The following is a 72,089-nucleotide window of genomic DNA, read 5'->3' as shown; positions in this document are numbered from 1 at the left end:
TACACAACTGATAAACAACCGACATACAAATCAATGGCTCCTCTGTCATCTGTTCCCGCACGGGGACTACCATCAGGACCGTTTTAGGTAAACTTTCTCTGTCAACCTTTGTAGGCCCTGTATCAATTTTAGGTGAACTTTCTCAGTCAACCTTAGAAGATAATGGTTGTTATTCCAGGACCTACCGTTTTTTCCCGTGAGCTTTCCCAGTACCAAGAACAGATACCGAGATTACGAATGATTTTGTATAGGTGCACCCTACTGGCGGTCCGCATCGCGGGAGCAACACACGACGCAGGTTAGGTATAAGTACCACGAACTGATACCGAGATTACGAACGTTTTGTATAGTTGAGTCCTACTGGTGGTCCTTTTCACGGGAGAAACACACGACGCAGGGTAGGTATAAGTACCACGAGATGGTACTGAGATTACGAGAGATTTCGTATAAGTCCTACTGGCAGTCCGTTTCACGGGAGCATCACTCTAAGTAGGTTAGTTTTAAGTACCATTAGATGATACTGAGTAACGAACCGATTTAGTCTGTATTCGCAACTATCTTTATTGTGGACCAGATAATCTTTTATAAGACCAGAAAATCACAAGTTTTGTAGCTTAACTATGGTTAGCTGGTAAATGTTAATAAAAGTACGTACACTAAGGTCAATGTTACAGAAAGTACGTGCTTTGGCTAATGGTTAATGTTAAAGAATGTACGTGCTAGGTACTCGTTGTGGGTCTGCTGACTCAGATCGCTTTGTATCGGTTTTCTACTCAAGTCGCCGGGTTTGCTTGTTCCGGTCAGTCGGCCATTCTTAGCGCTGATATAGCTGATTTCTGTTTCTGGCGCAGTCTATTAGAGCTGGGTTATTAGGTATTGGCACTAGGTGCCAAGAACTAATTTTATTAGTATTAAAGTTCAAGTCAATTAAAATCCGTGGATATTGCTTAGTTGGTAAATTAATGGAAATGTAATCAAACGTAAACATGATAAATAAACAATTGAAAAATGTTGTATTACAATATTTTTTCGATTGCATTAAATTGAAATTCTGTTCCAGTCTTGTTATTAAATAACTGGAAACCGCATCTAACCGGATCTAACAAAATTTTTTGCATTATCGCAATGGATCGTCTGGCACTTTCCTCGACGTCCAAGGAACCGGCGTAGAGTGGCCAAAAAGACGTCTGTTGTGAGGTCGCTTACCAACTCCAAGTGAATCGCTTTCTCAAATTAGTCTTGTCAGGTCGTTTTCCTCGAATCTTATGATGAATCCATATGGGGACGCAGTAATCTACTCCCGAGTTAAAAAACGGGAGAGTCTGTGTAACTCTTTCGACTGGTAGATTTCCCATAATTTGACTCATTAATTGGGCTTAAATCTGGTACATCGTACGCAGTTGTGTAAAATGCTTCGTGCCATTGTTTTGTCATTGATGATCCAATATTGTTGACGATTAATGCCTTGCAAGGTTGGATATTTTGCATCAATATGCATCTGTTAGCCTTATAACAAAACCTCAGCATCTACGCAACAATCCGTTGCAATTTGTAAAAGGAATTACTGTGCCTATAGTTGAATACCGCTTCTCCCAACGCATCCTTAGCGGCCATGCTCGTACATGTATTGCAGCGCCATAGGACTTTTCTGAGGCGTCCACAAAACTGTGTAGTTCTTGCGTGACTGGAACCTTTCCGTTTCTTGTCATGGTTGCCATTTATATCGAGTTTGCAGGTCAGAACGATAGTTTTTCCATTCTGACTGAAGTTCTAAGGGCAGTTCATCATCCCAAGCCATTTTCAATTCCCAGAGGTGTTGCATGAATAAATTTTCTTTTACGCGTAAACATACCTATTGGGTCGAAGATTTGTAATAACTCAGAGCAGACCACTCGCTTTGTTATAACCAGAGCTTTCTTTGCACTAGTTCTTCATTATTTGAGCACCATTTTCGTAGTTTGAAATCGGGGGTAGTAGTATTTTGTTCATTTAAAAATTTTGTTGCCAAATATGGGTATGTTTTGGTTCCATACGTGACGGTTTTAAGTCGATAGTACTTAAGATCCTCAGATGAATCGTTTCTTCAAAATATAAGTTAATGGAACTTTTAATCTGGAATGACCCATACTTTTTCTATGTGCTCCGTAAATACATATCTGTGTGTTCTGAAGCGTAGCAGTATAAACAAAAGCTCGCTCTGAACGATGCGACCTGTATGTAGCTTTGCCCGAATGCATCGAAAACCCCTCATAATTTGGCGCTGCTGCTGTTAGGTTTGAGAAATCCCAAACATAACTTCATAAATCCCAAAGCTTCATATTCATTAATAGAGCCGGAATACCCTTTCCGAGCATCACCGGTTGATCGTCACTCTATTGTTAAGAACATTTTGATGGCAATATCTTTCGACTTCGTGTTTTGTGGCAATATCTCTTTCGACTTTCTGCTGATTTGGAAGGAGTAGCGAGTATTAGTGCTCGGTGCCGATTGGTAGATCTATCCTTTCAGGCTTATCGAACTAGGGATCAGCTAATGGACACTCATTGGGTATTAACAATTAGCAATGAGTAATTGGTGGAGCTTGTTAGTCAGCTATGATGTGGGGAAGAACAAAGGCTGCTCCTCGCTGGCTGAAAGAGAGTTACATACTCAGTTACTCTTGCTCTTCTCATTCTTGGTTATCCTCCAATGCATTCTATCCGAGGCTTTGTATCGTACCGTTTTAGTGACAACATTGATGGTAGACGCTCAATGATCAAATTTATCTATGATCCTGAGTCTGGCAGGGGTCGAAATTTAGATACTTGTCCGTTATCTGCCTGGACCGCTACTTTGCTGTCGCAAGAAACTTGTAATTCTTGTTAGTTGCTGCACCGACAGCTGGGGAATGAAGTCTTGTGGTTTCCAGGTGCAAGAGGGTGTTATACTTTTTGACGCACTCGAAACCATTCCTTCCTTTACATTCCTTTGATTTGTGGTCGGTCTTGAAACAGTTGACTCACATTTTTCGTTTTTGTACCGAATTTAATATTTAAGATACTGTTTTTGCGCGAAAATTCTCACATTTATATAACGCGTGATATGGAGACTTCCATTAGTAGGTAGATGCTTGTCTTCCTGACGTACTGGATGCGCACGCCATATTTTTTGACCTTATTGTAAATGGTGCCGTTGTTTTTCCTGAGCTCAAGGTTCTGATTCTTTGCTCTAGGAATTCCTGCGTCGTTTGTAAGGACTGTATTTACTGAGTTGCCTTTTATGAAACAAGCGGATAACTATATTCGAAATGAGCTGAGGATTTTCATACGATCCAACTATTACGGGGGTACTCTAGTCTAGAAATTTAAAAAATCTATGATTTTTTTTCATAATTCGATAGTTTTGATATTCAAAAATAGCGTTTTTCTAGAAACTACTTTTGTTGATCCGGTAGCCATAATATCTCAAGTTCTAATTAGTCGATTTACTTGAAATTTGGCATGGTTTGAAATTTATTTTTAATATTTTTAAAAAATTCGAAAAAAATGAAAAATGTTGTGAAAAAATAGACCTTCGTTTGGGTAGCCATTTTAAAAACAAAAAATTTGTTTTTTATTTTGCTGATTCATGACATAGCAACATTTGTATTCATTAAGAATCTATCATTGTTTTATTTTTCAAATGACGAGAAGACTTGAAATCTTGGCGATTTCAATGCCTCGTTGCTTATATATATGTATATAATTTCACGAAGGGGGTACGAATGGGCAACTCATGAGCAACGCGCTGACAAATGCATGCTCGCTCAACTTTTTAGCTTATCATGGTATTCCGCTATTTCTGCCATACCACAGATGGCGCCACATCCAATAAAATTTGAAGGACCCAATACATTTCTTTCAATTAAAAAATAAATAAAAAGCAAACAAGAAAGTAAAGCTAACTTCGGGCGGAGCCGAAGTTGATATACCCTTGCAGTTCAGTCGCAGTCCGCTAGAAGGCGCCACGCATCATATATTATTATTAGATATATAGTGGATCGTATATAGTCGGCCGATCCTTATGAAAATTGGTAGATCAGATTGTTTTTCCCAAAATAGAATCTGTACCAAATCCCATCGTTCTATCTTAAAAAACACCAATGTTATGGCATTTCCGATCAATCAGTTATATGGCAGCTATAAGATATAGTCAACCGATCCCGGCCGTTCCGACTTATATACTGCCTGCAAAGGAAAGAAGGATGTGTGCAAAGTTTCAACTCGATAGTTCTAAAACTGAGAGACTAGTTTGCGTAGAAACAGACAGACGGACATGCTCATATCGACTCAGGAGGTGATCCTGATCAAGAATACATATACTTTATGGGGTCGGAGATGTCTCCTTCACTGCGTTGCACACTTTTGACCAAAATTATAATACCCTGATTGACTGATTGATCGGAAATGCCATAACCTCGTTGATTTTCAGTTTAGAAAGATGGGACTTTCTAAGCATTCTAATTTGGGCAAACTTATCCGATCTGACAAATTTCATAAGGATCGTCCTTCTATATCCTATAGCTGCCATATAACTGATTGATCGGAAATGCCATAACTTGCTTGTTTTTCAAGTTAGAAGCTGCAAAAGTATATAAACTTCGGCTCCGCCTGAAGATAGCTTTCCTTTCTTGTTATACCCTTGCAGAGGGTATTATAATTTTGGTCAAAAGTGTGCAACGCAGTGAAGGAGACATCTCCGACCCTATAAAGTATATATATTCTTGATCAGGATCACCTCCTGAGTCGATATAAGCATGTCCGTCTGTCCGTCTGTCTGTCTGTCCGTCTGTCCGTCTGTCTGTCGGTTTCTACGCAAACTAGTCTCTCAGTTTTAGAGCTATCGAGTTGAAACTTTGCACACATCCTTCTTTTGTTTGCAGGTAGTACATAAGTCGGAACGGCCGGGATCGGTCGACTATATCCTATAGCTGCCATATAACTGATTGATCGGAAATGCCAAAACTTCGTTGTTTTGTAAGATAGAGGGTTGGGACTTTCCACACATGTTATATTTGACCAACATATCTTATGTACAAAATTTCATAAGGATCGGCCGACTATATCCTATAGCTGTCATACAACGATCGGAATTGGCATAACTTTGGTGTTTTTTAAGTTAGAAAGATGGGACTTGGTACAGATTCTATTTTGGACAAAATAATCTGATTTGCCAAATTTCATAAGGATCGGTTAACTATATACGATCCGCTATGTATCTAATGATATAAAATGCGTGGCGCCACCTAGCGGACTGCGACTGAACTGCCAGGGTATATAAACTTCGGCTCCGCCCGAAGTTAGCTTTCCTTTCTTGTTTGTTTTTAAAATAGTTAAGAACAAGAAAGGAAAGCTAACTTCCATTTTTCAACTAACCATTTTTCAAGCCAAAATTGTAATGAGCAAATTTGCCATTGGCAATAATTAGCGTCTCACCTACTACCAACGGTTTCATTACCTAAAATCATATTTAAATGTAGAAGCCCTCGTCATAAAGAAACGGGAATAGAAACAGGATGGAAAGCTGAGTTAACAACCTTACGACACTCCTCAGCGCAGAAGCTAGCGGATAGTGCCGACGAATACTGGAGTATTTTTGTTTTGTCATCCGAATTAGACATCGATACGCGCCAAGCTTGGAATGAGTGCAATGAGTCACAATCGTCACTAATCACACTTTGGAGCATATTTCCGCACCAGGCATCAAAGGCCCTTCTGCCCACCATCGTAGCAAATGTCGTCTACTACTATATGCAGGATAGTAATTAAGACGGGATCTACCATTACATTGGCTTGGGAAGCATTCATTTAACAAATTGGCGTACGCCGCAAGATTGCTCGGGTCTAAGTCCATCTTCTCTACCATTGAAGCAGATTTACACGCTACCCTAGGCACGCCCGGCTTAATCGACACTCTCATATAAGCATTTGAGAATTTATACACTGGAGAAACTGGATATCTTGGTAATGATTAATCGTGTGCAATTAATAAAGTCTTTGGTTGGGTCGTTACAGGTTCTTACCCATTTAAGGAACTTTTCTCGCCCTTCGGGCAACCCTACCATGAACCGACTATGAACTGAAAACTTATGTAGTCATCACTTCAAATTTCAAACAAAATATGACCACGTAGCGGATGTTTATAGTAATTCAATTTTTTCCCACCAGCTAAGTTGTGTGCGTTATATGTAAATATATATAAACATACATGTTTATGCGAACGGTGCAAGTTTTAACCTTTTACTTTGTATGTATGTAGGCAGCCACGCCGCTGCCGACGTAGCCGTCAACGCAGCCCGCAAAGCAAAGAGTATTTTAACACTTAAAAATAAAGATGTAAAGTTCATTCGGATAGCTCTTCGGAACAGAACAATAAAACCCCTCACTCAGAATATTAAACCTGAAAACCATTTATTTTTGGCGTACATACATATATATAATTCAAAATTGTTTGAACAGCTCTTTGTAAAACTGTCGGCTTACTGATTTCTGGTTCGGTACTAGAATTTTGAAGCGTCCGACGGGACCAATGCTATCTGCAAAGGTTTATTTTGCCTAAGTCGATGCATATTTTTCTCCCCCAACGTTCCCCTCTTTCTCCTTATTTTTCAATGTCGTATATATTTTTATTGTTTTTTACAACTTTGGTGTAGGGAACAGCATTTCTCCCTCACTTTATTTTTTTATTTTTTTATAGAGTACATCAAGTGGTTTTTATACACAAGGTGCGTTCCATGGTGAAGTGTGAACACTCTGGTTCAAGAAAGTGTGAACACTCTGGTCCAAGAATTTACGGAAGCCTGAAATAATGCAAATGCAATACGTCTCCCTTATGGTCGGCAATGCTAGAAATGGTCCGAACGACATGCAGAACGGTATTCAACAGGGTGAAGGACGGTGACAAGTCAGCCCTCTAGACTGACTACAAGGCGTCCCTGGCCACTGGCAAAAAAGCCATCCGAAAAGCTAAGAGCTCCTCATGGTGCTCTTTCTGTTCGGAAAATGAAAATAAAGGTCAAGGAAAATCCTATCCCAATCAGCCACGATCCTAGGCTATCTTAAGAGGGCATGCGCAGTTAGAGCGCCAAAAAATAGACATTTTTCCCGAATTTTTTTCTCGTAAACTATAAACTTAAATTTGAAAAACAAAAAAGTAGAAAATATTGAGCAGTTTCAAAGCTACGCCCCGTCGAAGTGACGTCCGTCTGAAAAACACGGGTCGCGGTGACCAAGACTGTGGAAATCTGGATCGTTTGAAATCAAAAAATGAAACGGATTTACATTTATTGATAGTTTGTCTAGTACTTAATCGATGGATATTAAAAAAAAAATATTCGACAAAATGGCGACCTATCAAAGATGAACAATCGTTTTTGTAAAAAAAAGCGGTAGTTTTTTAGCTGTAAAAAAAAAGTTTTGCATAAAAAAATCAATCCTTCGATTAAGTACTAGATTATTATGTATTAAAAAAGCATGCTAAATTTCAAGACAATCGGGTCACTAGTTTTCCAGTAAGAGTGGTCACCGACTTCAAAAACGTAGTTTTGAGAAAAACGTGCTTAAGTTTCAACTCACTATTAGATATACCGGACGCCCCTACCTTTAAACATGTGTATCTCAATGAATTTTCACCGGATCATTTCAAAATTTTGTGAACACATTTCTAAATATATACACTTTCAGAATATGCAAAAAAAAAATTAGATTTTTTGAAAATTACAAGTGCGCATGCCCCCTTAAGAAAATAGATGACATACATAGATATTATTTTTAATCGTTAAAAAAAAGTTGTACCGAGAAAATGTTGTTTAAACCTATTTTTACATGGCATATATTAAATGAATCCTTATTGAATGAATTTTTTATTTATTCATAGCGAACACTGAAATTTTGAAGTCCAATGTCGAAATAATACAAAAGTATCCCTTTGTACATTTCCATTACACATTTTGTTTTTATTATTGTCTACGGGCCATGCATATACGGGCATTTCCTAATGCCACAAGCGTACGCACCTAACATCGAGAGAAACAGAAGTTAATATTGCCTTGCAGTTAGGTAGCAGCCAATATTATTATATATATCTCGAAACGTATATAGTTGGCCGATTCTTATGAGATACAAATTTTGGATAGAGCCATAAGCAACTTAAAAAATAGCAGATGCAGATATTGGATATAGTCGACCAATCCTTCAAGTCCTTAAGTGTCCTTAAAAAATTTAAGTGAAGGAGACATCTCCGACCCTATAAAGTATATATATTCTTGATCAGGATCACCTCCTGAGTCGATATAAGCATGTCTGTCTGTCCGTCTGTCTTTCAGTTTCTACGCAAACTAGTCTCTCAGTTTTAGAGCTATCGAGTTGAAACTTTGCACACATCCTTCTTTTGTTTGCAGGTAGTATATAAGTCGGAACGGCCGAGATCGGTCGACTATATCCTATAGCTGCCATATAACTGATTGATCGGAAATGCCACAACTTGGTTGTTTTTTTAAGTTAGAAGGATGGAAGTTGCAATGGATTCCTCTTTGGGCAAAATAATTCGATATGCCAAATTTCATAAGGATCGGCCGACTATATACGATCCGCTATATATCTAATAATATAAGATGCGTGTCGCCACCTAGCGGACTGCCACTCAACTGCAAGGGTATATAAACTTTGGCTCCGCCCTAAGTTAGCTTTCCTTTCTTGTTGTAAGTTGTGCCAGTTGTGCCAGTTGTAAAACTGGCGTCAAAATCCGAAAAAACACGAATAAAAGGCAAAAATTGCAGTTTTTTGTGTAAAAATGTTGTCCTTCTTGTTTAAAAAATATGAAGATCTATTTTTTTTTTTCAAAAGCTAAAACCTTTAACTATTAAAAAAACCGGCACTTTTGAAATTGGTTTAAAAACAAGAAAGCAAAGCTAACTTCGAGCGGAGCCGAAGTAACCCTTGCAGTTAATCTTGCTGATGACGCAGTTTTTTCTTCCAAATAAACCAGTTTCTTTAGTTTTTAATTTAATAAAAATCTATGCAAATACCAACTGCGTTCTAAAATATGTTTTTATTAAGAGAATTATGGGGGCAGGAAGGTTTCAGAGGCTGAAAAATAGCAGATTTTTGCGATTTTTTTTTTATGTCTGAGTATATATATCAATTCAATTTTTTTACACGATTAATGGCTATATTTGGAGAGTATTTAGGAATTTTTATTTTTAAGAAATAATTATAATTTATCCCGTGACGGGTAGTCGGCCGGAGTCGCTTCCAAAAATTGGTCTCTTGCGGTGCGTAAAGTCTGGCCTTACAGTGTTATCGGATATACAAAAATGAATTGATTTACTTAAAATATTAGTTTCTTGTGCGGATGAACGAAACCATTTTGAAAAATATGCGATTTTGAATTTTTGGCGCGGTTTTAAAGTCGGAGGTAACATTTTTACATAAAAATCCGCCCATTATTGCCCGTAAAAATGGTAAACAAAAATTTCAAAAAAAAAAGCGTTCGTTCATCCGCAAGTATTTATTGTATTAAAGATGAGTGCAAAATTTTATTTAGATCCGAGCATTACTTTTTGAGTTACGTTACGCACCGACTTGAAAAAGTTGTTTTGAGAAAAACGCGTCTAAAGTTTTAAAAGCTTTCCATTGCTTTGTATATTGGAGTATATGGAGAGAAAGAAACTAGAAAATCGGTATCTCAGCAAGTTTTAGTCTGATCGACATGAAACTTTCACAGGATATTCCTAAGATAATGTTCTATTATATAAAAAAATTTCTGAAAAAAAAATTTTTTGAAGTCTCAAACCATCCTGCCCCCTTAATCGACTTAAATTATTATTAATATTAATAGTATTAAAAAATAATTGTACAGTTCAATCTTTAATAGTTTTGATAATATTTCACTTCAAACGCGAACACCAAGGGGGCGTTAATCTGGTGACGCGCAGTGTATATAGGCGAAGAATTAAAAATTTTCTGTAGGCAACCGATCTAAATGAATTATATACCAATCGAAAGGTATTATTTCAATTAGATAATTTTTGTCCAAACATATTCCAAAAGTTATTTGGTTTGGGAGAAATAAGGGTGAAAGTAAACAAATTTTTAATCACTAAAGTGGGGCTGGTGGACACATTTTAGTCCCCAGACAGAATATATTTCTAATGCTAAATACGCGTCGATTGGTATCAACCGACCCGATCCGACATTTCTTTCAGAAGTTATTTAAAAAATTCGTTATGCGACCTAATGACAGAGAAGCTCGAAGTTCTGTCGGCCTGGGCGCAAAGGAACGGGCTGGGAGTCAATCCGTCCAAGACAGAGCTCGTGCTGTTTACCAGGAGGTACAAAATACCAAATCTAAGGCTTCCGAAGCTCCTAGGGGAAACACTAGTTCTTAGTGATAGTGCGAAGTACCTAGGCATCACACTAGACAGGAAACACTGGACTGGAAGCTGAACACCGCAAATAGGACTAAGAAAGCGGCAATAGCACTCTATCCTGCCGCAAGGCGGTAGGCCTGAAATGGAGAATGTCCCCCAAGATAGTCAGATGGTTATACACAGCGATCATGAGACCAATCTTATTCTATGGAGTTGTGGTCTGGTGGCTTGCCCTGGACAACTGCTTATGCAGGGAAATGTTCAGGAAGACGCAGCGCATGGCGGAAGTCTGTATAACAGACAGTCTACGCACTACGCCTAGCGATGCCCTAGATATCATCCTTGACCTACTACCGGTAGAACTGATGGCGGTAAAGATATGGAGCAAGAATAGTTTTGGTCATACCAGACTGGACCTGCATCACTTCATGCCTGAGGGGGGTACGGATTACTGCGTTCCCGTCGACCAACCCACCACTAATTACAAAATCATCATCCCCTCGAGGGAGGAATGGGATGCCCGGACACCGGGACTTCATATCTACACAGATGGATCAAAACTCAACGGCCAGGTGGGAGGCGGTTACTTTTGTGAGCATTTGAGCCTAAAGGAGTCCTTCAGACTTCCTGACCACTCCAGGCTGAAGTAGTAGCCATTAGGGAAGCACTGGAATCCCCAGCACTAAGGGGCAATCGGGGTACAATATTCATCTTCTCAGATAGTCAGGCAGCGCTCAAGGCACTTGACGGATTCTCGTCCAACTCCAGGACAGTCAATGATTGTCGCAGATCTCTCAACGAGATGCTTCCTCTACCTAGGAGAAGCACTTCGGTGAAACCCTTGCCCTAGCGGTAACACAAGGAGCCCTAGCGGCTCAAGTGGAAGCGGGGGGGTCTTCTAAGTCCCCCTAGCATCACCCTAACTTAACCTATTCAAAAAATTCGATGTTTTCTTCTTCTTCAAAATGCCAGTGTGTGTCCGTTTGTCTGGTTGTCTGTTTGCACTATTTTTTCTTGGCAATCCTGAAAAAAATTGGAGATGTTTGTTACTATCATATGAGCAACTATTGTTCTACAACTTTTTGAAATACCTTAAGCTTACGTCAAAAAATTAAAAAAAAACGTTTTTATTTAAAAACTTCATAACTTTATAATTAAGATATTAAAACGTGCTTTACACCGTTGAAAAGGTTTTTTAAATATCTATTTCACTTTCTTTAGTAGTGAAAATAGTAAACAAGAAAAAATACTCTGAAAATAAATTTTTTTTTGAAGAAAAAAAAATAATTTTTTTAAATTTGCTTATTTGATCTTATTTATATTGCATGTGGAGATAGCTTTTGAGATGACGCAACTTTTGATATATCGCTTATATCTGGCAAAATTCGTTAACTCAAGATATAGTCCTGCAGCTACCAATTTTGGGCAGCGTCCTGAGAAGCTTACTTATGTGTGTGTATTTGATTGGCATTTTTGCTTTTTGGAGTCTGCATATATTTGGTCAATACCCTAACAAATATGGAGTATATCTTTTCAGCTTTTAGTTTATTTATTTAAAAATAAAATCCAAATAAAAAAAGGGCTTAAAAAGTAAAACATAAACACATTGGCTCAACTAGGACTCGAACCGTTCCCTTCCGTGTTAGGAACCACAACGTTCTCCATTCGGCTAACCTCGAACTTTTCAGCTAGAAGGCAATGATGTAATTTGATGTAATTCTACTTTGTGTTTCCGTGTCTAATGTCTTAATGAGAAGACTCACAAATGCACAAATTTACGAGTAAACATTTAATGCATATAAATAAAACACTGTTTTACTTAAATTATAGCCACCACCGTTTTTGGGCCAAATAATGGACTAAAAGCTATAAAAAAACTAGGCAAAGCAACTCCGCCAATACTTTTCTAATATTTATTATTTTATATCGCACACCCAAAAAAAGTGTTACATTCAACAATTTGTTTAACTAGAAAAACTGGAAAATCTTTTTTTTTTTAATTTATATACCAATCGAAAGGTAGATATTAAATTGTATTGTATTTATTTAGATAATAAAAATATTAAATATATCAGTTTATTTTGAGACTGCTATATTAAAAAAAAAAAAAGAATGGAAAGCTAACTTCGGGCGGAGCCGAAGTTTATATACCCTTGCAGTTGCGTTGCAGTCCGCTAGGTGGCGCCACGCATCTTATATTATTAGATATATAGCGGATCGTATATAGTTGGCCGATCCTTATGAATTATGGCATATCAAATTATTTTGCCCAAAGAGGAATCCATTGAAATACCCTCTGCAAGGGTATAATAAATTAAACAAAAATCTACCCATAATAAAGATTTTTCTGCTTGGAATCGAACCCACGACCTTACGATTCACAGACAGATACCTTAATTATTGAACCATGGGGTTACAGTTTTTCGCCCAAAATATTTAGAATGACATCAAAAAATTATTAGTGATTAATAACTAATATTGAATATGCGTAATTTCGAACGAAGTTTGACATTACGGCCGGAAAAGGCGGTGACATGAATTTCAGTACTGCTGGGTTTTTTGAGCTTGTTCATGTATGTGTGCAATAAACTTAAAAATATAGAGTAAATTCTTTCAACTTTTACTTTATTTGTCTATCGGACGACTATATCCTATAGCTGCCATATAATTGATTTTATCGGAAATGCCATAACTTTGATTTTTTTTAAGTTGGAGGGTTGAGACTATCCACACATGTTACATCTTATGGTCAAAACATCTTATGGGCAAAATTCATAAGGATCGGCCGACTATATCCTATAGCTGCCATATATTTATTCTGTGGCATGTTTTTTAAGTTAGAAAGATGGGACTTAGTACAGATTGCATTTTGGGCAATCTTCTCCAATTTGCAAAATTGTATTAGGGTAATTGGCTTAACTTTGTTGTTTTTGAAGCTAGAATTATGGGACTATCTACGGTTTCCGTTTTGGGCAATCTAATCCTATGTTTCATAAGGATCGGCCGACTATATCCTATACCTGCTTTGTAACTGAACGATCGGAAATGGCACAACCTTGCTATTTTTAAAGAGGCTTGGGGCTGTTTATATAATTTTATTAGACATTTCCTTGTTGGTGAAATTCTCTTAAGGATCGGACAACTATATACGATTCGATATATATAATAATAATATGAGCTTCTGCTTAACTGCAAGGTTATATCAACTTCGGCTCCGCTCGAAGTTAGCTTTCCTTTCCTTTAATTTTTTTTTTGATAATTTATTATGTATAGAAACTCTCGTAGGGATTGGCCTCTCATCTGTTAATTTGTTTAAACAACTTTGTTTCCAATAATTACGAACAATTTTGGATTTTAAATAGAATTTTGGGAAAATTTTTAATTAAAATTTTTGAACTAACCAAATTACAAAACCTTTGTAAATTAAAAATACGTATAACTCAGAACCACTGAAGCTATCGAAAAATTCTTTACGTCTTTGGAAAGGTCAAAATGTCAAAATCGTCTTTGAATGTCAAAATATATAGAGATAAAAAAAAAGAGTTTTGGTATTTATCCTTACAATTAAAGTATTGCTAACTGGGAATCGCCTGTCCAGAGGTTACTTTAATATTCTATATATTATGTGTTCTATTTTAAATAACTGAAGATCAATATATACAAAAAAACAACTGATATCATAGAAAAAAACCTCTTGACGAGGTAAAGTACCGGTGACGAACCTGCATGCGAAACCCAAAATATCTGATATCAATTTTAGTGACGAAAATATGCTATATAGGTGTACAAAATTGCATATAAAAAATATTCATTTTCGGCACGTGCAAGAAAAAAAAAAAAATAAGGAAGAAAAGCTAACTTCGGCGGAGCCGAAGTTGATATACCCTTGCAGTTCAGTCGCAGTCCGCTAGGTGGCGCCACGCATATTATATTATTAGATATATAAAAGATCGTATATAGTCGGCCGATCCTTATGAAATTTGGCAAATCAGATTATTTTGTCCAAAATAGAATCTGTACCAAGTCCCATCTTTCTAATATAAAAAACACCAAAGTTATGCCAATTCCGATCGTTGTATGACGGCTATAGGATATAGTCGCCCGATCCTTATGAAATTTTGTACATAAGATATGTTGGTCGAATATAACATCTATCTTAAAAAACAACGAAGTTATGGCATTTCCGATCAATCAGTTATATGGCAGCTATAGGATATAGTCGACCGATCCCGGCCGTTCCGACTTATGTACTACCTGCAAGGAAAATAAGGATGTGTGCAAAGTTTCAACTCGATAGCTCTAAAACTGAGAGACTAGTTTGCGTAGAAACCGACAGACAGACGGACAGACGGACCGACGGACAGACGGACAGACGGACATGCTTATATCGACTCAGGAGGTGATCCTGATCAAGAATATACATACTTTATAGGGTCGGAGATGTCTCCTTCACTGCGTTGCACACTTTTGACCAACATTATAATACCCTCTGCAAGGGTATAAAAATAAGAAAGAAAAGCTAACTTCGGCAGAGCCGAATATCGAATTATTTTGCCCAAATAGGAATCCCCATTGAAACTCCCACCCTTCTAACTTGAAAAACAACGAAGTTTAGGCATTTCCGATCTATCAGTTATATGGTAGCTATAGGATATAGACGGCCGATCCTTTTGAAATGTGGCAGATCATATAAGTTGGCCAAAATTAGAATGCACAGAAAGTCCCATCCTAACTTGAAAAACAACGAAGTTATAACATTTCCGATCAATCAGTTATATGGCAGCTATCCGACTATATCCTAAGTCGACCCATCCCGGCCGTTCCGACTTATATACTGCCTGCAAACAAAAGACGGATGTGTACAATGTTTCTACTCGATAGTTTCAAAACTGAGAGACTAGTTTGCGTAGAAACGGACAGACGGACATGCTCATATCGACTCAGGAGGTGATCCTGATCAAGAATATATACCCTTGCAGAGGGTATTATAATTTGGTCAAAAGTGTGCAACGCAGTGAAGGAGACATCTCCGACCCTATAAAGTATCTATATTCTTGATCAGGATCACCTCCTGAGTCGATATAAGCATGTCCGTCTGTCCGTCTGTCCGTCGGTCCGTCTGTCCGTCTGTCTGTCGGTTTCTACGCAAACTAGTCTCTCAGTTTTAGAGCTATCGAGTTGAAACTTTGCACACACCCTTCTTTCCTTTGCAGGCAGTATATAAGTCGGAACGGCCGGGATCGGTCGACTATATCCTATAGCTGCTATATAACTGATTGATCGGAAATGCCATAACTTTGGTGTTTTTTAAGTTAGAGGGTTTGGACTTTCCACACATGTTATATTTGACCCAAATATCTTATGTACAAAATTTCATAAGGATCGGCCGACTATATCCTATAGCTGTCATAGATCGATCGAAATTGGCATAACTTTGGTGTTTTTTAAGTTAGAAATATGGGATTTGGTACAGATTCTATTTTGGGAAAAACAATCTGATTTGTCGAATTTCATAAGGATCGGCCAACTATATCCTATAGCTGCCATATAACTGATTGATCGGAAATGCTATTACTTCGTTGTTTTTCAAGTTGGAAGGATGGGAGTTTCAATGGATTCCTCTTTTGGCAACATAATTCGATATGCCAAATTTCATAAGGATCGGCCAACTATATACGATCCGCTATATATCTAATAATATAAGATGCGTGTTGCCATCTAGCGGACTGCGACTCAACTGCAAGGGTATATCAACTTCGGCTCCGCCCGAAGTTAGCTTTCCTTTCTTGTGATTATTAATTTTGACCCATGTCCATGGGAAACTACGTGTCGTCGGACGAAGAAATAATAGAGGATGACCTAGACGCAGAGGACTCTATTAATTTTTTAGGGTAAAGTCCCTACTCCCGTACATTACACGTACGCTGGCAGGAAGGGAAATAAAGCTTTTAATCGATACAGGTACCTCAAAAAATTATATTACTCCACTCCCGGGGCTGAAAGGAGTCGTGGCTGTGGACACCCCATTTAACGTAAAGTCAATCCACGGCTTTACAAAAATCGAGAAGAAATGTTGTGCTTCCATATTCAATGTTAAATCATCATTTTTCATTCTCAAAGTCCTGAAAGATTTTGACGGTATTATCGGTCTCGACTTGCTTAAACAAGTGAATGCGAAACTCGATTTTACTGCAAATACTTTCCACACTAATTATGGATCCGAAAAGATCCTGTTCGCTAAGGCAGAAAATGTCAACTTTATCAAAATAGATGACGAGGACGTCCCCCGCAGTAAAAGCTGCCTTTGACAAAATTATAGGGGAACATTACAAAGCCTTCGCTGATCAAGACGAAGCACTTCCTTTCAATATAAATACTGTTGCTGCAATTAAAACAGATGGGGAACCAGTGTACTCAAAGTCGTACCCGCACCCCATGGGTGTAACTGAGTTCATCAACGCAGAGGTTAAACAACTTCTAGCAGACGGCGTAATAAGGACATCCAAGTCTTCTTATAGTAACCCAACGTGGGTTGTTAACAAAAAAGAAACCGACAAGAACAGGACTCACAAAACTTACCAAGTGGGTGATAAGGTTTTCCTGAAAGCAAACAAACGTCTGGGGAATAAGCTTACACCATTGTGCTCAGATGAGATTATTGATGCAGACCTGGGGACCACGTACCTTATTAAAGGGAGGGTGGTCCACAAGGACAATCTACGTTAATCGTCCTCACAAGATTTTTACCTACCCCTTTGTTTCTTTCTTTATTCTTTCTAGGTTACAGAAATATTTGTTTAAATTTCATACTAACGGCTGTTAAGACGGACGCGACATTAAAACTAAACGATTACACGAACGCGGACTATATCCCGATAGAAGACAATGACATTGTAATCTGGGAGAATTACGGATACCTACAGCACGCAACGAACATGACGACCTACGAGGTTTACGCAGACCAGACAGAAGCAATGACGAACACATTCACAGACGACCACAGAACACCAGTTATAGCAACGGACCTTAGACATATTCGCAAGTTGGTGACCACCCTTAAGTTCCACCACACGGCTAATAGAAGTATCAATCTAATTGGTACGGCAGGACCTGTTAATGAGGGCAGACGAAGGTCAGACAGAATTAAATATAAAATTTCAAGAACGTCTAAATGAGCTCGCTAACGCAATGAATCAGATTCAGAAATACGAAACAAATAAAGAAACACACTTGTTAGAAATCATTTTAGCCAAGAATAGAATCATCATTACAGACCTAGAAAACATCCTTATGGGCCTAACCCTGGCAAAATTAAATATTGTAAGCCCAGCTATTCTAGATGGTGCCGAAGTAAGCGAATTCAGAGACAAAAATCCTATTAATATTAATAGTAGTTTGGTAGAAATACTAGAAGTATCTAGCATAAGTGTTTTTCAAAAATTTGACATTTTGCACTTTCTCATTAAATTTCCTAATCCTAATCTCGTATGTAAGAGAATAACAGTTTACCCGGTTCAACGCCATAATAGAATCCTGAACTTCGAGAGTGGGAATTTAGTTGCCGAATGCCCAACACGAAACCTCAATATCGGCGACTGCAAGACAACGGTAGGTGCCGCATTCTGCAAGGAACTAAAGAACGGCACATGTGCCCAACAGATAGTTTCTGGGGCCATCGCGCACTGCTCCACGCTCCCAGGTCATCTGGATCCAATCACTATTGTGGACCAAGGAACCCTCATCATCAACGATGCTAACGTAACGGTGACTGATGACCAAGGCCGGGAACAAAAGGTATCCGGAACCTACCTGTTAGCGTACTCCAACAAGGTGGCGCTCAACGGAACCTGGTTCATAAACCAGCTGGGGAGCTCCCTGAAAAAACCTGCTGTGTCGGGTATGACAATAATAAACGTCACTGCTCACTGCAACCGACTCAGCCTCCCGTTTCTCCATGAGCTTAGCCTAAGTAACCTACACCACATCGGGGCCCTTAGAGAAAGACTGTCATCGGGATCCCGTCTCAACATTTACCTTATTCTACTGGCTGCCCTTTCCCTATGCTCAATCCTGTGGATCGCCAAATATCACCTTAAGGCCAATCGCCGCAGGAAATCGAAGGCCGACGACGATGTAGAAAAAGTAGATCCTCGGGACGACGACCATTTAAGGGAGGGAGGGGTAACACGCGCAGGCAGAATTTAGGAAAAGTGCCAAATTGCACACCGGATCCGGTGGCCCGCACGCGTAACGAGAGAGGTGCTGACCACGCATTCCAAGGGCAACTGTCAGCGGACCGGCTCGGGCACTTGCGCAACAAGTGATCGTTGCTGGCCGAATACGGAATGCTGACACTGCAACTGGGCAACTGCGCCGCAGCCCAACGAAGGCTTCGAAGTACAGCACGGGTAGTATTCTAATTTAGTCTTAAGTAGAACTCCGCAGCCTCCGCAGCTCGCGTTATATTCTTTGTCAGTAGCACTAGCCCTAACGGGCTTGTGTGAAACAAATGATTAATAAATTCAGTCAACTCCGCAGCCTTAGCTCGCGTTATATTTTATTCTTTGTCAGTAACACTAACCCTAACGGGCTTGTGGGAAACAAATAATTAATAAATTAAATATTGTAAAACCCACACAACAATATTAACTTATATATACACTACGGCGGTTCGATTTGTAGGGGGTCAAAAAAATCGCCTAGGCACATATGATTTTCGGATTCTAGGGATCAAAATAAGAAACTTTGCTCAAGAAACCATACCTCTAAAATAAATTCTGATGTGCCTCATTTTAACGTGTAGGTACCCAAAAGGTAAAATTCCAAAAACTCCTGTTTTGACCCATTTAGAGTGCCCCAATCGAGTCCAAATGTATGAACGACACCCACTAACTTTGGAGGGTTGACCCACCTATGCTAGTGGTACCCCCCTGGGACCCCCCTAGGGATTCTCCCATACAAAAATATCAAGAAATCACCATTTTTGGAGATCGTGTATATCAGACAAACCGTCCTTATGTGCTTTGTAGTGAAAAGGTTTTTTTATTTAAAAAGATTGTTGAGCTATCAGAGTTTTAATAGCGACCGAAATAATAAAGACTCCACAATTCGATTTCAATATTTTTATTGGGTCAATTTAACCCCAAAACAACGGCAGCGGCCGATCCCAACAAAACCAAATATACAAGTGCATAAACCTAAGAGCTTGTGCAGAAGCTCCACCAAAGCTCCCAAAGTGCATGCGCTACAAAAGAACAACAAAGCGCATGCGAATCTGGGAGAAACAAAGAATATGGAACTGTCAATAACGGGCAATTGATAGACCGCTGATCTAGTTGCACTGAGAGACTTAAATAGAAATAATTATGATATTTGATGCTGGCAAAAGTCCCAACAAGGATCATGTCATAAAAGTATTCGATTTTTCATAAACATTATAAGAATGTCATCTAACGTCTTCTACATTTATTCAAAACATCAACAACAATGAACCTGCAAGATGAAATAGCAACAACATCATCAGCTATCGGAATCCCAATGAGTCATATACCCAAGCATGATGTTGCTGTTTTTGGTGTGTCTTCTGATTTGAATGCTCTTAATTTACAAACCGATCTGGATATCTTGAGATATTATTTTTACTTGAGCGAACGTGCTAAAACAGATCAAAAAAAGTTTTCCTATAAACAATTCACTAATCACGTAACAGATAGGTTGGTTGGAATTTGGGAAAAACTTGGTATGGAAATAATTTCAAAAAAATATGTTGCTGTTAAATTGAATAGTTTGGTTGTCAAATACCAAGCCGAATACAGACCTTTTAGTATTCAAAGGTACTCTGAACGAAATTTTTTATATTGGAGCATATAAATGCGATTTGACGGCAGCTCAATGTAGCTGCGGTTTGGTTCCAGAACGCCGCAATGAGTTTATGCAAGATCAACATAATCAGACTAACAATTGATGCATTTCTGATGAAAATTCAAGGGCAAGGGACATCGTCATGAATGCCAACATACGAACATACCGATGATACAACATATGTAACGATGATGGTTGATGTTATGAATAGAAGTACAAGTTCACAATACACCGAAAGATACGATTGTTTTAACTTTGCCTTGATGTGTGACAGATTTGTTGTGTCTAATAATGTAGCGTCAACATTGGCAATCAGTCTATTCAAATATTTTGAAATGAAAGATTAGCATGGCGAACCTCTAATCATGGATTAATCGAAAGTTCGTAAAGAAAGAAAGATAGACAGACGAACAGTGCTCCGCAAAACGTTTAATGATTCCAGTTCCGACGACAGAAAAGATGATACTTTTACGAGAGAAAAAATTTATGACAATTAATTATTCTTAATTAATAATAATCAATTAACCGAATCGTGTAACGGTATTAGCGATCATTCCTAGACTCTATACTTGCGGGGCACGCTTTATTATCCGTCTCTAGCTCGCCGGCTTTGGGGGTGGTGGTCTTGCTCCGTATAGAATCCAATACCAACTACTCAATATTATTAATAAGATGAAAATTTATCGTGCTGCGACAAAAAAAAAATAATCAAACAGGAAAGTTGTGAAAATTTTCAAAGAGTATACGATAACCAGAAGAACGAAAGGACAAATTCAGCGAAACTATTTGAAAGAAAAAAAGGTGAGAAATGAAAGGTATGAAATCATATATATTTTTAGGTGGTGAGCGACTTTGAAAGAATTGCGTTGGAAAATATGCCTCCTGTTGCAGAACAGCACAAATATTCCACCGATTCGCAGTACTTATAAGACATGGCACATGCAATTTCTAATGGCGTGGTTTCTGTGGATCTGGCTAACATCAAACCAGGGAAAATTGTACATTCTCGCTGGTTCTCTAAGGCCGCTAGATTATTACGATTATATGTGATAATGAAAAAACCACTTAAAAATTTAAGAATTCTGGTTGTATTTATAATTAAGGTTTATGTGCCAATGTATTTTAATATCAAGTATTACAGCTCTGTCGTATACGGTAGTGTATTATTTTTCAAGTACATTACTTGGGCACAATTTCTGGAGCCAAATTTACGCACTGTTGTCAATCTTGTAATTCAAAATAATTCATATTTTGCACATTCGGAAAATATCTTGCTATCAATGTTGTTTGATGATAGGAAAGAGGTGCGCGACACTGCTATCAACAAAATTTTACGATATCGAGACAATGTTGAAGATCCATCGGAACTTAGAAAATATAAAAAACCGGATATAAACTTCCATTGCTTCGATTACACGAATCTGATTGATTTGAATGATATAAATAAGGTATTTGAACCACCATTCACTCGAATCGTTCCGTATGAAACATTGAAAGAATATTTAAATGAAGATGATTCACCATTTACTGATCGGAATATTCCATTACATATACAAGGAACGGAACAACACGTTCAACCGTTAGCTAGCGTTTCCAAACGAGTAATACCGGAAAATGTAGAGGCTGTTATGGAGGCGACATTAGAGAGCCGGGCGAAATTGCCCAAGGTTGAATCCAAAGAAGACTTCAAACAATAATTTTTTAATTTCTTTCCTATGTTCTGATCAAATAAATTGTTAAAGAGAAAATAAAGATCCAAAAACAAAATAAAAACATTTTTTCCTAGAAACTTCCTAGAAACATTTCACTGATTTTACCTACACGTACCTACACGTTAAAACGAGGGACATCAGAATTCATTTTAGAGGTATGGTTTCTTGAGCAAAGTTTCTTATTTTGATCCCTAGAGTCCGAAAATCATATGTGCCTAAGCGATTTTTCAATCGACCCACCCTAGTGTGTGTGTGTATGGGATATTTTATTTGTATTTATTTTTGGCGGGCTCTTCGCTTTTGAAGAGGGGTCAGCGGGGGGAGTCCTTAAATTGGCGTCACACACAATCACGCAGGAATCATCTGATGATTGCAATGAGGATCCTGGGTGACGCCCCGAATAGGGGGAAGAAAGTTCAATTTTCTCAGTGGACTCACCACCATAAGGCCTGCAGATCATGGCCATCTCAAAGGAGTCCAACGAAGTAAATGGCTCGATGTTGTCCAGGTTGAAATTGTCCATCTCCTTTTGTATTTCTGTCTTTGTGTCCTCCATATCTCCTTTTTAAGTCTGCTTTTAATTAATAAGTCACTTTAACGTGTTTTTTTTGTTTTTAATGTGTTTTTTTTTATTTGTTTTCTTTTAAAGGAATTGTATGAATTTTAAAAATAACTTTTACTTGGCGTTTTACACTTTAAACAAATTAAAATTCAAATTTCAAAGATTTGGCGGGCTGGTTTAAGATCAGTCCTCGCTGCTCCAGGGCCCAAATGGTTGTGAGAATGCTGGGAAGAGAAAAGTCTCCCGGAGTATTACCCAGAGGGCAACTTTTGTTCCGGGAGACTTTCCATGAAATTGGCGGGCTTCTGGAGAGAGCACTTTCTCCTGTTGTTGTTTCTGGGGTCGTCGGGTCGCATTCGTCCCATGGTCGTCTTGGCGCTAGGTGGCAACTCCATATGCCAGGCGGGACCAGTTGGCAGCTCTCGTTTCTGGTGCTTTGCCCCAGGTGGCAACTCCGACCACCAGGCCGGGCAGGTTGGCAGCACTCATCGCAGAAATGGGTAAATATAGGAAGAAAATTTAAGAGTTTGTGAGTTTTTGCATTTCAGGGAGACATTTAGGACAACACATTGAGGGACGGCATTGTGGGACAGGGGATTTTGCCGGTTGGCGTGTTCAAGGGCGTCGTCTTTCTGGTGCATCGGGTCGTGTCGTCTTTGAGGGTAAGTTTTGTTATGGTTTCTTCTTCTTATTAGTCTTCCAATTGTCGGTGTTTTTCCTTAAGCTAATCAGGTACGTTTGCAGGTGAATCCAGTGGAGGTCGTCAAGTGGATAAGGGTTATCACAGGTGAGTATCACAGATAGTTGGTAAGTCGGCAGTCAGCGTCGTAATAGGAAATTTTTGGATCAAAAACATGGAATGCAGTATTAAGAAGAAGACGGATGATTATGTAAACATTGAAAACATGTAAACAATGAGGACTTCAAAACAAGATTAAAAGACAGTAATTTGGGACGACAATGAGCAGACAGGTAAGCAGATGATCCTGGAGCAGGTGCCATCCTTTGGAAGTGCAATAGCTTCTCAGGCATCAATTCCCTTCAGGGGGGATATTTGGAGCGTATTAATTTCAATTTTCCATCATTTCAGTTCCTCGGTGTCGGCAGCGTGGGATGGCAATTTCCAGGTAAATATATATATGTGTTTTCCCATGATCCAGGGTCTTATTTCAATTTGCCCTTTATTCCTCCAGGTTTTGCACGTTCGTGAAGGGTCAAAGAAAAGGTAAGTAGGCTAAATTTTGTTTGGTTTTAGCGGCGTCAGGATTAATTTTATTTTTCTCTTTTCTTTCCAGGAACAATGTCCAGCAAGAATGGGCGCTCGTGGTTAGGATCATTTGGAGCAAGAGAAGCAGGAGGAAGGTCATCATTGGACAGGAGCTTTGAAGGAGGAGATATAATAAGATGAGTTCCAATAGCACTTTGATGTAGAACCCCTTGTAAGATTTTTGTATCTTCTTTTCTCGTTTCAGGTTGAACATCGTCAAGTTTGGTAGTGGATGGCCGAGCGAACTGTGGGTGGCCTGTTCCAGAAATATCCCATTTTGTAGCCAGAGGAGAGAAGGCACAGGTAAGTATGATGTCCTGAGACTGGCAGTCAGACAAATTTGTAATAAATATTCCTCAAGCAGGAGCAGTTGCTATGCGATCTTGTTTCTGTGTCTGACAATTTTGATCGCCCCCTCTATTAAAATGCATCGTTGCCGGGAGATTTGAGGCAGCGTTGGAACACACCCACACACACCATACAATCATCGCCGATGCTGGAATATGGGAGGAGTTTCTACGGAGGAGCCAGTGAGTAGTCACGGGTTAAGCTGCATCGGTTTGTGTTTTGGAGAGGCCGGCCCGGAGGGGCTAGCGTTAGGTCCCCAGGGAGAAAAATTGTGATCAGTCATGGGGTTCGGAGGAGGATCCTTCGCTGTTTAGCAGGTCGATGACAGGTGGTGGGAAGTATTTTTCCCCTGTTAGGATTATTTCGTCTGGTAGGACAAGTCGCCTGATAGATAGGGGTTGGCCTCGTACCATCCTAGAAGCCCTTTCGCGGGTAATTTCCCCATGTATAAGAGATCTCCTAGTCCAGTTTATAGCCCTCTCACCTAGGCGGTCAATCCCTTTGCTGGAAAGGTTTGGGTGCACGTATTTGGTCCTGGATACATCACTGTTGGAGCCTTCGTTCTCCTTCTTTATCTCAAGCCTAAGGAGAGTCAGGATAGTGCAGGATTTCGGTGGGACTCGCGTGTTTTGTCCGTTGCCATTGTCATTGTAATGATCCAGGACTTGTTTGGATAGTCTGGGTCTTTGTTTTTTTGTGCTGACGGGGGTAACTGGGTTAAGGCCAAGGTGTTGCGCTGCCGGATTTATATGCATTAATAGGGCGTTAGCGAGTCTAGCACTTTGTGCTCCATAAATCTCCTCAAGTGTTTTAATGTTGAAGGTGCTGGCTAGGACCTTATTAGTCTTATTAGGCAATATGAGCCTATTATTTTCCTATCCAATGTGACCCCAAGGTATTTGTATTTGTTAGCCTGAGGTATGATCTGTCCATTGAGGAGGAGTTTCGTCTGGTTGGTTTGGGTCATATTTTGTCCAGAAAAGAAGGAGACGTGGGCGCATTTTTTAACATTGAAGGTCATGCGCCATTTGTTTGCCCATTCGGAGATGACGTTGAGGTATGCTTGCAGATGCTTTGCGTGTTCCTTTGACTGTTTGTGTGACATAAGTACCGCTGTATCGTCTGCATATGTGGCTAGAAGGAGCTTGGTCGGGGTAAGAGTACAGTTCCTGGAGATAATGGGAACTGCATCTGGGAGTGGCATGTCAGAGGTGTAGATCGAGTATAGGATTGGGCCGAGGATGCTCCCTTGGGGCACTCCAGCACTGATGGAACCAAGCCTGGATCTGATTCCACCAGTTCCTTTCACCTTGAAAGTCCTGTTTTGGAGGTAGCTGGTGAGGACTTTGTGTAGTTGTTTAGGGACAATCTTGGAAAGTTTTTGTAAAAGTCCCTCATGCCAAACCCTATCGAAAGCCTGCGAGAAGTCCAAATAGATGGCCGAGCAGTGTTCCTTTTCTTCAAATGCTCTCAGGATGTGTTGCGTGACCCTCAACACTTGCTGTTCCGAACTGTGTTCTGGGCGAAAGCCAAACTGGTGTTCTGGTATGGCTTCCGCAAAGTTCTTACACTTGAAAAGCTTGGAGAGAAGGAGGCGCTCAAACAGCTTTCCAAAGCCGGAGAGGAGACTTATGGGCCTGTAGGAGTCCGGGCAATGATTTGGCTTTCCCGTCTTATGGATCATGGTGATGACAGCTAGTTTCCATTGATGGGGGAAATGGCCGAGTCTTAGAACAGAGTTGTAAATATGCAATAGGTAGAGGACTGCCTCCTTTGGTAGTAATTTGATAAGGGCGTTTTGGATTTGGTCTTCCCCAGGGCTCTTCGCGGTCGCCAGAGCAGCAATCTGTGTTTGGAGCTCCTCCAGCCTGAAGAAAATCGGAGCCGAGGGGAGAGAAGGTGAGTGTGCATAGGAATCATTAAGATCATTTATTATAGCAATTCTTTCCTGTTCCAGAGTGATCATTTTGGGGGAGAACCTATCCTCCAGGTGTTTGACGAAGGCGTCCGCCTTTTCTTTAGAGGAACGGGTCCATATGTGGTCGGAGGAAGCTGGCGAGTGTCCAGAGGACCTGGACTGTACTGGGATCTTGAGAGGATGGTCAGATTGGGGTTGACTTTTGATGTGCCTGGTAATTTTCCAAATCTTGGCCATGTTGTATCTATCTTCAGGGTCAAGATTGAGGAGCATGCGGTTTACCTGGGCTTGTTTTAGTCTTTTAATTGCTTTTTTAAACTTGTTTCTTACTCTGGAAAACTTTGCTTTATTTTCAGGTGAGGGATCCTCTTTCATTTTGGAGAAACATGCTTGCAATAGCTGAAGAAGGATGCTGGCTGGTTTATCAAGCTTAGTCGTGTGACGAGAAGGATGTTTGGTCGAATATCGGGAGGCGTTGTTTGCGGTGGGAGTGGCGTGTAAAGCAGCGCTCTCAATGTTTTTAAGTAAGATGCCAACGCAGTCTTCAATATCCTCCCCACTGTTTATTTCAGTATTTAAAAGAATGTATTTTTCCAGATGGTCCCTGAATGCTTTGATTCTGTGAGATCCTCGTGGGAGGGGAGGAGGTCTTGGCGCAGCCTGTTCGACATCTGGACTGATTAAAGGAGTTTTGCCCAGTGCCGCATTGATGATGAGTGGGACATGGTCAGAGGATAATTCGGATACCGATGAGATGGAGATGTGGGTAGGGAGGAAACCCGAATACACGGCAAAATCTATTGCCGAGGGATTTGCCTTGTTGTTAAAGGGATAACAAGTAGCCTCTCCTGTAGCAAGTATGTTATATCTGTTTTTTGCTTGGACTGCTTCCGCTAACAATTTCCCTCTGTTGCAGCTACGAGCGTTTCCCCACATCTGGTTTTTTGCATTCCAGTCCCCCGCAATGATGAACCTCAGTGATTGTGGATTACATAGTTGGTCTATCCCTTTGAGGAGGCGAGGAAAATCGTCGTTTTGCCATTTCACAGATGGTGGGCAATAGATGGAGGCAAGTATGACATTTTGTACGGCAATAGGGCAGATTTGTACCGCTTCTTCATTTCTAGGTACAAGGACCGAATGGGCAAGGTCGCTACGAATTATTGTCGCAGCACCCCCTCTGCTCTGCGACACCGGATTTGGGGCAGTGTAAGCCTTGTATCCAGGGATATCAATGGTCCATGTCCTAATTTCGCTGACGAGCAGGACGTCAACATCACGTCCCCTTAAGAACGCTGAAAGCTCGTCAATTTTGTTATGGATGCCCCCAGCGTTCCAGGAGACAATCTTTAAGCTCTTGAGAGCTTTAGGCATAGGGACAGTCATTGGCGTTTAGGCTGTTATTTAAAATCGAAGCCATTTCGATTGTCTGGATAGAGCAGGATAAGTTGGCTAGAAAGTCATTGTCCGGTGAGGCCTCTGTTATGTCAAACATATTTGTAATTTTAATAAACAGTGTTGACAATTTATTTATTTTTTTCTCGATAGAAGCCACTTTTTCCAGCAGCTTGGACTGGGCAGCCTCGTGGGTGAATGCCAGTTTCTCCAGCAGCTTGTGCCAGTGCAGCTGGGATTTTACACTGGATTGGCGCGAGTTTTTGAGAGTTGCACCAGTCCGTTTTTGGATCAAACTCTCCTGAGGAGTTGGCCATCCCTGCCCTCGTAGCCGTTGGGAGCGCTCCTTTCCCTCTTGCTCCAGTTGGAGCCTCTCCTGAAAGCGAGCCAGATGCGCCTCTGCCGGATTTGGTCGCCTCTGTTGCCTAAATGGGTTGTAGTTGCTGCGCTGTTCCGTTGGATGTTGCCGTTGCTGGTTTAGCCTTCGGTCCGGATTTGTTTGGGCCATCCTTGACCTGTGATTGGGGATTTTTGCAGTTGCCTTGTCGAGTGGTGGCGCGGGTCCTTGTTGGGCCGTTGTTTAATTGGATGGTGGGGGGTAGGAGTCATTTCGTCTTTTTGAATGATAGTCCAGTAGTTGTTGTTGCTCGGCTCGTTTCGGTTCTGGGAGGGACCCACGTCCTTCTTTAGTGCTGACGCTCAGGCGGAGCAACCGGGCGGAGGGTATCCTGGGCCGCTCTTCTCTTCACCTCCTGGAAGACCCTACAACCCTTATAGGCACTTATGTGCCGACCCCCACAGTTGCAGCATCGAGGGGGTACATGTCTGGGCTTTTTGCAGGGTGTGGTGGGGTGCTGCCCTGCACACTTCATGCAGACGAAGGCTCGTCTGCATGAGCCCTTTTTGTGCCCATGTTTTTGGCAACGGTGGCATTGGGCAAATGCAAGGGCATTCGTAGGCGGACGGAAGGGCAAGGACAAGGACATTAGCGGGACCGGGGGCTTACGAAGGGGGACAATGGGAGGGGCCATCGCTGTAGGAGTTTTAATGTTGTTGTTTTTATTGCTGCTGTTTCCATTAATGTGGGCCCCTTCCCTGGCCCCGTTTCCCTTTACCCTATTGGCCTCAGCTCTTGCTTCCACCCGTTCCATGTAGAGCCGTTGGGCATAAAGACTCTTGAAGACAGGAGTCTTTTCTGGCTTGTAATGGAAGGGGGAGGAAACATCCATCAGTGCAGGACCCTGAGGATTATGATTGGGCGTGGTGTGGACCGTAGCTTTAACATTAAAAACCACGGGGCCCATGTCTGCCGAGCTGGACTCGCTGGCTCTAAGCGGAGTTGGTTTTTTAGGGGCTGGTTTACTTGATTGATTCATTGTGGCGAGTTTGGCGGGTCTGGTGGGGGATGAATATTCGGGCTCCTGCTGCAAAATCTGGCTGTATGTGGTTTTGGGGGCATTGGGGGGAGGAGGGTTTGCATCGCTATCTTTAAGTTGTGAGAAAAAGTTTCTCAACAACTCATCAGATAAAATTTTAATAGGCGATTTGTTGTTTTTTGTTATGTTGTTGTTTGGATGGGCCAGCTGGTCCAACTTGGGCGCAACATGTTCAAACTCCCGGTTGGCTCTCTTGATGTCGTTGGTTAGCGTAGTTGGAGAGGAAGACAACAGCCGTTTATTGTTTTTGTTTATGGCTGTGTTTGAACCAACAGGTGGCTCACGATCAGCTGTAGGGCTTGTTGTTTTTTTGGGCAAGGCGGAAGCTAAGGTCTTGGTTGCTTGTATTTCAATGTTCGCGCCAATTTCAGGACCCGTAGTCAGGGAAGAGGAAAGTGGGGTATAGTGTGTGTGCTTGGGTGCATTGCTTCGCGCCAATTTCAGTCCCCATAGGCAAGGGAGAAGAAAGTGGTGCAGTATGTGTGTGTGGCTGTGTTTGTGTGAGTGTATGGGGGTGTGTGCTTATTGGAACTGTTGTCTTATTACTCTTATCTATTGCATTTGGCGGGCTCTTCGTCTTGGAAGAGGGGTCATAGAGGGAAAGTGGATCTGGCTGTGTGTGTGTGTGTGTATTTGCATTTATTTTTGGCGGGCTCTTCTCCTTGGAAGAGGGGTCATAGAGGGAAAGTGGATCTGGCTGTGTGTGTGTGTGTGTATGGGATATTTTATTTGTATTTATTTTTGGCGGGCTCTTCGCTTTTGAAGAGGGGTCAGCGGGGGGAGTCCTTAAATTGGCGTCACACACAATCACGCAGGAATCATCTGATGATTGCAATGAGGATCCTGGGTGACGCCCCGAATAGGGGGAAGAAAGTTCAATTTTCTCAGTGGACTCACCACCATAAGGCCTGCAGATCATGGCCATCTCAAAGGAGTCCAACGAAGTAAATGGCTCGATGTTGTCCAGGTTGAAATTGTCCATCTCCTTTTGTATTTCTGTCCTTGTGTCCTCCATATCTCCTTTTTAAGTCTCCTTTTAATTAATAAGTCACTTCAACTTGTTTTTTTTTTTAATGTGTTTTTTTTTATTTGTTTTCTTTTAAAGGAATTGTATGAATTTTAAAAATAACTTTTACTTGGCGTTTTACACTTTAAACAAATTCAAATTCAAATTTCAAAGATTTGGCGGGCTGGTTTAAGATCAGTCCTCGCTGCTCCAGGGCCCAAATGGTTGTGAGAATGCTGGGAAGAGAAAAGTCTCCCGGAGTATTACCCAGAGGGCAACTTTTGTTCCGGGAGACTTTCCATGAAATTGGCGGGCTTCTGGAGTGAGCACTTTCTCCTGTTGTTGTTTCTGGGGTCGTCGGGTCGCATTCGTCCCATGGTCGTCTTGGCGCTAGGTGGCAACTCCATATGCCAGGCGGGACCAGTTGGCAGCTCTCGTTTCTGGTGCTTTGCCCCAGGTGGCAACTCCGACCACCAGGCCGGGCAGGTTGGCAGCACTCATCGCAGAAATGGGTAAATATAGGAAGAAAATTTAAGAGTTTGTGAGTCTTTGCATTTCAGGGAGACATTTAGGACAACACATTGAGGGACGGCATTGTGGGACAGGGGATTTTGCCGGTTGGCGTGTTCAAGGGCGTCGTCTTTCTGGTGCATCGGGTCGTGTCGTCTTTGAGGGTAAGTTTTGTTATGGTTTCTTCTTCTTATTAGTCTTCCAATTGTCGGTGTTTTTCCTTAAGCTAATCAGGTACGTTTGCAGGTGAATCCAGTGGAGGTCGTCAAGTGGATAAGGGTTATCACAGGTGAGTATCACAGATAGTTGGTAAGTCGGCAGTCAGCGTCGTAATAGGAAATTTTTGGATCAAAAACATGGAATGCAGTATTAAGAAGAAGACGGATGATTATGTAAACATTGAAAACATGTAAACAATGAGGACTTCAAGACAAGATTAAAAGACAGCAATTTGGGACGACATTGAGCAGACAGGTAAGCAGATGATCCTGGAGCAGGTGCCATCCTTTGGAAGTGCAATAGCTTCTCAGGCATCAATTCCCTTCAGGGGGGATATTTGGAGCGTATTAATTTCAATTTTCCATCATTTCAGTTCCTCGGTGTCGGCAGCGTGGGATGGCAATTTCCAGGTAAATATATATATGTGTTTTCCCATGATCCAGGGTCTTATTTCAATTTGCCCTTTATTTCTCCAGGTTTTGCACGTTCGTGAAGGGTCAAAGAAAAGGTAAGTAGGCTAAGTTTTGTTTGGTTTTAGCGGCGTCAGGATTAATTTTATTTTTCCCTTTTCTTTCCAGGAACAATGTCCAGCAAGAATGGGCGCTCGTGGTTAGGATCATTTGGAGCAAGAGAAGCAGGAGGAAGGTCATTATTGGACAGGAGCTTTGAAGGAGGAGATATAATAAGATGAGCACAATGAGCAATAGCACTTTGATGTAGAACCCCTTGTAAGATTTTTGTATCTTCTTTTCTCGTTTCAGGTTGCCGACGCTCTAGGACATGGAAACATCGTCAAGTTTGGTAGTGGATGGCCGAGCGAACTGTGGGTGGCCTGTTCCAGAAATATCCCATTTTGTAGCCAGAGGAGAGAAGGCACAGGTGAGTATGATGTCCTGAGACTGGCAGTCAGACAAATTTGTAATATATATTCCTCAAGCAGGAGCAGTGGCTGTGCGATCTTGTTTCTGTGTCTGACAATTTTGATCGCCCCCTCTATTAAAATGCATCGTTGCCGGGAGATTTGAGGCAGCGTTGGAACACACCCACACACACACACCATACAATCATCGCCGATGCTGGAATATGGGAGGAGTTTCTACGGAGGAGCCAGTGAGTAGTCACGGATTAAGCTGCATCGGTTTGTGTTTTGGAGAGGCAGTCCCGGAGGGGCTAGCGTTAGGTCCCCAGGGAGAAAAATTGTGATCAGTCATGGGGTTCGGAGGAGGATCCTTCGCTGTTTAGCAGGTCGATGACAGGTGGTGGGAAGTATTTTTCCCCTGTTAGGATTATTTCGTCTGGTAGGACAAGTCGCCTGATAGATAGGGGTTGGCCTCGTACCATCCTAGAAGCCCTTTCGCGGGTAATTTCCCCATGTATGTCATTTTGGAGAAACATGCTTGCAATAGCTGAAGAAGGATGCTGGCTGGTTTATCAAGCTTAGTCGTGTGACGAGAAGGATGTTTGGTCGAATATCGGGAGGCGTTGTTTGCGGTGGGAGTGGCGTGTAAAGCTCTCAATGTTTTTAAGTAAGATGCCAACGCACAGTGGTCGGGCTTGTATGGAACCGCAGCCATAAATACTTCTAGGTGTGCTATCGCTATGAAACTTTTACCACTAATCTAGAAAAGTATTATAAATATATTGTAAAAAAATTTACCAGATCGTACCACTATATCCTATAGCTTCCATATAACTGATTGATCGGAAATGCCGTAAATTTGGTGTTTTTTAAGTTAGAGAGTTGGGACTCTCCACAGATGTTATATTTGGTCAAACTATTTAATCTACAAAATTTCATAAGGATCGGGCGACTATATCCTATAGCTGCCATTTAACTGAACCATCGACAGTGGTTGGGCTTGTATGGTGCCGCGCCAAAAATATTTCTAGTGGCGATATCGCAATGAAATTTTTTCCAAAAATCTATAAAAGTATTCTAAGCACACTGTAAAAAAATCGTATCGTATAGCTTCCATACAAACCAATGGCGCGATTTTTCATAAAATTATTTTTTTTCCAATACTAAAATTAAATATTTGACCTTTAAATATAAGCATTAAATTGTAATCTAAGTTTTACGTTACTATTAAGTTGAGGGAAGTCTTACTATTAAAAAAACAAACTAAATATTGATGTTTACTTATATTTGTATAAAGAAAGAGTTATAAGACTTCATCAACATAAAATTCTGTAAGCCCTCTTCGCTGCACCATACATTAAAAGCATATAAACGTGAGAAAACACACTTATAAGAAGAACTTAATAAAGTTTAAAGCAATGGAATAAACAAAAAATAAATCAAAACTATTATATGCAAATCTATTAATAAACACAAACTCAAAAGACGTAGGACAAAGCAACAGAACAACAACCCCACAAGCGAAAATAAATTTTTGTAGTGCAAAACTGACCCTGAAAAAGTTAAGAGGGTGTTAGAATTTTCACGATTGTAAGCACATCTGCAAATTTCTGCAAAAAAAATTTACACATTTATTACCTTAAGGGCCAGACGAACACATTGGTATATAACTTAATTGTGGCATTTTGTGGCATCACAACTAAAACTTTAACTAAACATGAAAAAGACGTTCAAAAAATAGACAAAAAACATGTATTTTTTTAAATTAATATAACAAGAACAGTTTAACATGTACGATTTTTTATAATATCTCAAATTTTAGAAAATACTTTCAACTTCAAAATTCATTACAAATATTTTAAATTTGGATACGTAATAAATGATCTGACCACTTCAAAGTTCGGTTTTGTTATGAAAAATTCGCGATGCGCGCAAACTGCGCTGTGAAAATAAACACCTTCACTCAACTTCAATTCTATTTTTAAGAAGAACGGTTAATTTTCCAGACAAATCTAGTAAGCCACAAAGAAGTTTGGACAATTTAGAAGCGATTTGTTTACTTTTCCTATATTTTTGTTGTTATGACTTTTTTTATTTTTGGCCTATGGGCGCAACCACTGTGCAACGCAGTCTTCAATATCCTCCCCACTGTTTATTTCAGTATTTAAAAGAATGTATTTTTCCAGATGGTCCCTGAATGCTTTGATTCTGTGAGGTCCTCGTGGGAGGGGAGGAGGTCTTGGCGCAGCCTGTTCGACATCTGGACTGATTAAAGGAGTTTTGCCCAGTGCCGCATTGATGATGAGTGGGACATGGTCAGAGGATAATTCGGATACCGATGAGATGGAGATGTGGGTAGGGAGGAAACCCGAATACACGGCAAAATCTATTGCCGAAGGATTTGCCTTTTTGTTAAAGGGATAACAAGTGGCCTCTCCTGTAGCAAGTATGTTATATCTGTTTTTTGCTTGGACTGCTTCCGCTAACAATTTCCCTCTGTTGCAGCTACGAGCGTTTCCCCACATCTGGTTTTTTGCATTCCAGTCCCCCGCAATGATGAACCTGTGATGAACCAGTGTAAGCCTTATATCCAGGGATATTAATGGTCCATGTCCTAATTTCGCTGACGAGCAGGACGTCAACATCATGTCCCCTTAAGAATGCTGAGAGCTCATCAATTTTGTTATGGATGCCCCCAGCGTTCCAGGAGACTATCTTTAAGCTCTTGGGAGCTTTAGGCATAGGGACAGTCATTGGCGTCTAGGCTGTTATTTAAAATCGAAGCCATTTCGATTGTCTGGATAGAGCAGGATAAGTTTGTTAGAAAGTCATTGTCCGGTGAGGCCTCTGTTATGTCAAACATATTTGTAATTTTAATAAACAGTGTTGACAATTTATTTATTTTTTTCTCGATAGAAGCCACTTTTTCCAGCAGCTTGGACTGGGCAGCCTCGTGGGTGAATGCCAGTTTCTCCAGCAGCTTGTGCCAGTGCAGCTGGGATTTTACACTGGATTGGCGCGAGTTTTTGAGAGCTGCGCCAGTCCGTTTTTGGATCAAACTCTCCTGAGGAGTTGGCCATCCCTGCCCTCGAAGCCGTTGGGAGCGCTCCTTTCCCTCTTGCTCCAGTTGGAGCCTCTCCTGAAAGCGAGCCAGATGCGCCTCTGCCGGATTTGGTCGCCTCTGTTGCCTAAATGGGTTGTAGTTGCTGCGCTGTTCCGTTGGATGTTGCCGTTTCTGGTTTAGCCTTCGGTCCGGATTTGTTTGGGCCATCCTTGACCTGTGATGGGGGAATTTTTGCAGTTGCCTTGTCGAGTGGTGGCGCGGGTCCTTGTTGGGCCGTTGTTTAATTGGATGGTGGGGGGTAGGAGTCATTTCGTCATTTTGAAGGATAGTCCAGTAGTTGTTGTTGCTCGGCTCGTTTCGGTTCTGGGAGGGACCCACGTCCTTCTGTAGTGGGCGGTGACTCCGCTGACGCTCAGGCGGAGCAACCGGGCGGAGGGTATCCTGGGCCGCTCTTCTCTTCACCTCCTGGAAGACCCTACAACCCTTATAGGCACTTATGTGCCGACCCCCACAGTTGCAGCATCGAGGGGGTACATGTCTGGGCTTTTTGCAGGCTGTGGTGTGGTGCTGCCCTGCACACTTCATGCAGACGAAGGCTCGTCTGCATGAGCCCTTTTTGTGCCCATGTTTTTGGCAACGGTGGCATTGGGCCAATGCAAGGGCATTCGTAGGCGGACGGAAGGGTAAGGACAAGGACATTAGCGGGACCGGGGGCTTACGAAGGGGGACAATGGGAGGGGCCATCGCTGTAGGAGTTTTAATGTTGTTGTTTTTATTGCTGCTGTTTCCATTAATTTGGGCCCCTTCCCTGGCCCCGTTTCCCTTTACCCTATTGGCCTCAGCTCTTGCTTCCACCCGTTCCATGTAGAGCCGTTGGGCATAAAGACTCTTGAAGACAGGAGTCTTTTCTGGCTTGTAATGGAAGGGGGAGGAAACATCCATCAGTGCAGGACCCTGAGGATGGGCCAGCTGGTCCAACTTGGGCGCAACATGTTCAAACTCCCGGTTGGCTCTCTTGATGTCGTTGGTTAGCGTAGTTGGAGAGGAAGACAACAGCCGTTTATTGTTTTTGTTTATGGCTGTGTTTGAACCAACAGGTGGCTCACGATCAGCTGTAGGGCTTGTTGTTTTTTTGGGCAAGGCGGAAGCTAAGGTCTTGGTTGCTTGTATTTCAATGTTCGCGCCAATTTCAGGACCCGTAGTCAGGGAAGAGGAAAGTGGGGTATAGTGTGTGTGCTTGGGTGCATTGCTTCGCGCCAATTTCAGTCCCCATAGGCAAGGGAGAAGAAAGTGGTGCAGTATGTGTGTGTGGCTGTGTTTGTGTGAGTGTATGGGGGTGTGTGCTTATTGGAACTGTTGTCTTATTACTCTTATCTATTGCATTTGGCGGGCTCTTCGTCTTGGAAGAGGGGTCATAGAGGGAAAGTGGATCTGGCTGTGTGTGTGTGTGTGTATTTGCATTTATTTTTGGCGGGCTCTTCTCCTTGGAAGAGGGGTCATAGAGGGAAAGTGGATCTGGCTGTGTGTGTGTGTGTGTATGGGATATTTTATTTGTATTTATTTTTGGCGGGCTCTTCGCTTTTGAAGAGGGGTCAGCGGGGGGAGTCCTTAAATTGGCGTCACACACAATCACGCAGGAATCATCTGATGATTGCAATGAGGATCCTGGGTGACGCCCCGAATAGGGGGAAGAAAGTTCAATTTTCTCAGTGGACTCACCACCATAAGGCCTGCAGATCATGGCCATCTCAAAGGAGTCCAACGAAGTAAATGGCTCGATGTTGTCCAGGTTGAAATTGTCCATCTCCTTTTGTATTTCTGTCCTTGTGTCCTCCATATCTCCTTTTTAAGTCTCCTTTTAATTAATAAGTCACTTCAACTTGTTTTTTTTTTTAATGTGTTTTTTTTTATTTGTTTTCTTTTAAAGGAATTGTATGAATTTTAAAAATAACTTTTACTTGGCGTTTTACACTTTAAACAAATTCAAATTCAAATTTCAAAGATTTGGCGGGCTGGTTTAAGATCAGTCCTCGCTGCTCCAGGGCCCAAATGGTTGTGAGAATGCTGGGAAGAGAAAAGTCTCCCGGAGTATTACCCAGAGGGCAACTTTTGTTCCGGGAGACTTTCCATGAAATTGGCGGGCTTCTGGAGAGAGCACTTTCTCCTGTTGTTGTTTCTGGGGTCGTCGGGTCGCATTCGTCCCATGGTCGTCTTGGCGCTAGGTGGCAACTCCATATGCCAGGCGGGACCAGTTGGCAGCTCTCGTTTCTGGTGCTTTGCCCCAGGTGGCAACTCCGACCACCAGGCCGGGCAGGTTGGCAGCACTCATCGCAGAAATGGGTAAATATAGGAAGAAAATTTAAGAGTTTGTGAGTTTTTGCATTTCAGGGAGACATTTAGGACAACACATTGAGGGACGGCATTGTGGGACAGGGGATTTTGCCGGTTGGCGTGTTCAAGGGCGTCGTCTTTCTGGTGCATCGGGTCGTGTCGTCTTTGAGGGTAAGTTTTGTTATGGTTTCTTCTTCTTATTAGTCTTCCAATTGTCGGTGTTTTTCCTTAAGCTAATCAGGTACGTTTGCAGGTGAATCCAGTGGAGGTCGTCAAGTGGATAAGGGTTATCACAGGTGAGTATCACAGATAGTTGGTAAGTCAGCAGTCAGCGTCGTAATAGGAAATTTTTGGATCAAAAACATGGAATGCAGTATTAAGAAGAAGACGGATGATTATGTAAACATTGAAAACATGTAAACAATGAGGACTTCAAGACAAGATTAAAAGACAGCAATTTGGGACGACATTGAGCAGACAGGTAAGCAGATGATCCTGGAGCAGGTGCCATCCTTTGGAAGTGCAATAACTTCTCAGGCATCAATTCCCTTCAGGGGGGATATTTGGAGCGTATTAATTTCAATTTTCCATCATTTCAGTTCCTCGGTGTCGGCAGCGTGGGATGGCAATTTCCAGGTAAATATATATATGTGTTTTCCCATGATCCAGGGTCTTATTTCAATTTGCCCTTTATTCCTCCAGGTTTTGCACGTTCGTGAAGGGTCAAAGAAAAGGTAAGTAGGCTAAGTTTGGTTTGGTTTTAGCGGCGTCAGGATTAATTTTATTTTTCTCTTTTCTTTCCAGGAACAATGTCCAGCAAGAATGGGCGCTCGTGGTTAGGATCATTTGGAGCAAGAGAAGCAGGAGGAAGGTCATCATTGGACAGGAGCTTTGAAGGAGGAGATATAATAAGATGAGTTCCAATAGCACTTTGATGTAGAACCCCTTGTAAGATTTTTGTATCTTCTTTTCTCGTTTCAGGTTGCCGACGCTCTAGGACATGGAAACATCGTCAAGTTTGGGAGTGGATGGCCGAGCGAACTGTGGGTGGCCTGTTCCAGAAATATCCCATTTTGTAGCCAGAGGAGAGAAGGCACAGGTAAGTATGATGTCCTGAGACTGGCAGTCAGACAAATTTCTAATAAATATTCCTCAAGCAGGAGCAGTTGCTATGCGATCTTGTTTCTGTGTCTGACAATTTTGATCGCCCCCTTTATTAAAATGCATCGTTGCCGGGAGATTTGAGGCAGCGTTGGAACACACCCACACACCCACACACACACACCATACAATCATCGCCGATGCTGGAATATGGGAGGAGTTTCTACGGAGGAGCCAGTGAGTAGTCACGGATTAAGCTGCATCGGTTTGTGTTTTGGAGAGGCAGTCCCGGAGGGGCTAGCGTTAGGTCCCCAGGGAGAAAAATTGTGATCAGTCATGGGGTTCGGAGGAGGATCCTTCGCTGTTTAGCAGGAAGATGACAGGTGGTGGGAAGTATTTTTCCCCTGTTAGGATTATTTCGTCTGGTAGGACAAGTCGCCTGATAGATAGGGGTTGGCCTCGTACCATCCTAGCAGCCCTTTCGCGGGTAATTTCCCCATGTATGAAAGATCTCCTAGTCCAGTTTATAGCCCTCTCACCTAGGCGGTCAATCCCTTTGCTGGAAAGGTTTGGGTGTACGTATTTGGTCCTGGATACATCACTGTTGGAGCCTTCGTTCTCCTTCTTTATCTCAAGCCTAAGGAGAGTCGGGATAGTGCAGGATTTCGGTGGGACTCGCTTGTTTTGTCCGTTGTCATTGTCATTGTAATGATCCAGGACTTGTTTGGATAGTCTGGGTCTTTGTTTTTTTGTGCTGACGGGGGTAACTGGGTTAAGGCCAAGGTGTTGCGCTGCCGGATTTATATGCATTAATAGGGCGTTAGCGAGTCTAGCACTTTGTGCTCCATAAATCTCCTCAAGTGTTTTAATGTTGAAGGTGCTGGCTAGGACCTTATTAGTCTTATTAGGCTCATATTTATTTTCCTATCCAATGTGACCCCAAGGTATTTGTATTTGTTAGCCTGAGGTATGATCTGTCCATTGAGGAGGAGTTTCGTCTGGTTGGTTTGGGTCATATTTTGTCCAGAAAAGAAGGAGACGTGGGCGCATTTTTTAACATTGAAGGTCATGCGCCATTTGTTTGCCCATTCGGAGATGACGTTGAGGTATGCTTGCAGATGCTTTGCGTGTTCCTTTGGCTGTTTGTGTGACATAAGTACCGCTGTATCGTCTGCAAATGTTTCTAGAAGGAGCTTAGTCGGGGTAAGAGTACAGTTCCTGGAGATAATGGGAACTGCATCTGGGAGTGGCATGTCAGAAGTGTAGATCAAGTATAGGATTGGGCCGAGGATGCTCCCTTGGGGCACTCCAGCACTGATGGAACCAAGACTGGATCTGATTCCACCAGTTCCTTTCACCCTGAAAGTCCTGTTTTGGAGGTAGCTGGTGAGGACTTTGTGTAGTTGTTTAGGGACAATCTTGGAAAGTTTTTGTAAAAGTCCCTCATGCCAAACCCTATCGAAAGCCTGCGAGAAGTCCAAAAAGATGGCCGAACAGTGTTCCTTTTCTTCAAATGCTCTCAGGATGTGTTGCGTGACCCTCAACACTTGCTGTTCCGAACTGTGTTCTGGGCGAAAGCCAAACTGGTGTTCTGGTATGGCTTCCGCAAAGTTCTTACACTTGAAAAGCTTGGAGAGAAGGAGGCGCTCAAACAGCTTTCCAAAGCCGGAGAGGAGACTTATGGGCCTGTAGGAGTCCGGGCAATGATTTGGCTTCCCCGTCTTATGGATCATGGTGATGACAGCTAGTTTCCATTGATGGGGGAAATGGCCGAGTCTTAGAACAGAGTTGTAAATATGCAATAGGTAGAGGACTGCCTTCTTTGGTAGTAATTTGATAAGGGCGTTTTGGATTTGGTCTTCCCCAGGGCTCTTCGCGGTCGCCAGAGCAGCAATCTGTGTTTGGAGCTCCTCCAGCCTGAAGAAAATCGGGGCCGAGGGGGGAGAAGGTGAGTGTGCATAGAAATCATTAAGATCATTTATTATAGCAATTCTTTCCTGTTCCAGAGTGGTCATTTTAGGGGAGAACCTATCCTCCAGGTGTTTGACGAAGGCGTCCGCCTTTTCTTTAGAGGAACGGGTCCATATGTGGTCGGAGGAAGCTGGCGAGTGGACTGTACTGGGATCTTGAGAGTATGGTCAGATTGGGGTTGACTTTTGATGTGCCTGGTAATTTTCCAAATCTTGGCCATGTTGTATCTATCTTCAGGGTCAAGATTGAGGAGCATGCGGTTTACCTGGGCTTGTTTTAGTCTTTTAATTGCTTTTTTAAACTTGTTTCTTACTCTGGAAAACTTTGCTTTATTTTCAGGTGAGGGATCCTCTTTCATTTTGGAGAAACATGCTTGCAATAGCTGAAGAAGGATGCTGGCTGGTTTATCAAGCTTAGTCGTGTGACGAGAAGGATGTTTGGTCGAATATCGGGAGGCGTTCTTTGCGGTGGGAGTGGCGTGTAAAGCAGCGCTCTCAATGTTTTTAAGTAAGATGCCAACGCACAGTGGTCGGGCTTGTATGGAACCGCAGCCATAAATACTTCTAGGTGTGCTATCGCTATGAAACTTTTACCACTAATCTAGAAAAGTATTATAAATATATTGTAAAAAAATTTACCAGATCGTACCACTATATCCTATAGCTTCCATATAACTGATTGATCGGAAATGCCGTAAATTTGGTGTTTTTTAAGTTAGAGAGTTGGGACTCTCCACAGATGTTATATTTGGTCAAACTATTTAATCTACAAAATTTCATAAGGATCGGGCGACTATATCCTATAGCTGCCATTTAACTGAACCATCGACAGTGGTTGGGCTTGTATGGTGCCGCGCCAAAAATATTTCTAGTGGCGATATCGCAATGAAATTTTTTCCAAAAATCTATAAAAGTATTCTAAGCACACTGTAAAAAAATCGTATCGTATAGCTTCCATACAAACCAATGGCGCGATTTTTCATAAAATTATTTTTTTTCCAATACTAAAATTAAATATTTGACCTTTAAATATAAGCATTAAATTGTAATCTAAGTTTTACGTTACTATTAAGTTGAGGGAAGTCTTACTATTAAAAAAACAAACTAAATATTGATGTTTACTTATATTTGTATAAAGAAAGAGTTATAAGACTTCATCAACATAAAATTCTGTAAGCCCTCTTCGCTGCACCATACATTAAAAGCATATAAACGTGAGAAAACACACTTATAAGAAGAACTTAATAAAGTTTAAAGCAATGGAATAAACAAAAAATAAATCAAAACTATTATATGCAAATCTATTAATAAACACAAACTCAAAAGACGTAGGACAAAGCAACAGAACAACAACCCCACAAGCGAAAATAAATTTTTGTAGTGCAAAACTGACCCTGAAAAAGTTAAGAGGGTGTTAGAATTTTCACGATTGTAAGCACATCTGCAAATTTCTGCAAAAAAAATTTACACATTTATTACCTTAAGGGCCAGACGAACACATTGGTATATAACTTAATTGTGGCATTTTGTGGCATCACAACTAAAACTTTAACTAAACATGAAAAATACGTTCAAAAAATAGACAAAAAACATGTATTTTTTTAAATTAATATAACAAGAACAGTTTAACATGTACGATTTTTTATAAAATCTCAAATTTTAGAAAATACTTTCAACTTCAAAATTCATTACAAATATTTTAAATTTGGATACGTAATAAATGATCTGACCACTTCAAAGTTCGGTTTTGTTATGAAAAATTCGCGATGCGCGCAAACTGCGCTGTGAAAATAAACACCTTCACTCAACTTCAATTCTATTTTTAAGAAGAACGGTTCATTTTCCAGACAAATCTAGTAAGCCACAAAGAAGTTTGGACAATTTAGAAGCGATTTGTTTACTTTTCCTATATTTTTGTTGTTATGACTTTTTTTATTTTTGGCCTATGGGCGCAACCACTGTGCAACGCAGTCTTCAATATCCTCCCCACTGTTTATTTCAGTATTTAAAAGAATGTATTTTTCCAGATGGTCCCTGAATGCTTTGATTCTGTGAGGTCCTCGTGGGAGGGGAGGAGGTCTTGGCGCAGCCTGTTCGACATCTGGACTGATTAAAGGAGTTTTGCCCAGTGCCGCATTGATGATGAGTGGGACATGGTCAGAGGATAATTCGGATACCGATGAGATGGAGATGTGGGTAGGGAGGAAACCCGAATACACGGCAAAATCTATTGCCGAAGGATTTGCCTTTTTGTTAAAGGGATAACAAGTGGCCTCTCCTGTAGCAAGTATGTTATATCTGTTTTTTGCTTGGACTGCTTCCGCTAACAATTTCCCTCTGTTGCAGCTACGAGCGTTTCCCCACATCTGGTTTTTTGCATTCCAGTCCCCCGCAATGATGAACCTGTGATGAACCAGTGTAAGCCTTATATCCAGGGATATTAATGGTCCATGTCCTAATTTCGCTGACGAGCAGGACGTCAACATCATGTCCCCTTAAGAATGCTGAGAGCTCATCAATTTTGTTATGGATGCCCCCAGCGTTCCAGGAGACTATCTTTAAGCTCTTGGGAGCTTTAGGCATAGGGACAGTCATTGGCGTCTAGGCTGTTATTTAAAATCGAAGCCATTTCGATTGTCTGGATAGAGCAGGATAAGTTGGCTAGAAAGTCATTGTCCGGTGAGGCCTCTGTTATGTCAAACATATGTGTAATTTTAATAAACAGTGTTGACAATTTATTTATTTTTTTCTCGATAGAAGCCACTTTTTCCAGCAGCTTGGACTGGGCAGCCTCGTGGGTGAATGCCAGTTTCTCCAGCAGCTTGTGCCAGTGCAGCTGGGATTTTACACTGGATTGGCGCGAGTTTTTGAGAGCTGCGCCAGTCCGTTTTTGGATCAAACTCTCCTGAGGAGTTGGCCATCCCTGCCCTCGAAGCCGTTGGGAGCGCTCCTTTCCCTCTTGCTCCAGTTGGAGCCTCTCCTGAAAGCGAGCCAGGTGCGCCTCTGCCGGATTTGGTCGCCTCTGTTGCCTAAATGGGTTGTAGTTGCTGCGCTGTTCCGTTGGATGTTGCCGTTGCTGGTTTAGCCTTCGGTCCGGATTTGTTTGGGCCATCCTTGACCTGTGATTGGGGATTTTTGCAGTTGCCTTGTCGAGTGGTGGCGCGGGTCCTTGTTGGGCCGTTGTTTAATTGGATGGTGGGGGGTAGGAGTCATTTCGTCATTTTGAAGGATAGTACAGTAGTTGTTGTTGCTCGGCTCGTTTCGGTTCTGGGAGGGACCCACGTCCTTCTTTAGTGGGCGGTGACTCCGCTGACGCTCAGGCGGAGCAACCGGGCGGAGGGTATCCTGGGCCGCTCTTCTCTTCACCTCCTGGAAGACCCTACAACCCTTATAGGCACTTATGTGCCGACCCCCACAGTTGCAGCATCGAGGGGGTACATGTCTGGGCTTTTTGCAGGCTGTGGTGGGGTGCTGCCCTGCACACTTCATGCAGACGAAGGCTCGTCTGCATGAGCCCTTTTTGTGCCCATGTTTTTGGCAACGGTGGTATTGGGCCAATGCAAGGGCATTCGTAGGCGGACGGAAGGGCAAGGACAAGGACATTAGCGGGACCGGGGGCTTACGAAGGGGGACAATGGGAGTTTTGGGAGCTGTAGGAGTTTTAATGTTGTTGTTTTTATTGCTGCTGTTTCCATTAATTTGGGCCCCTTCCCTGGCCCCGTTTCCCTTTACCCTATTGGCCTCAGCTCTTGCTTCCACCCGTTCCATGTAGAGCCGTTGGGCATAAAGACTCTTGAAGACAGGAGTCTTTTCTGGCTTGTAATGGAAGGGGGAGGAAACATCCATCAGTGCAGGACCCTGAGGATTATGATTGGGCGTGGTGTGGACATAGCTTTAACATTAAAAACCACGGGGCCCATGTCTGCCGAGCTGGACTCGCTGGCTCTAAGCGGAGTTGGTTTTTTAGGGGCTGGTTTACTTGATTGATTCATTGTGGCGAGTTTGGCGGGTCTGGTGGGGGATGAATATTCGGGCTCCTGCTGCAAAATCTGGCTGTATGTGGTTTTGGGGGCATTGGGGGGAGGGGGGTTTGCATCGCTATCTTTAAGTTGTGAGAAAAAGTTTCTCAACATCTCATCAGATAAAATTTTAATAGGCGATTTGTTGTTTTTTGTTGTGTTGTTGTTTGGATGGGCCAGCTGGTCCAACTTGGGCGCAACATGTTCAAACTCCCGGTTGGCTCTCTTGATGTCGTTGGTTAGCGTAGTTGGAGAGGAAGACAACAGCCGTTTATTGTTTTTGTTTATGGCTGTGTTTGAACCAACAGGTGGCTCACGATCAGCTGTAGGGCTTGTTGTTTTTTTGGGCAAGGCGGAAGCTAAGGTCTTGGTTGCTTGTATTTCAATGTTCGCGCCAATTTCAGGACTCGTAGTCAGGGAAGAGGAAAGTGGGGTATAGTGTGTGTGTGTCTGTGAGTGTGCTTGGGTGCATTGCTTCGCGCTAATTTCAGTCCCCATAGGCAAGGGAGAAGAAAGTGGTGCAGTATGTGTGTGTGGCTGTGTTTGTGTGAGTGTATGGGGGTGTGTGCTTATTGGAACTGTTGTCTTATTACTCTTATCTATTGTATTTGCCGGGCTCTTCGCCTTGGAAGAGGGGTGATAGAGGGAAAGTGGATCTGGCTGTGTGTGTGTGTATTTGCATTTATTTTTGGCGGGCTCTTCTCCTTGGAAGAGGGGTCATAGAGGGAAAGTGGATCTGGCTGTGTGTGTGTGTGTGTATGGGATATTTTATTTGTATTTATTTTTGGCGGGCTCTTCGCTTTTGAAGAGGGGTCAGCGGGGGGAGTCCTTAAATTGGCGTCACACACAATCACGCAGGAATCATCTGATGATTGCAATGAGGATCCTGGGTGACGCCCCGAATAGGGGGAAGAAAGTTCAATTTTCTCAGTGGACTCACCACCATAAGGCCTGCAGATCATGGCCATCTCAAAGGAGTCCAACGAAGTAAATGGCTCGATGTTGTCCAGGTTGAAATTGTCCATCTCCTTTTGTATTTCTGTCTTTGTGTCCTCCATATCTCCTTTTTAAGTCTCCTTTTAATTAATAAGTCACTTCAACGTGTTTTTTTTGTTTTTAATGTGTTTTTTTTTATTTGTTTTCTTTTAAAGGAATTGTATGAATTTTACAAATAACTTTTACTTGGCGTTTTACACTTTAAACAAATTCAAATTTCAAAGATTTGGCGGGCTGGTTTAAGACCAGTCCTCGCTGCTCCAGGGCCCAAATGGTTGTGAGAATGCTGGGAAGAGAAAAGTCTCCCGGAGTATTACCCAGAGGGCAACTTTTGTTCCGGGAGACTTTCCATGAAATTGGCGGGCTTCTGGAGAGAGCACTTTCTCCTGTTGTTGTTTCTGGGGTCTTCGGGTCGCATTCGTCCCATGGTCGTCTTGGCGCTAGGTGGCAACTCCATATGCCAGGCGGGACCAGTTGGCAGCTCTCGTTTCTGGTGCTTTGCCCCAGGTGGCAACTCCGACCACCAGGCCGGGCAGGTTGGCAGCACTCATCGCAGAAATGGGTAAATATAGGAAGAAAATTTAAGAGTTTGTGAGTTTTTGCATTTCAGGGAGACATTTAGGACAACACATTGAGGGACGGCATTGTGGGACAGGGGATTTTGCCGGTTGGCGTGTTCAAGGGCGTCGTTTTTCTGGTGCATTGGGTCGTGTCGTCTCTGAGGGTAAGTTTTGTTATGGTTTCTTCTTCTTATTAGTCTTCCAATTGTCGGTGTTTTTCCTTAAGCTAATCAGGTACGTTTGCAGGTGAATCCAGTGGAGGTCGTCAAGTGGATAAGGGTTATCACAGGTGAGTATCACAGATAGTTGGTAAGTCGGCAGTCAGCGTCGTAATAGGAAATTTTTGGATCAAAAACATGGAATGCAGTATTAAGAAGAAGACGGATGATTATGTAAACATTGAAAACATGTAAACAATGAGGACTTCAAAACAAGATTAAAAGACAGTAATTTGGGACGACAATGAGCAGACAGGTAAGCAGATGATCCCGGAGCAGGTGCCATCCTTTGGAAGTGCAATAGCTTCTCAGGCATCAATTCCCTTCAGGGGGGATATTTGGAGCGTATTAATTTCAATTTTCCATCATTTCAGTTCCTCGGTGTCGGCAGCGTGGGATGGCAATTTCCAGGTAAATATATATATGTGTTTTCCCATGATCCAGGGTCTTATTTCAATTTGCCCTTTATTCCTCCAGGTTTTGCACGTTCGTGAAGGGTCAAAGAAAAGGTAAGTAGGCTAAATTTTGTTTGGTTTTAGCGGCGTCAGGATTAATTTTATTTTTCTCTTTTCTTTCCAGGAACAATGTCCAGCAAGAATGGGCGCTCGTGGTTAGGATCATTTGGAGCAAGAGAAGCAGGAGGAAGGTCATCATTGGACAGGAGCTTTGAAGGAGGAGATATAATAAGATGAGTTCCAATAGCACTTTGATGTAGAACCCCTTGTAAGATTTTTGTATCTTCTTTTCTCGTTTCAGGTTGAACATCGTCAAGTTTGGTAGTGGATGGCCGAGCGAACTGTGGGTGGCCTGTTCCAGAAATATCCCATTTTGTAGCCAGAGGAGAGAAGGCACAGGTAAGTATGATGTCCTGAGACTGGCAGTCAGACAAATTTGTAATAAATATTCCTCAAGCAGGAGCAGTTGCTATGCGATCTTGTTTCTGTGTCTGACAATTTTGATCGCCCCCTCTATTAAAATGCATCGTTGCCGGGAGATTTGAGGCAGCGTTGGAACACACCCACACACACCATACAATCATCGCCGATGCTGGAATATGGGAGGAGTTTCTACGGAGGAGCCAGTGAGTAGTCACGGGTTAAGCTGCATCGGTTTGTGTTTTGGAGAGGCAGGCCCGGAGGGGCTAGCGTTAGGTCCCCAGGGAGAAAAATTGTGATCAGTCATGGGGTTCGGAGGAGGATCCTTCGCTGTTTAGCAGGTCGATGACAGGTGGTGGGAAGTATTTTTCCCCTGTTAGGATTATTTCGTCTGGTAGGACAAGTCGCCTGATAGATAGGGGTTGGCCTCGTACCATCCTAGAAGCCCTTTCGCGGGTAATTTCCCCATGTATAAGAGATCTCCTAGTCCAGTTTATAGCCCTCTCACCTAGGCGGTCAATCCCTTTGCAGGAAAGGTTTGGGTGCACGTATTTGGTCCTGGATACATCACTGTTGGAGCCTTCGTTCTCCTTCTTTATCTCAAGCCTAAGGAGAGTCAGGATAGTGCAGGATTTCGGTGGGACTCGCGTGTTTTGTCCGTTGCCATTGTCATTATAATGATCCAGGACTTGTTTGGATAGTCTGGGTCTTTGTTTTTTTGTGCTGACGGGGGTAACTGGGTTAAGGCCAAGGTGTTGCGCTGCCGGATTTATATGCATTAATAGGGCGTTAGCGAGTCTAGCACTTTGTGCTCCATAAATCTCCTCAAGTGTTTTAATGTTGAAGGTGCTGGCTAGGACCTTATTAGTCTTATTAGGCAATATGAGCCTATTATTTTCCTATCCAATGTGACCCCAAGGTATTTGTATTTGTTAACCTGAGGTATGATCTGTCCATTGAGGAGGAGTTTCGTCTGGTTGGTTTGGGTCATATTTTGTCCAGAAAAGAAGGAGACGTGGGCGCATTTTTTAACATTGAAGGTCATGCGCCATTTGTTTGCCCATTCGGAGATGACGTTGAGGTATGCTTGCAGATGCTTTGCGTGTTCCTTTGACTGTTTGTGTGACATAAGTACCGCTGTATCATCTGCATATGTGGCTAGAAGGAGCTTGGTCGGGGTAAGAGTACAGTTCCTGGAGATAATGGGAACTGCATCTGGGAGTGGCATGTCAGAGGTGTAGATCGAGTATAGGATTGGGCCGAGGATGCTCCCTTGGGGCACTCCAGCACTGATGGAACCAAGCCTGGATCTGATTCCACCAGTTCCTTTCACCTTGAAAGTCCTGTTTTGGAGGTAGCTGGTGAGGACTTTGTGTAGTTGTTTAGGGACAATCTTGGAAAGTTTTTGTAAAAGTCCCTCATGCCAAACCCTATCGAAAGCCTGCGAGAAGTCCAAATAGATGGCCGAGCAGTGTTCCTTTTCTTCAAATGCTCTCAGGATGTGTTGCGTGACCCTCAACACTTGCTGTTCCGAACTGTGTTCTGGGCGAAAGCCAAACTGGTGTTCTGGTATGGCTTCCGCAAAGTTCTTACACTTGAAAAGCTTGGAGAGAAGGAGGCGCTCAAACAGCTTTCCAAAGCCGGAGAGGAGACTTATGGGCCTGTAGGAGTCCGGGCAATGATTTGGCTTCCCCGTCTTATGGATCATGGTGATGACAGCTAGTTTCCATTGATGGGGGAAATGGCCGAGTCTTAGAACAGAGTTGTAAATATGCAATAGGTAGAGGACTGCCTCCTTTGGTAGTAATTTGATAAGGGCGTTTTGGATTTGGTGTTCCCCAGGGCTCTTCGCGGTCGCCAGAGCAGCAATCTGTGTTTGGAGCTCCTCCAGCCTGAAGAAAATCGGAGCCGAGGGGAGAGAAGGTGAGTGTGCATAGGAATCATTAAGATCATTTATTATAGCAATTCTTTCCTGTTCCAGAGTGATCATTTTGGGGGAGAACCTATCCTCCAGGTGTTTGACGAAGGCGTCCGCCTTTTCTTTAGAGGAACGGGTCCATATGTGGTCGGAGGAAGCTGGCGAGTGTCCAGAGGACCTGGACTGTACTGGGATCTTGAGAGGATGGTCAGATTGGGGTTGACTTTTGATGTGCCTGGTAATTTTCCAAATCTTGGCCATGTTGTATCTATCTTCAGGGTCAAGATTGAGGAGCATGCGGTTTACCTGGGCTTGTTTTAGTCTTTTAATTGCTTTTTTAAACTTGTTTCTTACTCTGGAAAACTTTGCTTTATTTTCAGGTGAGGGATCCTCTTTCATTTTGGAGAAACATGCTTGCAATAGCTGAAGAAGGATGCTGGCTGGTTTATCAAGCTTAGTCGTGTGACGAGAAGGATGTTTGGTCGAATATCGGGAGGCGTTGTTTGCGGTGGGAGTGGCGTGTAAAGCAGCGCTCTCAATGTTTTTAAGTAAGATGCCAACGCAGTCTTCAATATCCTCCCCACTGTTTATTTCAGTATTTAAAAGAATGTATTTTTCCAGATGGTCCCTGAATGCTTTGATTCTGTGAGATCCTCGTGGGAGGGGAGGAGGTCTTGGCGCAGCCTGTTCGACATCTGGACTGATTAAAGGAGTTTTGCCCAGTGCCGCATTGATGATGAGTGGGACATGGTCAGAGGATAATTCGGATACCGATGAGATGGAGATGTGGGTAGGGAGGAAACCCGAATACACGGCAAAATCTATTGCCGAGGGATTTGCCTTTTTGTTAAAGGGATAACAAGTAGCCTCTCCTGTAGCAAGTATGTTATATCTGTTTTTTGCTTGGACTGCTTCCGCTAACAATTTCCCTCTGTTGCAGCTACGAGCGTTTCCCCACATCTGGTTTTTTGCATTCCAGTCCCCCGCAATGATGAACCTCAGTGATTGTGGATTACATAGTTGGTCTATCCCTTTGAGGAGGCGAGGAAAATCGTCGTTTTGCCATTTCACAGATGGTGGGCAATAGATGGAGGCAAGTATGACATTTTGTAGGGCAATAGGGCAGATTTGTACCGCTTCTTCATTTCTAGGTACAAGGACCGAATGGGCAAGGTCGCTACGAATTATTGTCGCAGCACCCCCTCTGCTCTGCGACACCGGATTTGGGGCAGTGTAAGCCTTGTATCCAGGGATATCAATGGTCCATGTCCTAATTTCGCTGACGAGCTGGACGTCAACATCACGTCCCCTTAAGAACGCTGAGAGCTCGTCAATTTTGTTATGGATGCCCCCAGCGTTCCAGGAGACAATCTTTAAGCTCTTGAGAGCTTTAGGCATAGGGACAGTCATTGGCGTTTAGGCTGTTATTTAAAATCGAAGCCATTTCGATTGTCTGGATAGAGCAGGATAAGTTGGCTAGAAAGTCATTGTCCGGTGAGGCCTCTGTTATGTCAAACATATTTGTAATTTTAATAAACAGTGTTGACAATTTATTTATTTTTTTCTCGATAGAAGCCACTTTTTCCAGCAGCTTGGACTGGGCAGCCTCGTGGGTGAATGCCAGTTTCTCCAGCAGCTTGTGCCAGTGCAGCTGGGATTTTACACTGGATTGGCGCGAGTTTTTGAGAGCTGCGCCAGTCCGTTTTTGGATCAAACTCTCCTGAGGAGTTGGCCATCCCTGCCCTCGAAGCCGTTGGGAGCGCTCCTTTCCCTCTTGCTCCAGTTGGAGCCTCTCCTGAAAGCGAGCCAGATGCGCCTCTGCCGGATTTGGTCGCCTCTGTTGCCTAAATGGGTTGTAGTTGCTGCGCTGTTCCGTTGGATGTTGCCGTTGCTTGTTTAGCCTTCGGTCCGGATTTGTTTGGGCCATCCTTGACCTGTGATTGGGGATTTTTGCAGTTGCCTTGTCGAGTGGTGGCGCGGGTCCTTGTTGGGCCGTTGTTTAATTGGATGGTGGGGGGTAGGAGTCATTTCGTCTTTTTGAAGGATAGTCCAGTAGTTGTTGTTGCTCGGCTCGTTTCGGTTCTGGGAGGGACCCACGTCCTTCTTTAGTGGGCGGTGACTCCGCTGACGCTCAGGCGGAGCAACCGGGCGGAGGGTATCCTGGGCCGCTCTTCTCTTCACCTCCTGGAAGACCCTACAACCCTTATAGGCACTTATGTGCCGACCCCCACAGTTGCAGCATCGAGGGGGTACATGTCTGGGCTTTTTGCAGGGTGTGGTGGGGTGCTGCCCTGCACACTTCATGCAGACGAAGGCTCGTCTGCATGAGCCCTTTTTGTGCCCATGTTTTTGGCAACGGTGGCATTGGGCAAATGCAAGGGCATTCGTAGGCGGACGGAAGGGCAAGGACAAGGACATTAGCGGGACCGGGGGCTTACGAAGGGGGACAATGGGAGGGGCCATCGCTGTAGGAGTTTTAATGTTGTTGTTTTTATTGCTGCTGTTTCCATTAATGTGGGCCCCTTCCCTGGCCCCGTTTCCCTTTACCCTATTGGCCTCAGCTCTTGCTTCCACCCGTTCCATGTAGAGCCGTTGGGCATAAAGACTCTTGAAGACAGGAGTCTTTTCTGGCTTGTAATGGAAGGGGGAGGAAACATCCATCAGTGCAGGACCCTGAGGATTATGATTGGGCGTGGTGTGGACCGTAGCTTTAACATTAAAAACCACGGGGCCCATGTCTGCCGAGCTGGACTCGCTGGCTCTAAGCGGAGTTGGTTTTTTAGGGGCTGGTTTACTTGATTGATTCATTGTGGCGAGTTTGGCGGGTCTGGTGGGGGATGAATATTCGGGCTCCTGCTGCAAAATCTGGCTGTATGTGGTTTTGGGGGCATTGGGGGGAGGAGGGTTTGCATCGCTATCTTTAAGTTGTGAGAAAAAGTTTCTCAACAACTCATCAGATAAAATTTTAATAGGCGATTTGTTGTTTTTTGTTATGTTGTTGTTTGGATGGGCCAGCTGGTCCAACTTGGGCGCAACATGTTCAAACTCCCGGTTGGCTCTCTTGATGTCGTTGGTTAGCGTAGTTGGAGAGGAAGACAACAGCCGTTTATTGATTTTGTTTATGGCTGTGTTTGAACCAACAGGTGGCTCACGATCAGCTGTAGGGCTTGTTGTTTTTTTGGGCAAGGCGGAAGCTAAGGTCTTGGTTGCTTGTATTTCAATGTTCGCGCCAATTTCAGGACCCGTAGTCAGGGAAGAGGAAAGTGGGGTATAGTGTGTGTGTGTCTGTGAGTGTGCTTGGGTGCATTGCTTCGCGCTAATTTCAGTCCCCATAGGCAAGGGAGAAGAAAGTGGTGCAGTATGTGTGTGTGGCTGTGTTTGTGTGAGTGTATGGGGGTGTGTGCTTATTGGAACTGTTGTCTTATTACTCTTATCTATTGCATTTGGCGGGCTCTTCGCCTTGGAAGAGGGGTCATAGAGGGAAAGTGGATCTGGCTGTGTGTGTGTGTGTGTATTTGCATTTATTTTTGGCGGGCTCTTCTCCTTGGAAGAGGGGTCATAGAGGGAAAGTGGATCTGGCTGTGTGTGTGTGTGTGTATGGGATATTTTATTTGTATTTATTTTTGGCGGGCTCTTCGCTTTTGAAGAGGGGTCAGCGGGGGGAGTCCTTAAATTGGCGTCACACACAATCACGCAGGAATCATCTGATGATTGCAATGAGGATCCTGGGTGACGCCCCGAATAGGGGGAAGAAAGTTCAATTTTCTCAGTGGACTCACCACCATAAGGCCTGCAGATCATGGCCATCTCAAAGGAGTCCAACGAAGTAAATGGCTCGATGTTGTCCAGGTTGAAATTGTCCATCTCCTTTTGTATTTCTGTCCTTGTGTCCTCCATATCTTCTTTTTAAGTCTCCTTTTAATTAATAAGTCACTTCAACTTGTTTTTTTTTTTAATGTTCTTTTTTTTTATTTGTTTTCTTTTAAAGGAATTGTATGAATTTTAAAAATAACTTTTACTTGGCGTTTTACACTTTAAACAAATTTAAATTCAAATTTCAAAGATTTGGCGGGCTGGTTTAAGACCAGTCCTCGCTGCTCCAGGGCCCAAATGGTTGTGAGAATGCTGGGAAGAGAAAAGTCTCCCGGAGTATTACCCAGAGGGCAACTTTTGTTCCGGGAGACTTTCCATGAAATTGGCGGGCTTCTGGAGAGAGCACTTTCTCCTGTTGTTGTTTCTGGGGTCGTCGGGTCGCATTCGTCCCATGGTCGTCTTGGCGCTAGGTGGCAACTCCATATGCCAGGCGGGACCAGTTGGCAGCTCTCGTTTCTGGTGCTTTGCCCCAGGTGGCAACTCCGACCACCAGGCCGGGCAGGTTGGCAGCACTCATCGCAGAAATGGGTAAATATAGGAAGAAAATTTAAGAGTTTGTGAGTCTTTGCATTTCAGGGAGACATTTAGGACAACACATTGAGGGACGGCATTGTGGGACAGGGGATTTTGCCGGTTGGCGTGTTCAAGGGCGTCGTCTTTCTGGTGCATCGGGTCGTGTCGTCTTTGAGGGTAAGTTTTGTTATGGTTTCTTCTTCTTATTAGTCTTCCAATTGTCGGTGTTTTTCCTTAAGCTAATCAGGTACGTTTGCAGGTGAATCCAGTGGAGGTCGTCAAGTGGATAAGGGTTATCACAGGTGAGTATCACAGATAGTTGGTAAGTCGGCAGTCAGCGTCGTAATAGGAAATTTTTGGATCAAAAACATGGAATGCAGTATTAAGAAGAAGACGGATGATTATGTAAACATTGAAAACATGTAAACAATGAGGACTTCAAGACAAGATTAAAAGACAGCAATTTGGGACGACATTGAGCAGACAGGTAAGCAGATGATCCTGGAGCAGGTGCCATCCTTTGGAAGTGCAATAGCTTCTCAGGCATCAATTCCCTTCAGGGGGGATATTTGGAGCGTATTAATTTCAATTTTCCATCATTTCAGTTCCTCGGTGTCGGCAGCGTGGGATGGCAATTTCCAGGTAAATATATATATGTGTTTTCCCATGATCCAGGGTCTTATTTCAATTTGCCCTTTATTTCTCCAGGTTTTGCACGTTCGTGAAGGGTCAAAGAAAAGGTAAGTAGGCTAAGTTTTGTTTGGTTTTAGCGGCGTCAGGATTAATTTTATTTTTCCCTTTTCTTTCCAGGAACAATGTCCAGCAAGAATGGGCGCTCGTGGTTAGGATCATTTGGAGCAAGAGAAGCAGGAGGAAGGTCATTATTGGACAGGAGCTTTGAAGGAGGAGATATAATAAGATGAGTTCCAATAGCACTTTGATGTAGAACCCCTTGTAAGATTTTTGTATCTTCTTTTCTCGTTTCAGGTTGCCGACGCTCTAGGACATGGAAACATCGTCAAGTTTGGTAGTGGATGGCCGAGCGAACTGTGGGTGGCCTGTTCCAGAAATATCCCATTTTGTAGCCAGAGGAGAGAAGGCACAGGTGAGTATGATGTCCTGAGACTGGCAGTCAGACAAATTTGTAATATATATTCCTCAAGCAGGAGCAGTGGCTGTGCGATCTTGTTTCTGTGTCTGACAATTTTGATCGCCCCCTCTATTAAAATGCATCGTTGCCGGGAGATTTGAGGCAGCGTTGGAACACACCCACACACCCACACACACACACCATACAATCATCGCCGATGCTGGAATATGGGAGGAGTTTCTACGGAGGAGCCAGTGAGTAGTCACGGATTAAGCTGCATCGGTTTGTGTTTTGGAGAGGCAGTCCCGGAGGGGCTAGCGTTAGGTCCCCAGGGAGAAAAATTGTGATCAGTCATGGGGTTCGGAGGAGGATCCTTCGCTGTTTAGCAGGTCGATGACAGGTGGTGGGAAGTATTTTTCCCCTGTTAGGGTTATTTCGTCTGGTAGGACAAGTCGCCTGATAGATAGGGGTTGGCCTCGTACCATCCTAGCAGCCCTTTCGAGGGTAATTTCCCCATGTATGAAAGATCTCCTAGTCCAGTTTATAGCCCTCTCACCTAGGCGGTCAATCCCTTTGCTGGAAAGGTTTGGGTGCACGTATTTGGTCCTGGATACATCACTGTTGGAGCCTTCGTTCTCCTTCTTTATCTCAAGCCTAAAGAAAGTCGGGATAGTGCAGGATTTCGGTGGGACTCGCTTCTTTTGTCCGTTGCCATTGTCATTGTAATGATCCAGGACTTGTTTGGATAGTCTGGGTCTTTGTTTTTTTGTGCTGACGGGGGTAACTGGGTTAAGGCCAAGGTGTTGCGCTGCCGGATTTATATGCATTAATAGGGCGTTAGCGAGTCTAGCACTTTGTGCTCCATAAATCTCCTCAAGTGTTTTAATGTTGAAGGTGCTGGCTAGGACCTTATTAGTGGTGTGCCTACCCGCTTCCAGTGATCGTCTTATAATGGCGTTTGTGGCAGATTGGACCTTTATCACTGCCGAATCTGAGGCCAGCGATGCCCAGACCGGGATGGCATGTTGCCAGATGGGGATAATAAGCTGCTTAATCAGCGTAGCCTTGGTGGGTTTGGGTAGGGGGCTGTGCGGACCAATTAGCCACTCAAGACTCTTTGCCCTAGCCCTCAGCCTTATGCAAAGGAGGGAAATGTGAAGGCTCATATTTATTTTCCTATCCAATGTGACCCCAAGGTATTTGTATTTGTTAGCCTGAGGTTTGATCTGTCCATTAAGGAGGAGTTTCGTCTGGTTGGTTTGGGTCATATTTTGTCCAGAAAAGAAGGAGACGAGGGCGCATTTTTTAACATTGAAGGTCATGCGCCATTTGTTTGCCCATTCGGAGATGACGTTGAGGTATGCTTGCAGATGCTTTGCGTGTTCCTTTGGCTGTTTGTGTGACATAAGTACCGCTGTATCGTCTGCATATGTGGCTAGAAGGACCTTGGTCGGGGTAAGAGTACAGTCCTGGAGATAATGGGAACTGCATCTGGGAGTGGCATGTCAGAGGTGTAGATCGAGTATAGGATTGGGCCGAGGATGCTCCCTTGGGGCACTCCAGCACTGATGGAACCAAGTTTGGAACCAAGTTTATCCTGGATCTGATTCCACCAGTTCCTTTCACCTTGAAAGTCCTATTTTGGAGGTAGCTGGTGAGGACTTTGTGTAGTTGTTTAGGGACAATCTTGGAAAGTTTTTGTAAAAGTCCCTCATGCCAAACCCTATCGAAAGCCTGCGAGAAGTCCAAAAAGATGGCCGAGCAGTGTTCCTTTTCTTCAAATGCTCTCAGAATGTGTTGCGTGACCCTCAACACTTGCTGTTCCGAACTGTGTTCTGGGCGAAAGCCAAACTGGTGTTCTGGTATGGCTTCCGCAAAGTTCTTACACTTGAAAAGCTTGGAGAGAAGGAGGCGCTCAAACAGCTTTCCAAAGCCGGAGAGGAGACTTATGGGCCTGTAGGAGTCCGGGCAATGATTTGGCTTCCCCGTCTTTGTAACAATGAGGATGATGTCCTTGAAAGTCATAAAGGATATGATATTCGGGTCCTAGGCGAGGTGTTAAGTTTGGGAGGGGTGCCGCACGCAATCTGAAAAATCTTCCGGCTCTGGCTCGCCAGCTAATGGGGTGGTATTCTTGCCACGCCTCCCAAGGTGCCTTTTTGCCTTGCCCAAGGGGCAAGCTTCTCTTGGTAAGAGATCGGCTACTCATCTTGGCCATCGGGAGAAAGGATTAAGGAAAAATAGAAAAGTGGGTTCCTTCGCTACGGACTACACTGCCGAGGGCTCAAGACCTCAGATGTTGTGAGGCTTGTTTGCCCACCCTACCTGTGGCTAATACGGTCCTGGATACAAGACCCACGATATTGTTATTAGCCCCTACCTCGGCGGTCTCAAGGGGATCAGTTAAGTCGGGTCAAAACATAGAATTAATTAGCACATTATAAATATTTATTTAACTACTAAAAGAACTAAGATTAATTATTAAAATGAACATAATACTAATTGGAATATTGGCAAGTTATAAATATTATGAATAATGGTATAAATTATATAAGTGAATAAAATTGACAAGAATTGGCTTTTCAAAATAGTAAAGAAAAATTAGGCATAAGCTAGGCCTTCCTATTAAAGTATAAATGTAGAAATTGCTTCGAACATATAAACGAACATATAATCGAACATATAAACGAACATATAAATGAATTTGCGCTCAAACTTGAGCGAAAATTTGCCAACGATCTGGGTCGAGCGACTTAGACTGTGGTATTTACCATTAATTTGAACTTTTAATTTTCTTTCTTTTATTTAAATTTTAAATTGGCCATTGTGTTTAGGAGGCATTTCTTGTTCTCTTTTATAAGCTTATTGATTGCATTTAATTTTCCTTTCTTTTGATTAACATTTCTAATGTAAAAGAGTTTACCATTTACACTCACCCCAATTTTGGTAATTCCATCGTCGAAAGCGCTTTCTCGGACTTGGGGGTTTGCTGAAAATTTCGAACTTGAAAATAATAATATAAAAAAAAACAAGGAAATTTCGTTAGCCTGAAATACACTGTGGGCCCATGGAAAATATTTTTTTTTCCCTCTTTTTTTTCTTTAAAGGTTAAGTCTAACCTCACCACCACTTCGACCCAAGTTTGGCCAACTTTCTCCTCTATTTCCTTTTACAATTTTTCACTCCAATGGCCCGGAGCTGATTTTTGCCATTGGCAATTATTAAAATATCTTTCTTACTCACTAAAAAAAACTTATATTACTTAAACTAACACTTATTTGGGAGCCGGAATCCCACGTGGATTCGCTGCTCCGATTTTTCCCGGCCAAATCTCTCCGTCTTTTCACGCCGGGATCGCCAAAAGTCTCCCAAGTGCCCCGGGTCACTCACGGGTCACTTTTCCGTCGGAAAACTGCGATCTTTTCGAATTTGCTCGCGGCGAGGAAAAATTATGCGCTATCGAGCGCGGTTGGGATCAAACTGCCGCTCGCGCAAAAAGGTTTGATGGTGGGCCTAGCGAGTCAAACTCAAGCCCGTCGATTGAGTCTTTTTAGTTTATCTGTTTTTTTTGGTCTATCTGATAATCTGAGCCCAACCCGGAATTTTCCCGGCGAACTCTGCTCCTGCTGCTTTGCGTCGTGGGCTTCCGGAATCCTTCAGATCCGTTCCGACTCGTTGGGGCTGCCTGACGTCCCCTCTGTTCCGGCAATAACTATCCTTTCGCCGAGCCTAGTCATGAAAGAGATACTTGACAAGAATTCCTAACTGACCCGTACCCCTTTCTTACCTCCACAGATCCAGAACTAGCCACAAAAACGGTGGGCTTTCCTCTTGGACTTTTCCGCCCCTGGAACTACGCTCCTCGTTCGCCGATTATTTCCACTTAACACTTGGACACTTAGGTAAACTCAACCCAATCTGAGGAGGTGCAATGAGGGAATGCTCGCACCGACGCCAAAATTGGCGCCGAATCCTCCTTGGCCTTTGCCCGAAGAGACAATCCTCCAAAATGGAAAGTTGCCATTTTACCCGGTTGCACTCCTTCTAATCTCTCTTTGCCCCTTTCTAGTTTGAAACTTGTCATCTAGATGGCGCACCTTTTCCCTCGGCCTTTCTTTTTACAGATACAAGCGTTACAAAGCCCCTCCGCCAAGAATCTGACTTGGGGTTTGATACCCTAAGACAGATTCCACCAACAGCTTGTATCTGCCTTGGCTACTGTCTCATATCCTTTGCATGAAATTTTCCCAGGAGACGGCCTTGCAGATCCTCTAACTCATAGCATGAGTTCCCAACTCTTTTGCGCACTCTAGCTTTTATGAATGCTGGGCCTAATTTGGCACTATATCCTGCCGCAAAATTACTCTGCTTAAAGTTTTTGTAAAATATTTCTTGCCCTTCTTTATAAGCCACCTCTCTAGCCCGCAGATTATACTGACGCTCATTCTTCTCATTCTGTTTCCTCAGAACCTCGCAAGCCTTCTTCCGGACTATTTCCATAGAGTCCTCTTTTGAAAGCGCCAAAGACCTGTCCTCCAACAGCCCTAAAGCTCGCAACAGTTTGTAGGATGACCCTGAGGAGACGAAATTCTGGCCGAAAGCCATATAATAAGGGCTAGCACCCAACGCCGAATGAACCGCTGTACGTAGAGCGCAACAAATACTGCTGAGTTGCTCGTCCCAATCTTTCTGGTCCGGTCTGACATAAGATCTTATCGCTGCGATGACTGATCGGTTAACCCTCTCCGATGCGTTCGACTGGGGCGAATAAGCAGCGGTCAAAGTGTGTGAAACAGAATATTCCCTTAGCAATTTCTGAAAAGTCTCAGCCCTGAACTGCGTTCCATTATCGGATACAATGATTTCCGGTACGCCGAAAGAATGAAAAAGATCTTGCTGGAGATATTTAATGACCACGTCTGCCGTGAATTTTTTTACCGCCTTTAGAAATACAAACTTTGAGTAATGGTCCAACACTATGAATATTCTGATGTTCCCACTCCGAGACCGGGGGTACGAACCTAGAAAATCTATGTAAAGACGCTGGAAAAATCGCTCTGATACAGGAGCCACACCCATTGGAGGTCGAAGAGTTTTATTTGGGGCCTTGGTGGATTTACAGACTTCACAAGCTTGCGTATCCGACTTCACATCGTTGACTAACCCTGGCCAATAGTAGTATCGCCTCACCCTTTCCAACGTCTTGTGAATACCTCCATGAGAAGCAAGAGGCTCGTCATGATTCTTTCTTAGAATCTCGGCAACCAGCTCCTCGGGAATCCACAATTTCCAATTGAAAATGTCATGCATCTGGTCTCCCGTTGCATGTTCTGTTCTCCGGTAAACGAGTCCATCTACCACTTTTAAATCTGGCAATTGGTTCTGATTGGCCTTGATTTTCTCTATAATTTCTAAATACTTGGCCGACCTGAATTCCGGTGCTTGCAGATCTATTAAAAGCCCGTGTCTCGCCTCTATAGCAGCTAGTTCCGCCTCATTGACCCTAGACAAAGCATCCGGTACAATATTCATTTTCCCACTTCTGTTTTCAATACTGAACGTGAAACCTTGCAACTTTAGAGCCCATCGGGCTAGGCGCGAGTGGAGATCCGTCTGACTCATGAGCCATTTGAGTGAAGCATGATCAGTGATCACCGTAAACTCATGACCTTCTATATACGGCCGGAAACGTTTGATACAAATTATGGCCGCGAGACACTCCTGTTCAGTAACCGAATAATTCCTTTGGGCTTTGTTTAATTTTTTCGATACAAAAGCAATAGGATACTCGTCACTCTGATCAGTCTTTTGCACCAGCACGCCACCCACTCCAGATTTACTTGCATCGCATTGCACGAAGAAAGGTCTGGTAAAATCCGCGCTACGTAACACTGGGGCGGAGCAAAGCATGTCCTTGAGCAGGAAAAACGCCTTCTCCCCCTCCGGAGTCATTTCGAATTTTTTTCTTGGCTTCAACAAATCTGTAAGTGGAGCTGATACTGATGCGAAGTTATTGATGAATTTGCGATACCACCCCACCATGCCAAGAAAACGCCGAAGAGATCTTAAATTTTGGGGAAGTGGAAAGTCTGCCATGGCCGATATTTTTTCTGGATCAGTTCGTATAGTCCCTTCTCCCACTATATGCCCAAGATATTTTACCGTTTTCACGCAGAATTTACTCTTCTCCACGTTTAGTGTGAGCCCAGCTATTTTCATTTGCTCGGCCACCACACTTAGAACCTTCATGTGGGTTTCAAATGTATCTGAGACGACCAAGAGATCGTCTAAATAGACAAAGACTTCGTTCCTAAGCTCGGGCGGGATAACTTTGTCCATTAATCGAGTCATCGTTTGAGACGCGTTAGTCAAACCGAATGGCATTACCTTGAATTGGTACAGCGGCTTTCCCGGAATTGTAAATGCTGTTTTATCCCGAGATTTTGGGTCCAACGGGATTTGCCAATAGGCATCTTTCAAATCGAGGCTAGAGATATACATTGCCTTTGGAAGTCGAGATAAAATTCCATCGATTTGGGGTAAAGGATAAGCATCCTTTTTGGTAACAGCGTTAACTTTACGACTGTCCAAACACAACCGTACTTTCCCAGGTTTTTGAACCAGTACGACAGGCGAAGACCAGGCACTCTGAGACTCCTCAATCACCCCCATTTCCAACATTCGATCGACTTCTTTGTAAAGAAGCTTTTCAACCGCCGGTGACACCGGAAAATGACGTTGCTTGACTGGCTTAGCATCCCCAACGTCTATTTCGTGCGAAATCAAAGTTGTTTTTCCTAATCCCGACGAGGCAAACGAAGGAAATTTCCCAATCACCTCGGATAGGCTGCATCGCTGACTCTCCGTCAGATTATGTGAATTGGACGCTATTTCTGATATTTGCATGGAAGATGGCAGCAAACTAAATGCTGTCCAGAACGTAATACCCAAGTACAAATCCTGATTCAGGGATGGTATGATATGGAACTCGAGATCCTTGGTTTCTTCCTTGTATTTCACGGCCGTTTGAAGCTTTCCTACTACAACCTGTTTTTGACCATCTGCCGTGGTAGCAACTGTTGTTACTCTTTTGAACGGAACTTTACCTCGTATTAACTGTTCTGCCAATTTCCCCCCAATCACATTAATAGCCGCCCCCGTGTCTAATAGACCAACCACTACCCTATCTAGGAGCCTGACCTCGGCATATGGACGATTATCATTGTTTTTAAACCTAATTGTATTTATAGTTTTAACATTATTCCAATAGGACCTTATTCTTTTAGTATTTCTAGACACCACTTTCTTCTTCACTTTCGGTTTTAAACCTGCAACTTGTGGAACCACCAGATTTGGCCAAAATTTCGGGATCGGATCAGATGTGGGTGATCTCGCAGGGTTTTCTAAGGTCTGAATTGGACATACTAGCTCAGGTCCCCGTTTGTCGACTTGTCCTTTGGAACACTTGCCTGCTGTCGACCGCTGAAAGTGTTCGCTTTCCCGTTTTTTAAACAATTCGGACAATTATGACGGTAGTTATTTGGGGCGCCACAGCCGAAACAAAACACTTTGCGCTTCATTCGGCATTCTTTGTGTCGATGGCCTTCTTTGCGACAGTTCCAGCATAATAATGCCATTGCACAGACTTCGCCATTCACTTCTCCTTCTGCGAATTCCTCAGCATCCATCATCTCCTCAACCAACTCGGAAACTTGTTTGCGGAACGGTACCACCTTCTGATAACCCTGGGATTTTCGGACGTCTTCTAAGAAATTTTCCCTGCGCCGGCATATTGCCCTTAAATTCTCTACCGATCGGACTGGAATGTTCAGGATCTCATGCCTTATCTCTGGCCTTAAATTTCGTTTTAAAATTTCCACCACTTCCATTTCGGTTAGTGGCATGTCCAGGTGATCCATTAACTCCTCTATTGCATCATAGAATGTATCGAATCCTTCCCTTTCCCGCTGCTTCCTATCTCGAATGGCTTCTCGGATATCCAAATCCGTCCGCGCCTCTCTGAACTGCCTCCTTAGCGCAGTACAAAGAAAATCCCATCGCAATTCCTGAGTATTTTTGTGGTACCTCCAGTAGAACTCTCTCGCTTTTCCTTCAAACAGAAGGCTAGCATTGCTGCTTAAAATTGAAAAATTACCTTCCAGCGTTTGTCTGGTGAGGGCTTCTACTCGGTAGATAAAATTATCAACACTAAGACCTTCCGGATTTCCACTAAACCGCAATTTCCAACTTTTTAAAATGTGGCCTACTTTGTCGGGCCTCTGGCTTAGGTCTGAATGATTACTCCTGGGTGTTTCGCGATTGGAACCTATTGGTTCATCCATGCTACCTAATGGAATTTGGCCCAAGGAATTCCTTCCAAGTGCTCCCTCCTGGTTTGAACCTTCTACCGCTGTAAATGATGTCGGAAGATTGGCTTCAATCAACCTAGCCATTCTTTCAGATAATTCTGTCAACAACTCGTTCTGCATGGACTTAACAGCGTCTACAACTGTATTTTGGATCAACTCTTTTTGAGCGAGTCCCAACGCGGATGCCCCTGATGAGCCACTGGGAGTAGAATCTAACATGTGCCCTCTATTCGACCTAGTATTTTGAGATGGAGTATCCGATCTTTCGAAGCATACTGTGCTACAAGTAGGACACGTTGTTTTACTTTTGGCATAGCCTGCAATGCAGGACTGATGGAAAACATGACCACATTTGGTTTTGTATGTTTTTAAAACATCTAATTTCTTCGGGATCTGGCATGACTGGTTAATTTCTAAAATTTAGTAAGGACAGAAAAAATAATATATCTAAATAAAAAAAATACTGACACGATTATTTAATGACAAATAAGTATTGATAATAATAATATTAAAACTAACTTGCAAATAAATCTAAAAAAAATATTTATAGACAATATTATAGGTAATAAATAATATTTAATAGGTAAAAAAAATGAAAGCAGGGAGTTCGAACAGATGTGATATGGAATTTCACCGAACGAACAGGTCGATGAACTTTCCGTTGTATCAGCTGATTCTTCAGCTTCCCACAACAGGGAATTCAAACAGATGTAATATCCAAACGAAAAGGTCGATGAACTTTCCGTTGCATCAGCTGACTTTTTTTTTTTTTTGTTTATTGTTTTAAATAACGGCCAGAACCGACAAAAAAAACTAAAATCGCAAACGACAAATATATCATAAAATAATTGACCCTGAACATAACTACACCCCTTGAGATAAGACCTGCATGCGAAGGAAAAGAGAAAAAAAAGAATGAAGAAAGAAAAAAAAATCACGTGAGTGGTGCTAAGCACCTGTTGCTTGTGCGCATACACCAACAACAAATGCTGCTTTACGACAGCGGCTAGGCGATTGCGTTCTATCGCTTTTGCCTATAATCCCAGCTTCGTACACTGCACTACAAAGTTTGTTTTCCCATTATTTCGTGGTCAGCTAATACTTCATCATGAAAATAATTGCTGCAATTCCAAAGCGAAAAATTTTTTTTCTTTTGAGAAAACTAATGCTGCTAGTTTTTTTTTTTATATTTTTTTTTTATTTGAGGAGGTCACTGCGTTCTAATATCGTCCGTGGTCAGGCAATGCGGTTATAAGTAGCCCACAAATGCCTGCAATTCCTATGCGTATGATAAAAAAACGTATGGACCTGATGTGGATAGAGGGAATTTTAAAAGGATTCTTTTGCACTCGCTCGAGTTTAGGTCAAACCGTGGCCGGACGACCCTACTTCTCAGTACATAGTCTATCCGTTTCCTATGCGGCTGATCGAATTTCGAACGAGGTTGAACCTAGCATGAGCTACAAAACGAGATCAAACTCCATCTGTGGGTCTATCAACCAATAAATTAATTGACTTTCCCTAATTTGAGGACTGTTTTGTGAACTCTGGCCAAAATGAGTAGTTGTGATGGTGAGCTACGTTGCTTAACGTGGCCCTGAGGTTGGGCGCCATCTGTAACTATTAGGATGATGTCCTTGAAAGTCATAAAGGATATGATATTCGGGTCCTAGGCGAGGTGTTAAGTTTGGGAGGGGTGCCGCACGCAATCTGAAAAATCTTCCGGCTCTGGCTCGCCAGCTAATGGGGTGGTATTCTTGCCACGCCTCCCAAGGTGCCTTTTTCTCATTTTTCACAAAAAAAACTGCGTGCATGGGGCAAGCTTCTCTTGGTAAGAGATCGGCTACTCATCTTGGCCATCGGGAGAAAGGATTAAGGAAAAATAGAAAAGTGGGTTCCTTCGCTACGGACTACACTGCCGAGGGCTCAAGACCTCAGATGTTGTGAGGCTTATTTGCCCACCCTACCTGTGGCTAATACGGTCCTGGATACAAGACCCACGATATTGTTATTAGCCCCTACCTCGGCGGTCTCAAGGGGATCAGTTAAGTCGGGTCAAAACATAGAATTAATTAGCACATTATAAATATTTATTTAACTACTAAAAGAACTAAGATTAATTATTAAAATGAACATAATACTAATTGGAATATTGGCAAGTTATAAATATTATGAATAATGGTATAAATTATATAAGTGAATAAAATTGACAAGAATTGGCTTTTCAAAATAGTAAAGAAAAATTAGGCATAAGCTAGGCCTTCCTATTAAAGTATAAATGTAGAAATTGCTTCGAACATATAAACGAACATATAATCGAACATATAAACGAACATATAAATGAATTTGCGCTCAAACTTGAGCGAAAATTTGCCAACGATCTGGGTCGAGCGACTTAGACTGAGGTATTTACCATTAATTTGAACTTTTAATTTTCTTTCTTTTATTTAAATTTTAAATTGGCCATTGTGTTTAGGAGGCATTTCTTGTTCTCTTTTATAAGCTTATTGATTGCATTTAATTTTCCTTTCTTTTGAGTTCTTTTGTAAAAGAGTTTACCATTTACACTCACCCCAATTTTGGTAATTCCATCGTCGAAAGCGCTTTCTCGGACTTGGGGGTTTGCTGAAAATTTCGAACTTGAAAATAATAATATAAAAAAAAACAAGGAAATTTCGTTAGCCTGAAATACACTGTGGGCCCATGGAAAATATTTTTTTTTCCCTCTTTTTTTTCTTTAAAGGTTAAGTCTAACCTCACCACCACTTCGACCCAAGTTTGGCCAACTTTCTCCTCTATTTCCTTTTACAATTTTTCACTCCAATGGCCCGGAGCTGATTTTTGCCATTGGCAATTATTAAAATATCTTTCTTACTCACTAAAAAAAACTTATATTACTTAAACTAACACTTATTTGGGAGCCGGAATCCCACGTGGATTCGCTGCTCCGATTTTTCCCGGCCAAATCTCTCCGTCTTTTCACGCCGGGATCGCCAAAAGTCTCCCAAGTGCCCCGGGTCACTCACGGGTCACTTTTCCGTCGGAAAACTGCGATCTTTTCGAATTTGCTCGCGGCGAGGAAAAATTATGCGCTATCGAGCGCGGATTTGGGGTAAAGGATAAGCATCCTTTTTGGTAACAGCGTTAACTTTACGACTGTCCAAACACAACCGTACTTTCCCAGGTTTTTGAACCAGTACGACAGGCGAAGACCAGGCACTCTGAGACTCCTCAATCACCCCCATTTCCAACATTCGATCGACTTCTTTGTAAAGAAGCTTTTCAACCGCCGGTGACACCGGAAAATGACGTTGCTTGACTGGCTTAGCATCCCCAACGTCTATTTCGTGCGAAATCAAAGTTGTTTTTCCTAATCCCGACGAGGCAAACGAAGGAAATTTCCCAATCACCTCGGATAGGCTGCATCGCTGACTCTCCGTCAGATTATGTGAATTGGACGCTATTTCTGATATTTGCATGGAAGATGGCAGCAAACTAAATGCTGTCCAGAACGTAATACCCAAGTACAAATCCTGATTCAGGGATGGTATGATATGGAACTCGAGATCCTTGGTTTCTTCCTTGTATTTCACGGCCGTTTGAAGCTTTCCTACTACAACCTGTTTTTGACCATCTGCCGTGGTAGCAACTGTTGTTACTCTTTTGAACGGAACTTTACCTCGTATTAACTGTTCTGCCAATTTCCCCCCAATCACATTAATAGCCGCCCCCGTGTCTAATAGACCAACCACTACCCTATCTAGGAGCCTGACCTCGGCATATGGACGATTATCATTGTTTTTAAACCTAATTGTATTTATAGTTTTAACATTATTCCAATAGGACCTTATTCTTTTAGTATTTCTAGACACCACTTTCTTCTTCACTTTCGGTTTTAAACCTGCAACTTGTGGAACCACCAGATTTGGCCAAAATTTCGGGATCGGATCAGATGTGGGTGATCTCGCAGGGTTTTCTAAGGTCTGAATTGGACATACTAGCTCAGGTCCCCGTTTGTCGACTTGTCCTTTGGAACACTTGCCTGCTGTCGACCGCTGAAAGTGTTCGCTTTCCCGTTTTTTAAACAATTCGGACAATTATGACGGTAGTTATTTGGGGCGCCACAGCCGAAACAAAACACTTTGCGCTTCATTCGGCATTCTTTGTGTCGATGGCCTTCTTTGCGACAGTTCCAGCATAATAATGCCATTGCACAGACTTCGCCATTCACTTCTCCTTCTGCGAATTCCTCAGCATCCATCATCTCCTCAACCAACTCGGAAACTTGTTTGCGGAACGGTACCACCTTCTGATAACCCTGGGATTTTCGGACGTCTTCTAAGAAATTTTCCCTGCGCCGGCATATTGCCCTTAAATTCTCTACCGATCGGACTGGAATGTTCAGGATCTCATGCCTTATCTCTGGCCTTAAATTTCGTTTTAAAATTTCCACCACTTCCATTTCGGTTAGTGGCATGTCCAGGTGATCCATTAACTCCTCTATTGCATCATAGAATGTATCGAATCCTTCCCTTTCCCGCTGCTTCCTATCTCGAATGGCTTCTCGGATATCCAAATCCGTCCGCGCCTCTCTGAACTGCCTCCTTAGCGCAGTACAAAGAAAATCCCATCGCAATTCCTGAGTATTTTTGTGGTACCTCCAGTAGAACTCTCTCGCTTTTCCTTCAAACAGAAGGCTAGCATTGCTGCTTAAAATTGAAAAATTACCTTCCAGCGTTTGTCTGGTGAGGGCTTCTACTCGGTAGATAAAATTATCAACACTAAGACCTTCCGGATTTCCACTAAACCGCAATTTCCAACTTTTTAAAATGTGGCCTACTTTGTCGGGCCTCTGGCTTAGGTCTGAATGATTACTCCTGGGTGTTTCGCGATTGGAACCTATTGGTTCATCCATGCTACCTAATGGAATTTGGCCCAAGGAATTCCTTCCAAGTGCTCCCTCCTGGTTTGAACCTTCTACCGCTGTAAATGATGTCGGAAGATTGGCTTCAATCAACCTAGCCATTCTTTCAGATAATTCTGTCAACAACTCGTTCTGCATGGACTTAACAGCGTCTACAACTGTATTTTGGATCAACTCTTTTTGAGCGAGTCCCAACGCGGATGCCCCTGATGAGCCACTGGGAGTAGAATCTAACATGTGCCCTCTATTCGACCTAGTATTTTGAGATGGAGTATCCGATCTTTCGAAGCATACTGTGCTACAAGTAGGACACGTTGTTTTACTTTTGGCATAGCCTGCAATGCAGGACTGATGGAAAACATGACCACATTTGGTTTTGTATGTTTTTAAAACATCTAATTTCTTCGGGATCTGGCATGACTGGTTAATTTCTAAAATTTAGTAAGGACAGAAAAAATAATATATCTAAATAAAAAAAATACTGACACGATTATTTAATGACAAATAAGTATTGATAATAATAATATTAAAACTAACTTGCAAATAAATCTAAAAAAAATATTTATAGACAATATTATAGGTAATAAATAATATTTAATAGGTAAAAAAAATGAAAGCAGGGAGTTCGAACAGATGTGATATGGAATTTCACCGAACGAACAGGTCGATGAACTTTCCGTTGTATCAGCTGATTCTTCAGCTTCCCACAACAGGGAATTCAAACAGATGTAATATCCAAACGAAAAGGTCGATGAACTTTCCGTTGCATCAGCTGACTTTTTTTTTTTTTTGTTTATTGTTTTAAATAACGGCCAGAACCGACAAAAAAAACTAAAATCGCAAACGACAAATATATCATAAAATAATTGACCCTGAACATAACTACACCCCTTGAGATAAGACCTGCATGCGAAGGAAAAGAGAAAAAAAAGAATGAAGAAAGAAAAAAAAATCACGTGAGTGGTGCTAAGCACCTGTTGCTTGTGCGCATACACCAACAACAAATGCTGCTTTACGACAGCGGCTAGGCGATTGCGTTCTATCGCTTTTGCCTATAATCCCAGCTTCGTACACTGCACTACAAAGTTTGTTTTCCCATTATTTCGTGGTCAGCTAATACTTCATCATGAAAATAATTGCTGCAATTCCAAAGCGAAAAATTTTTTTTCTTTTGAGAAAACTAATGCTGCTAGTTTTTTTTTTTATATTTTTTTTTTATTTGAGGAGGTCACTGCGTTCTAATATCGTCCGTGGTCAGGCAATGCGGTTATAAGTAGCCCACAAATGCCTGCAATTCCTATGCGTATGATAAAAAAACGTATGGACCTGATGTGGATAGAGGGAATTTTAAAAGGATTCTTTTGCACTCGCTCGAGTTTAGGTCAAACCGTGGCCGGACGACCCTACTTCTCAGTACATAGTCTATCCGTTTCCTATGCGGCTGATCGAATTTCGAACGAGGTTGAACCTAGCATGAGCTACAAAACGAGATCAAACTCCATCTGTGGGTCTATCAACCAATAAATTAATTGACTTTCCCTAATTTGAGGACTGTTTTGTGAACTCTGGCCAAAATGAGTAGTTGTGATGGTGAGCTACGTTGCTTAACGTGGCCCTGAGGTTGGGCGCCATCTGTAACTATTAGGATGATGTCCTTGAAAGTCATAAAGGATATGATATTCGGGTCCTAGGCGAGGTGTTAAGTTTGGGAGGGGTGCCGCACGCAATCTGAAAAATCTTCCGGCTCTGGCTCGCCAGCTAATGGGGTGGTATTCTTGCCACGCCTCCCAAGGTGCCTTTTTCTCATTTTTCACAAAAAAAACTGCGTGCATGGGGCAAGCTTCTCTTGGTAAGAGATCGGCTACTCATCTTGGCCATCGGGAGAAAGGATTAAGGAAAAATAGAAAAGTGGGTTCCTTCGCTACGGACTACACTGCCGAGGGCTCAAGACCTCAGATGTTGTGAGGCTTATTTGCCCACCCTACCTGTGGCTAATACGGTCCTGGATACAAGACCCACGATATTGTTATTAGCCCCTACCTCGGCGGTCTCAAGGGGATCAGTTAAGTCGGGTCAAAACATAGAATTAATTAGCACATTATAAATATTTATTTAACTACTAAAAGAACTAAGATTAATTATTAAAATGAACATAATACTAATTGGAATATTGGCAAGTTATAAATATTATGAATAATGGTATAAATTATATAAGTGAATAAAATTGACAAGAATTGGCTTTTCAAAATAGTAAAGAAAAATTAGGCATAAGCTAGGCCTTCCTATTAAAGTATAAATGTAGAAATTGCTTCGAACATATAAACGAACATATAATCGAACATATAAACGAACATATAAATGAATTTGCGCTCAAACTTGAGCGAAAATTTGCCAACGATCTGGGTCGAGCGACTTAGACTGAGGTATTTACCATTAATTTGAACTTTTAATTTTCTTTCTTTTATTTAAATTTTAAATTGGCCATTGTGTTTAGGAGGCATTTCTTGTTCTCTTTTATAAGCTTATTGATTGCATTTAATTTTCCTTTCTTTTGAGTTCTTTTGTAAAAGAGTTTACCATTTACACTCACCCCAATTTTGGTAATTCCATCGTCGAAAGCGCTTTCTCGGACTTGGGGGTTTGCTGAAAATTTCGAACTTGAAAATAATAATATAAAAAAAAACAAGGAAATTTCGTTAGCCTGAAATACACTGTGGGCCCATGGAAAATATTTTTTTTTCCCTCTTTTTTTTCTTTAAAGGTTAAGTCTAACCTCACCACCACTTCGACCCAAGTTTGGCCAACTTTCTCCTCTATTTCCTTTTACAATTTTTCACTCCAATGGCCCGGAGCTGATTTTTGCCATTGGCAATTATTAAAATATCTTTCTTACTCACTAAAAAAAACTTATATTACTTAAACTAACACTTATTTGGGAGCCGGAATCCCACGTGGATTCGCTGCTCCGATTTTTCCCGGCCAAATCTCTCCGTCTTTTCACGCCGGGATCGCCAAAAGTCTCCCAAGTGCCCCGGGTCACTCACGGGTCACTTTTCCGTCGGAAAACTGCGATCTTTTCGAATTTGCTCGCGGCGAGGAAAAATTATGCGCTATCGAGCGCGGTTGGGATCAAACTGCCGCTCGCGCAAAAAGGTTTGATGGTGGGCCTAGCGAGTCAAACTCAAGCCCGTCGATTGAGTCTTTTTAGTTTATCTGTTTTTTTTGGTCTATCTGATAATCTGAGCCCAACCCGGAATTTTCCCGGCGAACTCTGCTCCTGCTGCTTTGCGTCGTGGGCTTCCGGAATCCTTCAGATCCGTTCCGACTCGTTGGGGCTGCCTGACGTCCCCTCTGTTCCGGCAATAACTATCCTTTCGCCGAGCCTAGTCATGAAAGAGATACTTGACAAGAATTCCTAACTGACCCGTACCCCTTTCTTACCTCCACAGATCCAGAACTAGCCACAAAAACGGTGGGCTTTCCTCTTGGACTTTTCCGCCCCTGGAACTACGCTCCTCGTTCGCCGATTATTTCCACTTAACACTTGGACACTTAGGTAAACTCAACCCAATCTGAGGAGGTGCAATGAGGGAATGCTCGCACCGACGCCAAAATTGGCGCCGAATCCTCCTTGGCCTTTGCCCGAAGAGACAATCCTCCAAAATGGAAAGTTGCCATTTTACCCGGTTGCACTCCTTCTAATCTCTCTTTGCCCCTTTCTAGTTTGAAACTTGTCATCTAGATGGCGCACCTTTTCCCTCTGCCTTTCTTTTTACAGATACAAGCGTTACATCTTATGGATCATGGTGATGACAGCTAGTTTCCATTGATGGGGGAAATGGCCGAGTCTTAGAACAGAGTTGTAAATATGCAATAGGTAGAGGACTGCCTTCTTTGGTAGTAATTTGATAAGGGCGTTTTGGATTTGGTCTTCCCCAGGGCTCTTCGCGGTCGCCAGAGCAGCAATCTGTGTTTGGAGCTCCTCCAGCCTGAAGAAAATCGGGGCCGAGGGGGGAGAAGGTGAGTGTGCATAGAAATCATTAAGATCATTTATTATAGCAATTCTTTCCTGTTCCAGAGTGGTCATTTTGGGGGAGAACCTATCCTCCAGGTGTTTGACGAAGGCGTCCGCCTTTTCTTTAGAGGAACGGGTCCATATGTGGTCGGAGGAAGCTGGCTAGTGTCCAGAGGACCTGGACTGTACTGGGATCTTGAGAGGATGGTCAGATTGGGGTTGACTTTTGATGTGCCTGGTAATTTTCCAAATCTTGGCCATGTTGTATCTATCTTCAGGGTCAAGATTGAGGAGCATGCGGTTTACCTGGGCTTGTTTTAGTCTTTTAATTGCTTTTTTAAACTTGTTTCTTACTTTGAAAAACTTTGCTTTATTTTCAGGTAGGGATCCTCTTTCATTTTGGAGAAACATGCTTGCAATAGCTGAAGAAGGATGCTGGCTGGTTTATCAAGCTTAGTCGTGTGACGAGAAGGATGTTTGGTCGAATATCGGGAGGCGTTGTTTGCGGTGGGAGTGGCGTGTAAAGCAGCGCTCTCAATGTTTTTAAGTAAGATGCCAACGCAGTCTTCAATATCCTCCCCACTGTTTATTTCAGTATTTAAAAGAATGTATTTTTCCAGATGGTCCCTGAATGCTTTGATTCTGTGAGATCCTCGTGCGAGGGGAGGAGGTCTTGGCGCAGCCTGTTCGACATCTGGACTGATTAAAGGAGTTTTGCCCAGTGCCGCATTGATGATGAGTGGGACATGGTCAGAGGATAATTCGGATACCGA

The 72,089-nt window shown here is 42.6% G+C and overlaps 3 long non-coding RNA genes across 8 annotated transcripts; all 3 read left to right on the top strand.

Moving 5' to 3' along the window:
• The first annotated feature begins 23,004 nt into the window (after nucleotides 1-23,004).
• Nucleotides 23,005-23,598, top strand: LOC123257894. Of its 4 annotated transcripts, none has more exons than XR_006507939.1 (3): nucleotides 23,005-23,022; nucleotides 23,267-23,309; nucleotides 23,388-23,598. It is a non-coding gene; the product is annotated as an uncharacterized LOC123257894 (long non-coding RNA). The 4 variants fall into 4 exon arrangements; XR_006507941.1 differs by lacking the exon at nucleotides 23,005-23,022 and adding an exon at nucleotides 23,035-23,051; XR_006507940.1 differs by lacking the exon at nucleotides 23,005-23,022 and adding an exon at nucleotides 23,115-23,127.
• Nucleotides 23,599-33,884: 10,286 nt separating this feature from the next.
• On the top strand, nucleotides 33,885-34,377 carry LOC123257897. The gene is made up of 2 exons (XR_006507945.1): nucleotides 33,885-33,926; nucleotides 33,986-34,377. It is a non-coding gene; the product is annotated as an uncharacterized LOC123257897 (long non-coding RNA).
• An 11,128-nt stretch (nucleotides 34,378-45,505) lies between these two features.
• On the top strand, nucleotides 45,506-46,084 carry LOC123257863. 3 transcript variants are annotated; one of them, XR_006507924.1, is made up of 3 exons: nucleotides 45,506-45,523; nucleotides 45,768-45,810; nucleotides 45,889-46,084. It is a non-coding gene; the product is annotated as an uncharacterized LOC123257863 (long non-coding RNA). The 3 variants fall into 3 exon arrangements; XR_006507926.1 differs by lacking the exon at nucleotides 45,506-45,523 and adding an exon at nucleotides 45,536-45,552; XR_006507925.1 differs by lacking the exon at nucleotides 45,506-45,523 and adding an exon at nucleotides 45,616-45,628.
• The last annotated feature ends 26,005 nt before the right edge of the window (nucleotides 46,085-72,089 follow it).

This window comes from Drosophila ananassae (assembly GCF_017639315.1).
Source record: "Drosophila ananassae strain 14024-0371.13 chromosome 4 unlocalized genomic scaffold, ASM1763931v2 tig00000073, whole genome shotgun sequence".
Lineage (NCBI taxonomy): Eukaryota > Metazoa > Arthropoda > Insecta > Diptera > Drosophilidae > Drosophila > Drosophila ananassae.
Note: the sequence above shows the minus strand (reverse complement) of the source record. Positions and strands in the feature narration are given on the sequence as shown.